At 42.0% G+C, this 72089-nt stretch overlaps 2 protein-coding genes across 4 annotated transcripts; both read left to right on the forward strand.

Moving 5' to 3' along the window:
- Positions 1-12162: 12162 nt before the first annotated feature.
- pih1d1 (PIH1 domain containing 1) lies at positions 12163-32079 on the forward strand. 2 transcript variants are annotated; one of them, XM_079252934.1, is made up of 11 exons: positions 12163-12215; positions 17275-17378; positions 19480-19537; positions 19683-19871; positions 28040-28101; positions 28239-28320; positions 28396-28492; positions 28716-28742; positions 28832-28910; positions 30145-30288; positions 31942-32079. In XM_079252934.1, the coding sequence occupies exons 2-11, from the start codon at positions 17301-17303 to the stop codon at positions 31975-31977; spliced, it is 852 nt and encodes a 283-aa protein (XP_079109060.1). In that variant the 5' UTR covers positions 12163-12215; positions 17275-17300; the 3' UTR covers positions 31978-32079. The 2 variants fall into 2 exon arrangements, with proteins under 2 accessions (XP_079109060.1, XP_079109059.1); XM_079252933.1 differs by having other exon boundaries at positions 12211-12335.
- Positions 32080-45702: 13623 nt separating this feature from the next.
- On the forward strand, positions 45703-59585 carry tnnt1 (troponin T type 1 (skeletal, slow)). 2 transcript variants are annotated; one of them, XM_079252288.1, is made up of 12 exons: positions 45703-45787; positions 45977-45994; positions 49369-49389; positions 51225-51246; positions 51325-51385; positions 53286-53402; positions 53472-53549; positions 55032-55145; positions 55235-55344; positions 56820-56910; positions 59268-59308; positions 59408-59585. In XM_079252288.1, the coding sequence occupies exons 5-12, from the start codon at positions 51329-51331 to the stop codon at positions 59451-59453; spliced, it is 654 nt and encodes a 217-aa protein (XP_079108414.1). In that variant the 5' UTR covers positions 45703-45787; positions 45977-45994; positions 49369-49389; positions 51225-51246; positions 51325-51328; the 3' UTR covers positions 59454-59585. The 2 variants fall into 2 exon arrangements, with proteins under 2 accessions (XP_079108414.1, XP_079108413.1); XM_079252287.1 differs by lacking the exon at positions 49369-49389.
- Positions 59586-72089: the final 12504 nt, after the last annotated feature.

Consider the following 72089-nt stretch of genomic DNA (forward strand, 5'->3'; position numbering starts at 1 on the left):
GCTTTTGGATTCGTTTAATGGAAACCAGCTGTGTTGGAGAACGGATACATGGAAACTTGCAGAACAGCGACCCTGGAGAACCAACTTTGGACTCTCCTGCTCTATCTGATTACAGTGATGACGAATCCACAGCATCTTGGCTTTATTGTAGAATTTGTTGCATGTTTATCTTAATTTGTTCCTGCATCACGTACCACGTGCATCCCGCTGGAGGTTTTCCACTAAACTTTCTTCATAATGACTTCCTGAAAGACCTTTTCATCTCGGGGATGTCAGGACTTGAGCACGTGAGCGGCGCTGTGAATTCAGATAAAGACGATTTAATATGTTGAAAGACTACAGCTTTTAATCCTTCTTCCAGGTTGTAAAAAGGAAACAGTTGTCATGGTTTGGACTTTTTGTGTCCGAGTTTTGATCTTAGTTTGTAGTTTTTCCTGTTTTAGTTCCCTTGCTTCTTGTTTAGCCTTTGTTTTTCATTTGATTCACCAGTACTTGTTACCTCATTCACCTCCCCTGTGTTTTGTTATGTTCCTGTGTGTTTATATCCCTTGGTTTCTGTTTCCTGTGCCGGTTCATTGAGTTAGTGTCCGTTAGCCCCTCTGGTTCTTCACGTCTGCTGTGTTCCTGCCCTCTCAAAGAATAAACCATCTTCTGCATCCCTGCCTCTTTAGTCTGCATGTGGGTCCAGCAACCCATGACAACAGCTTTATTTTTAATTCATTAAAAATATAAACTATAGTAAATAATAAAAAGTATGGAGCCAAGCTGCCCCTGGAGCTAAAGAGATTAGATTAAACCAACACAGATCTTCACTTTCTCTCAACCTTTACACAGAAATCTGTGTTGAAACCCTGGTGCATAAGATTGAAATGATGAAAACTCTGTGTTCCTGTTCTAGATGGTCAGAATGTTTTTCTTGTACTGGATGGTAGTATCCGGAACTTTGCCAGGATCCAGATCTATCTTTGATGTCTGGTAAAACCTTTTGGGATGTATCCTGGATTTCTTTGGGCTATTTACTGAGGAGTTGTAGCATAAATATTGATAATGACCTTATCTCACATCGAGGAAGAATCCTTTAAAAATTCCTAGGTTCACATGCTGATATAGATAATTTAATTGTGATATATAGAGACTCAGAGATGCTCACATTCTTGTGTTCAGGTTTATTTGTCGAGAAGCCAAACCGGTGTTACTTTGTGAGCTTCCTGTTTCCGGTCGTGCATCAGAACAGTAAAACACAACAGTAACTGCAAGCTAAACGATGGTCAATATACCACAGTAATGGAACCTAAGTTGTTCCCAGAAAAACATGATGAAAATCCAGCCAGTAGTTTATGCGTAAAGTTGCTTACAGACAGACAGACAGATAGATAAATGTTGGCAGAGGAAATAATAAAAAAGATTCTAATAAAACAAATGGAAGAAGGTTTTTATATAAGGCTTTAAAAATAAGAATAGCTGAGCAACAACATCTCAGCTACTGAAAAGGCTTTTTAAAAGTATGGACGATAGCTTAATGACTTCAGTGCTCCAATTACAAACCAGGGTGTAACATCTTAGATGATGGAGTTTACTATTTAAAGCTGTAAAAACAAATAAAATCTCAAACAGGATCTTGAAAGTAAAAGGACGCCAGTGAAGCAGCGGTGATGTTATCACGCCGTCTCCTTCCAGTCAGCATGCAAGGCAGCCGCTTTCTAAACAAGCATGATGCAATTAGGAGCCAGCCGATCTCATCTGTTGTTCAGGGAATGGGAGAAGTCTAAATCTCAGATTACAGATGGAAGACTTTCTCCAAAATCTTAAGGTTGTCTCTCGTGGGTGGCAGGGCCGTACTCAGGGTTTAGAAATACAGGGGCCCAACACCCATTTTCTCCCAAGATCTCAAGAAGAGACCAAAACAAACCAGGCCCTCTCACTAAAGTCCACATCTCTGTCCTCACCAGTGTATTAGAAACATTGAGAGAAGTTATCAACACATGTTCACTTTACATTTGACCCAACGGAATGTGTTTTAAAGACGCATTATGAACCTTTTCTACCTTTAAAACTCTGCGTCCCGGACTTGATGACAAGGTGACATCTATCATATGTAGTTCTAGAGCTGCTGGTACCCAGCAGCGTCCCGAGGCTGAGAAACCACACAACAGGCAGTCCTTGGTTTACAAACAAGTTCTGTTCTTATGCCCGGACGTAACACAAAATTCTGCATAGGTTAGATTTTTACCCTTAAATACCCCTTTAATCACTTAATAACTATCTAAATACACTTATTATACATCATATTAATGGAAAAACAGTAAAAACAATAAAATAGACATTTCAACTAAATTAAAAACTCACTCACTGAGTCATCATTTGAGCCTCCACGTCATACGAACCCTATTTGGAACCTCGTAAGTTGTTTGATTATTTTATTGACATTTATGTAATGAGCATTGTAAAGTCAAAACTGAGGTTGACGGAGGTCATCATTTATTTCACAACTGTATTTATTACATCTCATTACAACAAAGATTGCAGATGTGAAAATACCGCTACAAATCACTAAGGCTACGTTCTCACTGCGGGTCTGAATGGTCAGTTACGATTTTCAGGTAAATCCGCTCAGCTGTGCATGTTACATTTAATGTGGCCTGTCTGATGAATACGGCCTGGACTGCGGCCTGGACTGCGGCCTGGACTGCGGCGTGGACTGCGGCCTGGACTGCGGCATGGACTGCGGCATGGACTGCGGCATGGACTGCGGCGTGGACTACGGCCTGGACTGCGGCGTGGACTACGGTTTGGACTACGGTGTGGACTGCAATGTGGACTGCAATGTGGACTACGGTGTGGACTGCAATGTGGACTACGGTTTGGACTACGGTGTGGACTACGGTTTGGACTACGGTGTGGACTACGGTTTGGACTACGGTGTGGACTGCAATGTGGACTGCAATGTGGACTACGGTGTGGACTGCAATGTGGACTACGGTGTGGACTGCGGTGTGGACTACGGTATGGACTGCAATGTGGACTACGGTGTGGACTACGGTGTGGACTGCGGTGTGGACTACGGTGTGGACTACGGTTTGGACTACGGTGTGGACTACGGTGTGGACTGCGGTGTGGACTGCGGTTTGGACTACGGTTTGGACTACGGTGTGGACTACGGTGTGGACTACGGTTTGGACTACGGTGTGGACTACGGTTTGGACTACGGTTTGGACTGCGGTGTGGACTACGGTTTGGACTACGGTGTGGACTACGGTTTGGACTACGGTGTGGACTACGGTTTGGACTACGGTTTGGACTACGGTGTGGACTACGGTGTTGACTACGGTGTGGACTGCAATGTGGACTGCGGTGTGGACTACGGTCTGGACTGCAATGTGGACTACGGTGTGGACTACGGTGTGGACTGCGGTGTGGACTGCGGTGTGGACTACGGTGTGGACTGCAATGTGGACTACGGTGTGGACTACGGTGTGGACTGCGGTGTGGACTACGGTGTGGACTGCAATGTGGACTGCGGTGTGGACTACGGTGTGGACTACGGTGTGGACTGCGGTGTGGACTGCGGTGTGGACTACGGTGTGGACTACGGTGTGGACTGCGGTTTGGACTACGGTTTGGACTACAGTGTGGACTACGGTGTGGACTGCGGTGTGGACTACGGTGTGGACTGCGGTGTGGACTGCGGTGTGGACTACGGTTTGGACTACGGTGTGGACTACGGTGTGGACTACAGTTTGGACTACGGTTTGGACTACGGTGTGGACTACGGTGTGGACTGCGGTGTGGACTACGGTGTGGACTGCGGTGTGGACTACGGTGTGGACTGCAATGTGGACAATGGTGTGGACTACGATGTGGATGCGGTGTGGACTGCGGTGTGGACTACGGTGTGGACTGCGGTGTGGACTGCGGTGTGGACTGCGGTGTGGACTACGATGTGGATGCGGTGTGGACTGCGGTGTGGACTGCAATGTGGACAACGGTGTGGACTACGATGTGGATGCGGTGTGGACTGCGGTGTGGACTACGGTGTGGACTGCGGTGTGGACTGCAATGTGGACTGCGGTGTGGACTACGGTCTGGACTGCAATGTGGACTACGGTGTGGACTACGGTGTGGACTGCAATGTGGACTACGGTGTGGACTGCGGTGTGGACTGCGGTGTGGACTACGGTGTGGACTGCAATGTGGACTACGGTGTGGACTACGGTGTGGACTGCGGTGTGGACTACGGTGTGGACTACGGTGTGGACTGCAATGTGGACTGCGGTGTGGACTACGGTGTGGACTACGGTGTGGACTGCGGTGTGGACTACGGTGTGGACTACGGTGTGGACTGCGGTGTGGACTACGGTGTGGACTGCGGTGTGGACTACGGTGTGGACTACGGTGTGGACTGCAATGTGGACTACGGTTTGGACTACGGTGTGGACTACGGTGTGGACTACGGTTTGGACTACGGTGTGGACTGCGGTTTGGACTATGGTTTGGACTACGGTGTGGACTACGGTGTGGACTACGGTGTGGACTACGGTTTGGACTACGGTGTGGACTGCGGTGTGGACTACGGTGTGGACTGCGGTGTGGACTGCGGTGTGGACTGCGGTGTGGACTACGGTTTGGACTACGGTTTAGACTACGGTGTGGACTGCGGTGTGGACTACGGTGTGGACTGCGGTGTGGACTACGGTGTGGACTACGGTGTGGACTGCGGTGTGGACTACGGTGTGGACTACGGTGTGGACTGCGGTGTGGACTACGGTGTGGACTGCGGTGTGGACTGCGGTGTGGACTACGGTGTGGACTGCGGTGTGGACTGCAATGTGGACAACGGTGTGGACTACGATGTGGATGCGATGTGGACTGCGGTGAGGACTGCGGTGTGGACAACAGTGTGGACTACGGTGTGGACTGGGGTTTGGACTGCAGTGTGGACTGCGGTGTGGACTACGATGTGGATGCGGTGTGGACTACGGTGTGGACTGCGGTGAGGACTGCGGTGTGGACTACGGTTTGGATGCGGTGTGGACTGCAGTGTGGACTGCAGTTTGGACTACGGTGTGGACTACGATTTGGATGCGGTGTGGACTGCGGTTTGGACTACGGTGTGGACTACGATTTGGATGCGGTGTGGACTGCGGTGTGGACTACGGTTTGGACTACGGTTTGGACTACGGTTTGGACAGCACATGATCCTGAAGTGACCCACAGGCTCAGCTGAACATTAATGACTCCACACACAGAACAGTGTTTACGGAGACAAACACAGAGGTAACCAGCATGGTCATTTCTAGGCTCCTGTTAAAAGCGATGTGCAGCAGCAGTCGGCGAATTTATGAGTGAGTTCTGATAAAAACGCTGAAGAAATTTAATTTTGCTATGACGTTCCCACTCCGAGCAACTGCTGCAATCCCCCCACCCCACAATCCCACCTCCCCCGGTTGTTCTGGATGTAAGTGAAGCAAATTGATTCATGAAAAAGGCATAAATCAGTCACTTGTGGGACATTTTCATGTTTTGCTGTGAAACTGTGCTGATGCTCAGAACAAACAGAAACCACTCTTGTACAGCGTTTGAAGCTTTTCTGTGTTGACGGCATCAGAAACTTCTCAATATAAAGAGTCGCAACTGATCCGAGAGAACCGAAGGTCAAGTGTGCAAATTTCCATAATGAAGTGATCTCTTACCCCGTGAGCCCGGTCAATGCTCCATTATCCGCTATGTTGTGGTGGGTTGCAATAAAAATGAATACGCTGCTTGAAGTGAACGCCGTATTCCTTTATTCACAGGCTAGAACCATTGACTGTAGGCTAGAACAAAAGCATTTCTTACTCGGCCCTCAAAGTGTCCCTCACGCAGTCTTCTGCCACATCTGAGTATAGCCTGCCACCTAAGGGTAATACACAGGTACTATTTTACTTAACATCACATCCCCATCACTGAAGTTAGGTTGACCTTTCCAGGTGCAAACACCTTATCTTTAGAGTACCATTTTCTCAATGGTCAGCTAACGTTTTTCAGAACACATGCATTACATTTACGTCAACTCAGTCTATCAGAAATATCACTGAAGACTTTTACAGGTCGAACTTTTTTGGTTTTACCACTTCTTGGTCAGGTCGGGTTTGGACTACACCTGGCTGTTCAGCATTTTGCTTAGCTTCTGACTCAGAAACAGTCTCTGAAAAAGTATCCTTCCCGTCCAGCACAGTCAGTTGTTGTTCAGTCTGCTTCTCTGAGTTGGGCACAGGTATGAGATGACTGTGGTTCCTTCTGATGGTACCTTGGGGTCGGCTGATGACATAGGACCGTGGAGTTGGGTGGACCGATGTCACTGTGCCCTGTGTCCTTGCATCAGTAATCCAAACTGAGTGACCCAGTAACAGTTTATCCAAGTCTTTTGTCCTGTGTTTCTCATTGAAACGCTCTGCTTGTCTCTTCCTCCTCTACCTCTCAACGCGACCCACCTGCCGCAGATCCGGCATACACGGCTGCAAAGCTTCCGGGAGCATTGGCAAGGTAGTATGGAGGCTCCGTCCCATAAGAAGCTGCGCTGGGCTGTAGCCACTTCCCAGTGCTGTGGTCCTGTAGGCCAATAGCACCTTGTATGGATCACCGGCTTTCTTGAATAGGTTTTTCTTTGTTCATTCTCATTCTCATTCTGCCTCGCCGTTGCTTTGAGGGTACCTGGGACTACTGGTCAAGTGCTCAACACAGTAGTCATTTGCGAAGTCTTTCATTTCCTGGCAGGAAAACTGTGGGCCGTTGTCAGTGAGCAGTATCTCTGGTATCCCATGACGTGCAAAGGTTGACTTTAGATGCACAATGACGTTGGTTGATCGAGTTGGGCTGAGCTATCTCTACATACCTAGAGAAGTAGTCCACTACTAAGAGGTAGTTTTTATCTCCCAGAGTAAACAGATCGGCTCACAACTTTTGCCATGGCCGTTCCGTTAGAACTGTGGGCATCAAAGGCTCTCTCTCATTGACTCTTTCCTAGATGCACTGACGGCATTTAAGGACAAGTTCACCAATCTGATTACTTAAACCACACTGTTTGGCACGCTCTCTGCATTTAACCACGCCCTGTTGACCCTTATGTATCTTGTCTAAAACTGAGTTTCTCATGTTAGCAGGGATGACTAACCTTGTGCCTCTTAGTAATAGTCCATTTTGTACGCTCAAGACAGTTCTCTCAGGCCAATAATGCTTTAACGCCCCCTGCAGCTGGTTGGGATCTAGCCACCCATCTGGACAGAACCTCATAACTTGTGAGCACACACTGTCTGAAGATCTGCTAGCTGTTTGCTGCTTGCAGGGAGGCACTCTAGCACAGAATCAACATAAATGTCAGTCTCCTCTATGAGACTCGTGTCAGACTGAGTAACACTGTTTGTGAGTGGTAGGCATCCGTTGGGAGACTTTTGTCAGGGATGTGCTTTATAGTGTAAGAATACTTCATCAGGCGGATGTGGAACCTCTGGATCCGTGGTGAAAGCCTATCCAAGGCTTGCCCCCCCCCCCCCCCCAGCAGGTTTAGTAGTGGCTTGTGGTCAGTTTTGAGTTCAAAATGTAGACCCAGAATGAAGTCGTTGAACCTCTCGCACGCCCAGGTGAGAGTGAGCGCCTCTTTTTCAGCTGTGCATAGTGCTGCTCTGTTGGCGTTAATAAATGAGAAGCACAAGCAACAGGCGCCCACCGATCTCCCTCCTTCTTAACCATGACTGCCCTCAGCACATATGAGGAGGCGTCCACGGAGATCTATAGTGGTTTGTTCGGGTTGTAGAGCCATAGCACTGATGCAGAGGATAATTCCTGTCTGAGGCTGAGAAACGCCTTGCGTTGGTCATGCCCCCAGTTCAACATATTCTCGGTTGAAAGCAAGTCTTTCAACAGTTTGTCATTTTCTGACAGGTTTGGGATAAACTTCCCAAGTTGATTCATTATTCCAAGTAAGCTCCTGTGCTCGCTCACGTTGCTTGGCTCCTTCATGTCTTGCACAGCCCGGGTTTTGTCAGGATCGGGACTTATTCCATCTGATGAGACAATAAATCCAAGAAACTTGACTCTTCTCTCACCAAAGTTACACTTTGACATATTTAATGTGACGCCTGCTTTGACAGACAACTCCCTCGAGACCTGTAGTTGTAACCTCTATTGCTATCATGTTCTGGAAACTCTCTGGTGCATTGGAAATACCAAAAGGCAACCGGTTAAAGTGGTATCTGCCAAATGGTGTAATAAATTGGTAAGGAGGGCTGGCTCCTTAGACAGGGGTATCTGCCAAAAACCTTTATTGGCATCAACCTTTGAGAAGTACTGAGCTTTTGTGAGCATGCCCAGTGTTTGCTGCACAGATGGAAGAATGTATCTCTCACGACACACAGAGTTATTTAGAGGCATCATGTCCACACAGATGTGCACCTCATCTGTGTTTTTTTTTTTTTGGGAGCTACAACCATGCCACAGCACCAATCTGTTGGCTCTTCTATGCAGCTGACAGCTCAGATCTTCTTCATTTTCCTAAGCTCAGTCTTTACCTTGCCCATGAGCGGCAGTGGCACTCGTCTGGCGCCTTGAGCGAAAAGGGCTTAGCATCAGGTCTCAGTTTTATTGTGTATGGCTTCTGAACAAGTCCAAGGCCATCACATAACTTGGGGCAGTTTCTCTTCACAGTCTCACGATCTATAGCACAAATTCTGGCAATCAGATTTAACTTTACTGATGCTGTTCTACCCAGCAGGGCCACACACAGGTTTCTGACTACGTAGATTTCCTCAGTAGTACATCTGTTGCAATGTGAAATAGTTTCTGTGATAGACGCTAGCACTTGTAGTGATGTTTCACCTGGCCCACAGAGGGGCTTTTGTGCTTTCTCCAGCTGCTCATCTTTTCTTTTAAAATGTTCAAATGTCTTTGTGGAAACAGCCGACATCTGCTCCAGAGTCCAGCTTTAAAGTCACTTTATTCCCTCTCACATTTATGACAGTCAGCCATGGTTCTTCTTCGAAATCCACTTCTCCGAGAAAAAGTCCATCTGCAAAAGCAGCAACTTCATTAACAGTTGGGTTGGACCTGCAGACTCACCCATAGTGTCCACATTTTCCACAGATATGGCACTCTGTAATCTTCGCTGGGCACTGTGTTGCTACATGTGCTGGAGTTTTGCCACATTTGGTGCATTTCTACTGTCCTGCTTCGTCTGCTGAAGCTTTGTTGGCTTGTGTTGCTTTTGTTCTCTGCTTTTGAACTTGTTTGGCTTTCCATGTTTGACCAGGACTGTATCTATGGCTGCTCTGTCTGTGCTTGCTTCACATCTCAGATCACTTTGTTGACATTTTATGTCTTCAGATTGTCTTTATTATGATAGCTTTATCCAGGGTATGGTCTTTATCAAGCTGCATTCTTTCTGATGGATGAATCTTTCAGACCCACAACAAGTCTGTCTCTCGAAAGGTCATCAATGTAGTGCACTGTACTCACAGGTTTCTGCCAGTGCATAAAGTGCCGTTGTAAATGTGTCCACCGGTTCTGTTGGCCGTTGAATTCTCTTATTGAACTTGGCCTGTTCATAGATTACGTTCTTTCTTGAGACAAAATGTCTATCAAAGGCAGTTTTAACGATGTCATAGCATTGGTGTTGCCTGCCCATCAGCTCAAGCCCTCTTAAGATGTTGTCCGCCTTGTCTCCCATACAGTAAACCAGTGTGTTCACCTGGTTTGCCTCCGAGGAGTTATTCAGGTTACTTACCTGCTGAAAACGCTGAAAATGTCTGATCTACTTTTTCCATTCTTGGTGCTCAGTAAAGTTGAAAGGCTCCGGTGGTTTAATGGTGAAAGTTGCTGCTTGGGTCATTACAGGCCACCATTATAGGACTTATTGGTGCGACTGCTCTGGCTGACGCTCACGCTCCCTGCTTCACAGTTACTCGAGCTTGGTCGTCCATAGTCGCTAGCCGATTGCAAAGCAAACTTTACCTTCAAAGCACGCTGGCTTCTGACACCATGTTGTGGTGAGTTGCAATATAAATGAATACACTGCTTGAAGTAAACGCTGGAGTCTGTTGTTGGGACTGTGAGCTAGTCTGTTGTCGGTTCCACGTCGGTCTTTTTATATCCAAACTGCATCCATGCAACAGAAATTCCCGTCTTTTAGGAACAAGCTCATCAGTTTGGGTTGGCTGGTCATCTTTTAGTGAATTATCCTGTTCTGAAACACGTCTGCTACAGTCTTCCTCCATGTTTATTTGTTTTGCAGCATGCATGCCTTAAAGCGCATCTTTACGTAAAATACTGCAGTAAAGCAGCTTATTGTGACATAAAAGATAGAGCGTCATATGAAACGATACATTTTCTATCATCCAGAGGATATACAGTATATGGTCATATTGCCCAGCCCTAGTTTCTGGTGTCTATTAAAAGGCAGAAAACAATAATCCGATTGTGTTCCACAGGATTCTGAGCAAAGTTTGTAACATAAAGCGATGCCAAAAAGCTCTGAAACTGGATGTGTCATATGTCATGCTGGGCTCTAACAGGTTAAACATTGACAGCAGCCTGCAGCAGCAAACCAAACCAGCTGAGTTTATCAGGTTTTTATGGGTAATTTATTTCGTGTCATATAAACTAATACCTGCACCGGATCGTTGGACTGAAGCAGAATGTACAACCTTGCTGACTTGCTTGCAGTCTGATCGTTGTGCCCGAAACTTCTCTGCGTGACACCAGTTTGTTTTAGTTCCTGCAACATTTAAAACCTAAATAAACACAGTTTTGTCAAATTATCGGACGAACTTATACAGTTTTCAAATTGAATACCCTTTTGGCCAAACCTTTAACTGTTAGGTCTGTTTAGGTACTAAAACACTTTTCACACTGTGATGCGCTGTGTTTCACAACTATAACCACAGGCAGCAAAGTGAGAACACAACGTCAACACATCTTTGTCATCTTCTAAACACAAACCCATTACTGAACATACTGGAGCAGTTTCAGCTGGATCAGGATCAGGGGGATTTCATGTGAAACATGGTGGACGAGGATGAAGACATCAAACAGATGTTATTTTCATCAGTTTGATGGCACTAATTAATATACTATTTTTGGACAAATATTTATAATGCCACATTCATAATCGCGATGTCACTATTTGGTCTGTGTATGATCCTTGTGTCACTTTTATGATGTCATATTAATGTGGTATTTGATGTAAGCATTATTGTTTTTTCGATGTTATTGATCAATAATGTAACATATTTAGCTTTTGTCAGTAAAACTCAGGATACTCAGAACCTTGTGAATTTCTTCTGATTGAGATTAAATTTAATAACACAATTGAATATTTTTTAATCACGTTGGACTCAAATTTAGGGACCTAAGATGTGCAAATTTTTATTCTGTCTCTTATTCTTTTAGTTTCTTAGTTTCTTCTTTGTAACAAAAATAAATACATGCTTAAAGTGCAGATACATTACATGACTCATTCTTAAGAATAGAACAGTTCTTACCCAAAATAACTGTGCTGTGATGCAGTTGAACTAGGACATGAGAGTTAAAAGGAAATACTTACTAAGTCCAGTCCTAAAGCTGCTTCCATCAACCTGAAGGTCAGAACTCTAAGGTAGGGATAATTTTGTCCAGTTGGAAAAGACCTGTAAACCTTCTCATTGTTGTTTTCACAAAACAAGTAGAATAGTTTGCAACTCAAACTAATAACACATGATACTGTATTTTACAAATGCCAGTGTGTTCACCTATGTAGACTGGAAATAACAGCATGCAACTAATAGTATGAGAGCCAAATTACCAGCAACTATGACAGTCTATTACCACAGCAACCAATTTTTTTTTCCTTAGCAGCAAACCATTTATTATATTTGTGTATTAATATTATTCAGCATGGATCAACAAAAAGAAAAGTAATTTTCCATCATGCAGTTGTACTTAGCAATATGATAGCTAGCAAAGATTTCCATAGCAAAAAGCATTGTTACCTATAATGTTTGTAAAATATTGCAGCATTATTATTATTATTATTATTATTATTATTATTATTATTATTATTAAGCAAGTTCACAGTCCTTGTTAAAATTAAACTAAAAAAAAACAAACAAATAAAAAACTTTTACTCTGAAATGTCGAGAAACGGAAGTGGCCGTTGCTAGGAGGAAGTCAACAGATCCGGATTCGTAACAAAACAACTGGATACACGAGTAAGCTGACTATTATTTACTTCTGTTCAAGACGATGGAGGAGAAGTGTTAAAACAATATTCATGATGATAAAAAGAGAAGACTTTGTTCCAGAAAACAGGAAGCGACGTATGTTAGCTGGTAGGCTAAAGCTAAGCTAACGTCATGTAAACTAATAAATGGCGCCGCTGCGTTTCCAGGTTTACATTAACTTCCAGTAAATTGATCTTAATCTAGAAGACAGTTGTGCAAAGTCCCCTGCATTTACATCAAAACATGAAGGTCTGACCAGCCTAAGGTGGTGAATCGCTAAAGATGTTGTCAGGTGTTTATATTGCTCTCCAGAACGCGACCAAGCTCACGTGGAGGTCACGTGTTTGAAAATGAAAGGTTAAAGATTCAGAGCCTTAATTCTGAGAGATTATTAATTTTAAGGTTATTAGATGACATGAGTCAGCTGTTGCAAAGTGCAGTCATGAAGATAATCGTTAAAAAGGAACAACAACAAAGAAATTAAACTGTATTTTACAAGAAGAATCAACCAGTGGTGAAGTTTACACAGATATAAGGTTTACAATGTTATAGGTTAGTACAGTTCAGTTTGGATCACATGGAAATAAGTACATAGATCAGAATTTTTTAAGAGAGAAAAATAGGGCTTTTTCTTTTTTAAAGTATTTCATTTTATATATGTGAAACTTCGCTAAAACAATCAGCAAATTGATGATATACAGTTGTGCTCATATTTATTCATACCCTTTCATTAAAGAAGGATAAAACAAAAAACAGCTGGTTGTAAAATAAGCTGAAATTGATTAAGAAGTAATAAATAAAAAATTTATGAAAATCATTACATTATTTTCTAATTCTGGTTCAATAGAATTAAAAAAAAAAAAAAGCAAACAAATAAGATAATTTATTACATATTACATTACTCATACACTAACAGTTGAACAATCCTTTAATGTTTCCGCTCCAGTCAGGTGTTTTCTGTTCCTCTCAGTCAGACTTCTGCACCCGTTGACAGGTATTTTGTCCCACTGTTCAACAGAAAAGTCTCTAATTTGTCCAGGACCAATTGTTTGTTTGTTTGTTTGTTTATTTGTTTTTCTTTCTTCAAGTCAATTAAATGAAGAAACTGTCTCATATTACTAAATTATATTCTTGCAAATTTTTAGTTATTGTTCCTTTTTTAAGTCTCCAGTTATTTGAGTGACTGTTGTAAATTCAGCCTTTTCTTTAATGAAAGGGGATGAAGACATATGAGCACAACTGTTTGATTTATTCTTGGTGAAGTTACAATTTTCAATTTTAATTTATTTTCAATTTATTTTTTTTCAGTTTGTTTTTATTTAAAAGGGACAGTGCTAGTCAATGAACGTCATGTACAGTTTGCAAATGTAAACAAGCCAGATTATAGCCATAGGCTAATTTACATCTGTTGTCCCCTAACAGATGTTCCCTAAAATTACAAAATAAAACATTGTAAAAACATATTATTCCATTATTAAACAATCATTATTACAAAAGTCATTACATTCATTACATTAGTTAATACACTCAACAGACATGCCTGAGTACAACCATAACAAAGTGCAGTCAATATAAATAACATTCAAAGACAAATAACATTCATTTCTAAGAATAAGAAGCAGGTCAGACTCATTTAAAATGAAATCCTTACCCAAAGGTTTCTTAAGATCTAATTAAAAGTGAGACCAGAAATTAGACACATGCACACATCGTAAGAATAAGTGTTCTGTGGTTTCAGAGTCATTTTGGCAAACGTTGCATTTATCATTTAAACCAGGTATGTATTTATAGATGAGACCATTAACAGGATATTTATGCACAGTTTTGAAGACATGTTCTTTAGCCTTATTGGGCAGAATAAATTTGTAAGGAAGAGTAAATATAGCGTTCCACGTTTTATCATCTAGTGTCTGTTCCAGCCGTCTGTATCTAGCAGGTGCAATGTTTTTTTATGTAAAGAGTTTCCTTATGAAAACATTCTTAAATTGTTTTTGCAACGTTGTCACGAGTGGTGGTGGTAGAGATGTGGACCTGATACAGGATAAGAGAGCCAGAGATGCAGAACTCTGAGGTTTTAATCAAGGAATAAAACTGAAGGCAGAACTTACCAGGGAAACATGGTCTAACACAATGATCCAGCAACTTGAAACAGAAACCAAGCCATATATACACACACACACATGGAACAAGACACAGGTGGAATGGTTTAACTGAGTCCAGGTGAGCTACTGAACTGGAAAGCAAAACAGGAAACTAGACATCAGGGAACTAAACCAGGTAAACTACCAACTAAAACAGGAAACCAGGAGCTAAAGAGAACACGAAACGTCACATCCTGACACTGCCAAACGGAAACGGAGGATGAAAATCCGCTGGCTAATTTCCTTCTATTTGCGCTGATCATGAAACTGATGCTGTAGCCGAGGACACAGTGAGGAGAAAGAAAGAAAAGATGAAATACTTGTCATAAATTCTGAATAATACAGAGATTAAAGATAGGAAAACCACCGCTGCGCCTATGTAAACAACCACAGGGGCACCCAAAAGGGAGAATACTCCCCCATTTCTGTGTGTTGGTGGCGTCTCTGACTTGCTTCAGTATGTAACATTTCATAAAATACTTAACAGAAACAGAATGATTTGTTAGTTTACTTCAGATCTAGACTGAATTATTCTAGACAGGATTTATATTTATTTATATATATTTATGAACGCAGCTTCACAGCTTTGAAACATTCTTTTCTATTTGTGAAATTGCAAATAGAAACTATTCAATCTTTTTTTCATCTTGACCCCATTTGTTCGGGTCGTTCTAAAAAAGAAAAACTGCAACACAGGTGATGGTTAAATTTCTGCAGATTCAGACACAAGTAACTCTTGTTTAATTCCCAGCTGGACGCTGAAGATAAACAGGAACAGGGTGTTAAAAATCATTCTTGCTTTGGACACAAACAACTGCAGACTTCCATGTGTGTTGAGATCGTCTTTTATTCCCAGATGTGAGTCATTTTATCACTGTGATGGCAACTATTAAGATAATTCTTCTTCTTTATTATTTATTCCTGACTCGTGGTTTATTTAAAAGGTACCCTGGCAAGACGCACAAACAATAAAATAAATAAACATTTTAAAACAAACAACCATGCCAACGTCTCCACTAGTGAGAATGTGAGAATTATATTTTTGACTGAGTGGCACAAAATTGGCCGGATAAATCTCTCTCCACCACCACTTTTGTGGCATTCCCTCAAATAGTTTCACTTCATTTTGCGTTATCTTGAATTTCTCCTCTGGAAGTAATAATAAAAGATTTATTGGTTTGGTTGTAAAACACAGGATCTGTGCTTGAGCTGAATCATAAAGCAGACAAAGCTAAATAGGGGCCACTACAGGGTTTATTTGAAAAGATAGATTTCCTTTTTTAAGTAATTGCCTTACACAGCTTCGTGCTGTAAAAAGGTGAACTAGCTAAAATAACATCTTTTCTGCGGTTTTGTTTGTAGAAAATGTAAAACATTGTCTCCTCCTAATAGGAAACCACATTACTTCCAGTAAAAACCAGAGTACAGCAGCCCAGTTCATGCTGGTATAGTAATCTGTAAACTATTTTCTGATGAGTTAAAATAAGTGGGCCTGAGCAGTTTTGGGAGTGGTGTTACGCAGGTAAATATCCCAGAAACCCAGTTTCTGTTAATGGTATAGAACACCTTGATGTTCCATTGGGATTGCTGGGTGTTGGAGTTGTGTTTCATCCAGATTTCCAACCTTGTGAGGGGATTTCATCTGCATTTCTGGGGGTTGATTGAACCAACTCAAAGCAGCTCATCTGAAACCAAAACTCGGTTATAATTCATTCATGCTCCATGCAGAAGATAAATGGGCCTTAAAGTTAAAGGAGTTTCTTTTTAGACTCCAAAGTTAGTTGAACCTGCATTCTGATGACCAAATCTTTACAACACACTTCAGTCTTTTTTATGGTATATAAAAGATACACCAGTTTCTGGTGCAGTGTTTCTCAATCCAGGTCCTCAGGACCCTCTGTCCTGGAGGTTTTAGACATGTTCCTGCTCCAAAACACCTGATTTAGATCACTGAACTTCTTTATTGAGTTCCTTGCAGCCTGTTAATGAACCCTTCATCTCATTCAGATGTGTTAAAGTCAGGTTACCAATAAAACATGAATGGCAGGGGGTCCTGAGAAACAATGATTTAGTGTTTGAAGTTAGATTAAATATGAACATGCTTGAACTACGCCTGACACCTTCCTTTAACAGCATCAGTTATGTCAGCTTGACTGTTCCTGAACCCGCAAAAGCCACATGCTTGAACATGAGCAGCAGGGCAGAACCCAAACACGCTGACTCAAGTAAAACACTGAACAATACGACAACATGGGAATAGATTACAACATGCATTGTGGCGAGGCATGGAGCTGTCTTTTCTTCCATTTCTTGTGATGTTGAAAGGAAATATTTGACCCTGTTAATGTCTTTCAGATTATGCAAATACTGTCATGTTGTGTGTTTTGTATTTTTATTTTTGGTTTCTTGTTTTGTATCTTTAGTTCTGGCCTTCCCGGTTTAGTTCCCTTGTTTCTTGTTTAGCTTTTGTTCCTGTTCGTTAGAGTCACCTGGTCTGTTTCACCACACGTGTGTCTTGTTTGGTTTTCCTGCATTTATACCGCTTGGTTTCTGTTCTCATTGCTGGTCCATTGGGTTTAGTTCAGTTTAGCCTCCTGTGTCCTCTGTCTTTCAGTTCAGTATTAAAGCTTCTTCACATTGAATTTGTGGCTCCCGGCTCTGCATTTGTGTCCCTATCACCTACCTCACCACAATCGTGACAAATACCAATATGTCATAAAAGACCTGAATGTACACAGATAGAACACAGAAAACATTTCCAGCTTCACAGCACAGACACCGAGGAGGGAAAAGAGACCTTTGATGCCAAACCCAGAGGGCTCGACATCATGCATCTGAGCCTTGAGGTTGATTTATAGATAATATGAGAGGTAATTTATTCAATGTTAATCTCTACTTCATTGCAGGACGTGGATTTCAGCTCAGACCGAAGATGACAGACTCTTCGCTTCTCAGCTCTGAGCTGGAGTTGCAACAGCAAGAGGAACTTTACCAGCAGCTGCTGTTGCAGGTGATTTTACCTCCATGTTTAGTGCAGGAACATGAAAGCCATGCTGGTTGGAAACACGATGCCAAAGTAACAGGAGAGTAGAGTTTAAACGCAGTTAGGTGTCTGACTCGTTACACAGCCTTATCTCTGAAGGCATTCATGACACATCTGTTTTGGCCTTCCACAGCACGTTATCGCACATCGTCGTAGTTCAGTGAAGCACAGGAACAGTGGGGTTGTTTGTGTTTGCTTGAAACCACCAATGTTCCTGGCTAAGTATAGACAAAGAACTATTTACATATTAGTTTTGCTCCAGATTTATCTCATGGCAGTGTTTGGTTTTGATGTAAACCAGCTGGAAGTCTGCCTGGGCACTTGAGTTGAAGTCTGAAGTCTCTGCTTCTCATTGATTTTACGCCAAACCTCTATGTAGGAGCGTGTTTCCAGCTCAGTTTGCTGCTGCTGCTGTTGATGGTGACTTTATGTCAGCCTACGGTGCTTGAATCATGAGTTTGTGGTCAACCTTTTCAATTCCAAGTGGTTATCTGTCTGACTGCTGCTTGATTGTCCCAATAAAGCAGAATGACATGGCTCCTGGACCTGGTGTTAGCTGGTGGCTCCTGGGCCTGATGGTCTCAAAGAGCCGAGCAGGAGGCAGAGCCTTTGGTTATCAGGCCCCTCTCTTATGGAATAAGCTCCCAGTTAGTGTTAGGGAAGCAGACACCCTCCCCACCTTTAAGACTAGGCTGAAGACTTATCTTTTTGATAAGTCCTATAGCTAGGGATGGTTAGCATCCCTTAGTTATGCTGCTATAGGTTTAGACTGCTGAGGGACATTTCCTGATACACTGAGCTTCTTTCTTTTTCTCTTTATCTCTCTCTTTTATGGGGGGGGTAAAAGACAGTGTTGCATCATTAACATGTATGTCTCCTGTCTCAGCAGGTCTCCCTGGCCGGGAGTAGCAGTTCCTGTTGTCTGTTGTCTCTCTGTCCTCTTCCCCCCACACAGCAGAGGCAGATGGCTGCCTGTCCTGAGCCGGGTTCTGCCGGAGGTTTCCTTCCTGTTAAAAGGGAGTTTTTTTCCTTCCCACTGTTGCCAGTGTGCTTGCTCAGGATGGGAGATTGAGTTGGACTCAACTCGATCTGTTGGTTTCCTTATATAGGCTGTTATGAATTGGCCTTCATTATGTTTTCCCCTCTGTCTGTAAAGCGTCTAGAGATGGCATTGCTGTGATTTGACACTATATAAATAAAGTTGAATTGAGTTGAATTGAATGGTGACTGGTGGCTCCTTGACCTGGTGTTAGCTGGTGGCTCCTGGGCCTGGTCGCAGCTGGTGGCTCCTGGGCCTGGTGGGAGCTGGTGGCTCCTGGGCTTGGTGGGAGCTGGTGGCTCCTGGGCTTGGTGTGAGCTGGTGGCTCCTGGACCTGGTGTTAGCTGGTTGCTCTTGGGCCAGATGGTAACTGGTGACTCCTCGCCCCTTAATGTAACTGGTGGGTCCTGGACCTGGTGTTAACTGGTGGCTCCTGGGCCTGGTAGCAGCTGGTGGCTCCTGGGCCTGATGGTAACTGGTGACTCCTCGCCCCAATTGTAACTGGTGGGTCCTGGACCTGGTGTTAACTGGTGGCTCCTGGGCCTGGGAGCAGCTGGTGGCTCCTGGACCTGGTGGGAGCTGGTGGCTCCTGGGCCTGATGGTAGCTAGTGGTTCCTGGGCCTGTTTTCTTCTCACATACTCTTAAAGTGTCTCAAAGTAGCACCCAGGGGTTCATCCCTGTGAGATACACTGTCCTAACAGACCTGCAGCTGTGACCGGCTGTGTGTGGCGATACGTATAAACATGTAAGGTTTTATTGTTTTTGTGTTATTTCTTGTTTATTTCTCAGTAACAATCATTATATATTTAGGGTTATTATCATTTGGAGGTAAATTGAGAGAAAGATGAGGAAAACGTAGGCGGTGAATACGTTTAGTCTCTGTAATAATAACTGAAGGATTGAAATGCAATGAGAGAACCAGCTGTGCTCAGCTGGAAAAATCTCTGTGGCTGGTTAAATGACTTTTGTTTGGCTACAAATCCTTGCTCACCTGTTGACTGAACCAAATAATCTGCTGCTTTTTCTAGACTATGGGAAATCTGCAGACTGAAGCTCCAAACTCCAAAGTAATCCGACCTCAGCCTGGTAAGCTTCGCAACATTTACAGTTTGTTCCTGAACGTCGGTATCTGGAAGATGTTGTCCCAGTTGTTTTGTTCTTGCCTACTCAGGACTTGTAGGCTTTTTCTCCTTTCTCTTATTTAGCTTTTACTTTTCGTCCCTCCTCCCAGGCATGTGTGTGAAAACGTCCTCCGAGCCAAGCAAGGAGAAAGTCTTCATCAACATCTGCCAGTCAGACAGTGTCCCGTCCCCGCCAGACCTCTCCAGGGAAGATCTCGTGACTCTGCTTCAGTCAGATGACCCAAGTGGCTACAGAGTTCCCATGAGCCTCGGCGAGCCTCACACAGAAGTAGACAACAGTATGTACCAAAGACACACCAACCAGTCAGAGATGGTTCTGCTGAAGGTTTCAAAACTTAGATGCTCTCAGCAGTTGTGGTCATGACAACAAGTACACTCATCGCCCACTTTATGTGGTGCTAAGTGTTCAATGCGGTGTAGACGCGGTGAAGACAACTTGCAGAAGTCCAAACTGAGCAGTTGGCCCGTCGCAATAAGTCAATTGATCGCATGATAAGAAAAAATGGACGCAATAATTTTTGCTTTCTTCTTTTCTTTCTCAAGAACCAAATTTGTTTTAAGACAATATTAACTAAACACAACAATACATCAAGCTTCTATCTGCACTTAAAACACAATCATCAACTGCAGTTTTCCCAGCTGGGAAACAAAAGATTTTAACAAACAGGCTATCTCCATCTTCCCGAGAGTCCACAATCACTGCGGTGTTTAACCCACAGATTAAATACAACCAGGGCAGTGCAACATGGTGTGCACTTAGACAGTGTGGTTGGTGAAGCGATACTGGCTTTTAATATTGTTAATTTACATTTTGAAAAATGTTGCAAACATTTCACAGCCAGTATGAACTGCCTGGATGAACATACATGTTTCAAACGGCATTTCCACAACTTTACAATGACGTGAAAAATGACATACTGAAGGTGTTTAAAGACATTCAGTTTTACCATTCCACCTCTGGTAAAGTACAAATGTGTATGTCCCCTTTTATGAGCTTTACCATAGACTATGTACCTGTGATACATAGTGTTTAGAGACAATATGTTCCAGATAACCACGTTACCAAAACCCTAGGAGAAATCCTGAGAAATTAAAGTATGTTCTTGAAAAGATGTACTTGCCTTATTGTGTCATTATTGTTATTTTAGTTGAAGATGGTCTCAAAATGACAACAATAATCACTTGGCGCAATATTATCGTCTATCGCAATAATTTCTGAGACAATTTATTGCGTGGCAAAATTTGTTACCGTGACTTAAGAGGCTTTGAATGTGGCATGTTGTTGGTCTGAGTAGTTCAGAAACTGCTGAACTGGATGATTGAAGCGGAATAGTCAAATATATTCTCAATTTAGCAATTTATTAGTTTAAGAAACAATCTCAGTTCATGTAGAAAATCTATCCAGAGCAATAACAGTCAGATACCTCGTCTTTATACTGGTCACCATCTTGATCACACCCCGCTGTGGGATGGCATCCCAGTCATCAACCAGTTAGTGTGGATGTGTTGGTCATCCTGACACAGGGTGCCTGATCAGGTTGTTCCATCCTGTGGAGGTAGTGTCTGATAAACCCACTGTGGGGGCCTGGTGTTGTCATGGTGGAGGATGCACTTCAGTGCCAGACTGGAATTATGGGACTACCACTGGTTGCAGAATCTCATCTCCTATGAGATCACCTTCAGTGATAACAAGCTTTGTTTTCCAGTGAGGGACATTCCCTCTGTCGGAAGGAATGTCTGGATTCCTGCAGCAGGTTCCAGTAAAGCTGGGGCAGTAGACCTCTTAAAATTTGACCTTTTTCATCAAACATATGCAAACTGATATTATTCCCATTCTCCAAGGTCTAAACAAACTAACTATATAAGTTATTTTGGTCCTGGACCTTGTCTATGCCTGCCTCATGAGCCATGTAGTTTTATTGTAGACGGTTTTTCAAAAACAATGCAAAATTCGGGACATTATGTCCTTGTTTTCATTGTAGCTTCCCAGAGGCTGATGCTGTAGCACTGAAAGTTGTACCAAATGAAAGCTATTCTCCACCGGCCACTGTGTAACCATCACAACTGACGCAGCTATCTGCTGACACAACTATCCATGACCTCCAGCTTATGAACCTCCTGTTGAGGACCTCCTGTCCTCAACACAGCTACAGACCTGGTAGCCCCAGAGTCTCACTTTGTTGGATGCTCTTGAAGTGAAATGTGACTGGCTCACTACTCTTGCTGACACCAAAATAATATGAGTTCAAATTTACACTGTTGTTAATGTGTTTACAACCATATGCAAGAACATTTTATTAGCTTTCATTTGGTACAACTTTCAGTGCTACAGCATCAATGAAGCTACAATGAAGCTACAATGAAAACAAGGACATAATGTCCCAAATTTTGCATTGTTTTTGAAAAATGTCTACAATAAAACTACATGGCTCATGAGGCAGGCATAGCCAAGGCCCAAGACCAAAATAACTGATATATCTAGTTTGTTTAGACCTTGGAGAACGGGAATAATATCAGTTTGTATATGTTTGATGAAAAAGGTCAGATTTGAAGAGGTCTACTGGGGCAGTGATATGTTTACCAGTGTGTTGCATCACATTTCCTTTCAACAACAGTAAGCGTTTAGGAACTGAGCGTTTCATAATGTGTCAGTCATTTCCAATGGGAGACAAGTCTGGACTTCAGACAGAGCAATCAAAGACCTGCAGCCTTTTACTACGAAACCACGCTGGTGGAACACCACCCCCTGCTGAAGTAAGTAGGAACGTCTCTGAAAATGACGTCGCTTGGATGCAGCATTCGTTGCTCCACAACCTGTATGAAGCTTTCAGCATTACTGGAGCCTTTGTGGGTGTGCAGGTTAGCCATGTCATGGACTGTAACGCCCCCCCCCCCCCCCCCCCCCCCCCCCCTCCTCCCCCTCCCTTCACACATGCTGGCTTTTAACTCTGCACTGATAACATTACTCAACCAGTCTTTTGTCGTCCCTCTCCCAGCTTTTTGTGATGCATTGCAGGAACCAGATTCAGTATGAGTGAATATTTAAAAAAAATAAATAAAAAATTATATTAATCATAATAAGTTGATCAGTTTGAATATTGATTATTAACTTGCAGCTCTGCAGGCTTTCCCTGCGTCACACCTGACTTGGATTAAATTCAACAACAGCCTTTGAAGGTCTGCGCAGTGACTCTTTAACTCGAGCCTGTTCTGAAACAGGATATCCTGTGGGCCTCATTGGACTGAGTTTTTCCTCATATTCTATAGATAATTTTTGACTGTATTTACCTTGTAGGATCATGCGCAGATGAGTGACGTAGGATACTGGAACATTATTAGGTCCTGATTAAATCTAATTAATTTCTTTTCCTTTTTCCATTTTCTCCTTTTTCCCCTGAATTGTGTTTTACTCTTTAGACCTAATTAATGTTATGTCTAATCATCTGGTTTTAAATTTGCAATAAAATAAAGTTGCCATGGATACCGCATTTTTTGGGCCACAAGGCGCACTACATTATAAGACGCAGCCTCAGTTTCGGAGTTTATATTTGTCTTTAGGTGATACAAGGTTATACACCAAGTTTTGGACGCACGCTAAAACGAAAGTAAAACGAAGTAATGAAACAACAATACTTTACAGTATTTCTTATCAGTCTGTTGTAACAAATCTGTCAAAGTCCTCATCTTCTGTGTCAGAATTGAACAGCTGGGCAATTTCGCCATTAAGCATACCGGGTTCTCTCTCTTCGTTGTCGTTGCTGGGTGGGTGTCCAACAATGATACCAGCTTTTTGCCAAAGCTCGATGGAGATTCCTTGTCCCAGGCATCCACAGTCCACTCACATATGTTGGCGTAACTCGCCCAACGCCGCCTCCCAGTCTTTGTGTGTTCGCCATCACTCATCCATCGCTCCCATGACACTCGAAGTTTAGCTTTAAACGCCTTGTTCCCACCAATGTCCAGCGGTTGTTAGACCTCCCAGGATGATGGCAAGTTCAAAATTCATTTGCTTTACTTGATTTTCCACCGTAGCGGTGATATGGGCGCGGATGGAGACGCAGATCAACAGAGACGTGATGCATCATCTCTTTACATTCATCTCTCTCTGCCACTCTTTTCTTTTCTCCTCGTATTACGCCCCGACGACGGTGGGAAATAGTCTTACAGTCAACTAAGCAGAGCGCTTACTAAAATCACACATCTTTACAGATTTTGGAATTCGGCGCACACATAAGGCGCACCACCAATTCTTGAGAAAAGGAGCAGCTTGTAAATGTACCTTATTGTCCGAAAAATACAGTTCTTATTGCAACAGACCTTGAAATGAGCACAGAGTACCAGAAGAAACCCTATTTGCAGCACAATATCATGATCTCATTGGCGTTGCCATATTTTGAAATCGTAAGGGACGATCTGAAGACTTTGGGGAGCTGAAGGGGATTCAAAAAGCAAACTGTGAAGTTGTATTCATCAGCAATGTTGATGTTCAGGCAAGTTTAATTCAGCTTGTTTGGTCTTGCCCTTTGAACAGTTAAGTGAGTGCAGTTAAAGGAGGAAGGTTTAATAACAAGCCCACTTTGACCCTTCTGAACTTCTGCACATGTCAGCTAAACTGTGTGGTCACGCAGTTCACTCTGCCAGTCACATAACCGTCTTAAAACGTTCCAGAAAACCCTCAAGAAGATCGTTCCCAGATAAATACTTGTTTAGCTGTCAACATGCTGATTGGAAAGCAGTTAAAGTATGAAGAGTGAGTGTTCATAACACTTGTCAACCACTTATCCTACCCTGAAATACTGCAGGAGGTTTGGAAATGAAGATTAATAAAACTCATAACTTACATTTGTCATTTATTACTAAACAAAGATTGAATCTTTAATTTTCTTCTGTTATTGTAACGTGGAAGTCTGCCAGGCAGAGATTAAGCATGATTCCCACAACTGTAAATGACTGCAGGCTCAGAAAGCAGGATGTGACTCTGCGTACAGACAGCTCCTTCGTGTTAGCGTGGAGCCTCCTCACCAGTTGAAGGCTTTCTCTACAAAGGAACAAATGTTGCGAAGCTTACCAGGCTGAGGTCGGATTACTTTGGAGTTTGGAGCTTCAGTCTGCAGATTTCACATAGTCTAGAAAAAGCAGCAGATTATTTGGTTCAGTCAACAGGTGAGCAAGGATTTGTAGCCAAACAAAAGTCATTTAACCAGCCACAGAGATTTTTCCAGCTGAGCACAGCTGGTTCTCTCACTGCATTTCAATCCTTCAGTTGTTATTACAGAGACTAAACGTATTCACCGCCTACGTTTTCCTCATTTTTCTCTCAATTTACCTCCAAACGATAATAACCCTAAATATATAATGATTGTTACTGAGAAATAGACAAGAAATAACACAAAAACAATAAAACCTTACATGTTTATACGTATCGCCACACACAGCCGGTCACAGCTGCAGGTCTGTTAGGACAGTGTATCTCATAGGGATGAACCCCTGGGTGCTACTTTGAGACACTTTAAGAGTATGTGAGAAGAAAACAGGCCCAGGAACCACTAGCTAACACCAGGTCCAGGAGCCACCAGTTACAAGTGGGGCGAGGAACCACTAGCTACCATCAGGCCCAGGAGCCACCAGCTAACACCAGGCCCAGGACCCACCAGCTAACACCAGGCCCAGGAGCCACCAGCTAACACCAGGTCCAGGAGCCACCAGTTACAAGTGGGGCGAGGAACCACTAGCTACCATCAGGCCCAGGAGCCACCAGCTAACACCAGGCCCAGGAGCCACCAGCTACCCGCAACTCCGCTTGTCGAGGGCCGGTATCCAGCAGGTTTTTGTTGTCTCCATGCTCCAACACACTTGACCGATATTCATAAATAAGTTGACAAGAAGCTGCTGGATCCATTTGATTTGAATCAGCTGTGTTGGGGGAGGGAAACAACAAACATCTGTTGATACCGGCCCTCCAGGACTGGAGTTTGACACCCCTGCTCTACTGTAACACTTGAATCAAATCGATGGATCCCCAATAGCTTGTTGTCAAATTCTGCTTGTTTAACTTTACACAGCGAGACTGATGTGAATAAACGACGCAAAATTATGCAGAATTTAGGGTTGAAATATCAACGTTTTTGTCTGTGCACAGTAAGTTCAATGCAGAATTGTGAAGAAATGCTGAAAATTTCAATACAGACTTGATTTTTGCCACAAATCCATGTTTGTGGCAAAAACAAACACGGATTCCACGTCAAGCGGCAACCTCTGGAGGTTAAAAGTGAAACCTATGCCAAAGTGCCAAAACCTGCAGTTCCCCCTTAGATCATTTTAATCTGACAGCTGAGGCTGTTCTGGGATCATGTCTGCCTGCTGACTGGGACTACAAGGCCTCGGCTTCTCCGTGCCGTTTTACATCAACAGAAACATATTTAGGGGCGTGTCCTTTTGATTGACAGGTACCCAATATCCCGCTTCAAGAAGGTGGAACGTAGAACAACCACAGTTTTTAGCCAGTTAACAACGTGACGTAGCTTTAACCCGCTTACCTCTGTTAGCTGGTTAGCTCTGGGTTAACTCAGATAGCTCTTAGCTACAAGCAGGTTGGAGTTTGCTAGATGTCAATCATCCATCCCCATGTTCACGGCCCCTCTTAGCTCCACCTCTTTGCCCATTTTTGTATTCGACGACATGCGTTGTGGTGGAAAGATGGCGATGGTAGGAACCGCCCAATGAGCTTCAGAAACCTACGGGTGACGTCATGGAGGCTCCGCCCATCATTTATAAACAGTCTATTAGGGCTGTGATGATATGCTTTTGTCCCGATTCCATTCCGATTTATTGGGTGCTGATTCAATTTAAATTTCGATTCTCAAAATTCTTCAGTATTGCTGATTTTTGTAGATTAAAAACAAACAAAAAAATGTATGAAACTTCTTTTTGCTGGTAATTTTTCTTGATTTCAGTTCGGAGAAAACAACACAGTCGCCAGACCATCATTCTGCGCCTATAACGCCCAAGACGACAAGTAAAAAGATCAATAAAACCAAAAAAAAAAAAAAACCAAAATTTTATAGTGGATTAATTTTATTTAATTTAAAAAAAAATCACTTTTTCAACAAAAAATAATCTATTTCAAAATTTTGAAACAAAAAAGTCAATTAGATTTTCCCACCCCTACAGTCTACACGTCAGGCGACGACGACATCGTGCCGATGCAGAAGAAAAGTAAAACAAGCACTGGGTTCATCTTCTTCTAGAAACATGAGGAGAACTTGGGGAGTGTAATTATTGAGCCCAGGAGCTGAAGCTGGAAGTCTGTGGGACAATATGAGGATCAGCATTAGCACCGAGCTGTTAGCCTGAAGAAGCAGAGAAAAGTAAACCCAATCGGTTGTGATGATACGGGAAGTGATGAACCGGCTGCTGGCGCTGTTAACACGCCTTCTCTGATTGGTTGATTGTGTATCTGTCGGATGCACACATCAAGAAAAACTCACCTCAGTTCTTCAGTTTGATAAAATTAAACTCTTGGCATCTGATGAGGTAGATGATTGGCGTTTAAACTCAACTCCATCTCCAGCGTCTTGTTCGCCATCACTTATATAGACCACAGTTTGTCTGGAACAGCAGCGTGTGAGTCTGTTGTGATGGACAGTTTAGATTATCTAGTTTTCCAGACATTTATTTCCTGTCCAGGAGGTTTACAAACCAGCAACAATGTCGCGTTTATTCAGAGACTCTATGACAGGCGTGTCCAAAGTCGGTCCCAGAGGACCGGAGTGGGACACCTCAGCTCAGTGAGATTATATTATTAGATTATTGATTGCATTTTCATTATGAAACATAATCTCTATCACTACTACGTCGATAAGAAACCTTTATTTAGACTCAAAAGTAGTGACAAGGTCACTTCCTGTCCAATCAGGAGCCGGCAAAGATCAACAAGCGAGCAGAAAGTTCAGTGTGTCTGAAAATAACAAAATGTTAATACATCTCCTCCTGGAAGCCAAGATTTGGGAGAAGGATTTCCAGACGGAAAAATGCTCGCTTGCTTTTGATCTGTGTTATTTCTACAAACCTTTCCATTCCGTCGGAGGCGCTCCAGCTGACTGAGCAGGTTTAAAGTCTTCATTTTTCTCCATTTGGTCTGAAATAGTCAAAAATCTCGCGCTGTTTTCTTACATTAACTCACATGGACAGCATGTGAAGTTGTTTTCCCAGAAGCTGAGCTGGAAACATGGAAGCTGAGGCAGGGAAGCGTCGGTGGGAGACGCCAAACTTTCCATCCAAACATGTTTACATGTCCTGATGGGCTCCAGCTGCCTGTAAACACATCAGGGTTTCATTCTGAAGAGACGTTAAGCTAAACGTTTACATCGACAGGATGTCGGCTCTCACTTTACTGTAAACTTGTATTGCAGTACTTTATGTTTGTTTGTTTGTTTGTTTGTTGCAGACTCTCACGCCTGCACGGCGTACGATGTCGTCATCAACCAGCAATTTTTCCAGAAGTGTCAGGTTGGCTTTGACTCGTCTGAGTTCCTCTCATTCCCTCTTCTTGTCTCCCTTAAAGACAAAACACTGCGAGCTTAAATAAAAGCCACACACACACACTGAGCGTGTGATTAAAAGTGTGTGTTGGGTGTGTGTTGCAGAAAGACCCGCTGTTCCAGCAGTTTGTCATTCTGGTTTCTGTGGAGGGTTTGGAGAATAAATACGGTCTGGAGCTCAGCAAAGGTGAGTGGGGCTTCCGCTTTGTGCAGCTTCGCCGTGGTCCTGCAGGCGGCTGATGGATTTACGGCGTTTGTGCAGACTGGAAGGTGCTGAGGAACCGAAAGATCATGGGTTCGGTCAGCGAGCAGAACATCCGGACGAAGAGCAGGCCGGTGATCCAGGAGCTGCAGAATCAGTACGTCTTCGTCTGTGTCCACAAGGACACAACAAACTCTCACACACACAGTCAGATCCTCACTTTTCTTTGTTTTTTTGGTTTATTTTAGTGAGTTATTTTTGTTTTTATTGACTTTAATCATCCCATTTGTACTGAAAACCACTGAATCCTTACATTATTTCAGCATGAAGATGTGTGTTAAGTGATCTGAGAGACTGAAACAGCTTTCGTTTCCCTGCAGGGAGGAATCCACAGCTGCTGCCAGAAGGTGACTCTTCTCTCACTTCTGCTTCCTGTCATGTTGTGTAGAAAGTAAAACCAGCTCGTCTGATCCGCTGACGTCCTGTTTGTGCTCAGACCAGAGTTCACGCTGCTAGTGGAGCCCCCTGCTGGAGAGCCGGAGTTCCTCGTGGCAGAGATCCAGCTTCCTGGAGTGGTGAGAGATTTTCCCACGGCTTTACTTTCTAACGTTTGTTCAGACGTTTAGGGGAAAAATAATAAACAAACCTCAGATTGAAATAAGAATTATAAAAAATATAAAATAAAGATGCAAAGTTTAACATAAAAATGTGAAATAAAACAACAAAATTTGAGAAAAATAATGAACTAAAACTAAGTAATAAACAAATGTAGAAAACTTAGTTAAAAATAAAGTTCTTTGTCAAAACTTCTGAAATGACTAAAAAGTTCAACACAAACACATCATGATGGACTGAAAGTCAGTCTGGGTCTGAACAGCAGCCTTATTGTGCAGCGTGTGTGTGTGTGTGTGTGTGTGTGTGTGTGGTTTGCCAGGTAGTATGCTTCCTCCCGCAGCACTAGATGTGCATGTTGGGTAAACTGGTGGCTGTGTGAGCATGAACAGTCGTTTGTCTCTCTGTGATGAACTGGCGACCAGTCCAGGGTGTTCTCCGCCTCTCATGCTTTGCAGGGACGGACTCCAGCTTCCCAGCAGCCCTGAACTGGACTGAGCAGTACAGAAAATGAAAGAATGTGTGTCTGAAAAGGAGAAAAAAGGTCCTCTGTGGCAGGAGTAAAGCCAAACAGGCGTTTCCATGCACAGCTGCAGTCGGGTTGGTTTTGTGAGGAGAGCTGGTAAAAAGCAGCATAAATAAGTCTAAATGAGAAACAAGTGTAAATATGTAAATAGTTTCCTTTGTTTCAATTGTTTTCCCTGATAGGATGAAAATGTTTGATCAGTGCTGATCTATGTGTTATTTCTACAAAGATCTGTTAGAAATAAATCCAGTTTTCTTCTTCTGGTTGCTCTTCCAGCTGCTTTATTAGTTTTAGATCATTTTAATCTGACAGCTGAGGCTGTTCTGGGATCATGTCTGCCTGCTGACTGGGACTACAAGGCCTCGGCTTCTCCGTGCCGTTTTACATCAACAGAACCGCTCTGGAGTTGGAAGGGTTAAAGGATCAGGAATTATGTGATTAATCTTTAAGAAACGCCCAGACAGGTCTCCCATTTAGATCCATTTTTATCGCTGGGAGAAACTTTTGAAATGAAACATGAGAGGCAACAAGTTACCATGACGACGCTGATGATCCAGTTCGTGTTCCTGTATGTGTGTGTTCTGCCGAGCTGCAGCCGGTTCTGGTTCCGGTTCTGGTGAACAAATGAGCTGAATGTTCTGAGCAGCGGGATGTTGTTGTCTCCTCGGCAGACCTCGTCCCGTTCTCTGGTTCTGGATGCCGGGGAGGACCGGCTGGTCCTCACGGCTCGACCCTCGCTCTTCCATCTGGACATCTTCCACCCGTTCCTGGTCGACCAGGAGAAGAGCGTGGCCCAGTTCAACGTTAGCACGCAGGTATGGAAAACCACATGGCTCACACAGAGTAAACCAGTAAAACCAGGAAGAGAAACCAATAAGAAAAGATCTGCTTGTCTTTCTGAACCATCCGGTTTATCCGACCCGTCTCAGACAACCAGCAGACCTTTACAGTCCACAGTCTTGCTGGTTTCCTCTCTACAGCACCAGTAGAACCAGTAGACTCTAACTGACTGAACACACGCCACAGCTCCTGGTTCACACATCGTCTGTCCGCTCGCTCGGTTAGACCTGATGATCCAGAACGCCCCGTCTGGTCTTCAACCAGCCCAGAAGAGCTCCCATCAGCTGCTGATCCCACTGCACTGTGGTTACAGTTGGTTGATTATTTTGACTGATATCTCGATTATTTAACACAATTATCCAGTATTTATAAACAACGCTGCGCGTCGTGGTGTTCTAGACTCCGTGTCGTGCATTATAACCGTCTAATGCACGGTTCCGAGTTGTTTAATCCGCTTTTACCGCTTATATAGGAACTATTTTATGTTGGCCTGGATGTACGTTTTATACCAAACAACCGCAGTCAGGCTGCAGCGCGTTTCTCTCATTCACCTGTTAAAAGACGGCTGATCTGAACCAGCTGGTTAACGCGTTGCTATGGTAACGCCCCGTAACGGTGGGATATTACAGTGTTTAACTACGTATAGGAAAATAATGCAGCCAGTTGTCACTGACAATGGTATAAACTATGTTTATGTGAACTTCCACAACCTACTGCAGTTATTCTACATGGACCTGCAGCCGGAGCCGACTGAGACTGGCCGCCTGGGAGTGCTTTAGGACGGGAGAGGCTCCCGCTGCTCCTTCCTTACAGTAACTGCAGAACAATATGTGTCTTCAAGTCAGTCGCCAAAACACCAGAAAAGTCTCTAATAACTCCAGTAAAAGCTGCTAGATTTGTCACTTTTAACAAAAAAAAGTCTCCAGATTTAGCGAGAAAGTCTCCAAGTTGGCAACAGTGTCTGAATGAAAGCAAAGCGGCTGTGGGAGGAGTTTACAGCACAGCGCTGCAACGCCAGAGACGCTCGATTAGCAGCTGAAGACAGCAGGAGAGGAAACTGCAGAGAGGAAAATAATCACACCCTTTTATTTTTATTACAGATGAAAACCCAGATCGTTATTGAGACTAAAATCTGATTTATTGCCCCGCCGTAGTGCACCGGCTTCTAGTCGCAGCGCATCACGTTCAGTTCTTCTGCTTCCAAACCAACAATCAGAACCGCTCATGTCTCTGCCAGCGAAAGGCGCCCAGTGCTCCCACCACAACATGGTGGGAAATCCGTAGCTAGGCTTCTGGTGGGGAAAGATCTACAGAACTCTGTAACATTTCCTCACCGAGCTTCCCTCTTTCTCCTGTCAGAACAAGTTAGAAACATTTGACAACTGAAGTCGATGTGTGATGAAACAGTCTCTCTGCCTCTAACGCTACATGGCAGCGCTCCCAGCTCTCTGACTGCTGCTTCATTCTTCATCATGACTTTTTCTTGCTTGTGTTGTTCTCGCTGTTTGGAGAAGAGCGTCTGCTAAATGCTGCCATGTGATTGGCTGATTAGATCCTCGTGTTAACAGGAAGTTGAACCTGAAGAAGTGACCTCAGATTGATCCCATTTCTCCCTCTCTCTCTTCCAGATCCTCACCGTCACCATGCCCGTGCTGCGTTCATGACCATCGTGCCACTGGAAGTTTTTTTTTTTTCCGTCACACTTCTCTGTTTCCATCGATGATAAATTCATTTGTTGCCGGAGAAACGTTGAAAGAAGGAGCAGGTTAAACTCTTCCTGTGTTTATTTTTGGAATAAAACGATAAAACTCCAGCTCTCATCTCCCAGGTGAATTAATATCACGTTCAGCCTCTAAAAGCAGAAGCAGCGGGACATCTTGACCCTGTCTTTGTCTTTTTGTCTCTCTGCATAGTTTACATCTGTAGCGTGACGGTGGCGTGTTTACTTCATCTGCGGTTTGTAGAGTTGACACATGACGGCTGAGAGACGGAGAGCTGCACCCAGAAAGCTGCATCCTTCACAGCAGGACAGGCGCTTCTGTGTTCAGGCTGGTTTCTCCACCTTCATGTGTTTTTTATGGGTCAGCCGACTGAAGTAAACGTACGTCTGAGAGGATGGATCGCTGCTGGTTGGCTTTGTCTCGTCCTGCCAAACGTTTCCGGAGGAATTTTTGTCCCTTTTTCAGTCAAAACTTGTGTTCAGTGCCGCGTTAAGTCTTCCATTGTAAACATCAGTAGTAATGATGGTGCCACTGAGGCTATTTTAGGTCAGAGCTCGTGTTGTGAACTGGAAACATTCCCTTAAAGGGAAAAGGAAAGTGATCTATTTCTGGATCTGCTGCCGTCATCTCGCCGTCTGGATCTGTCGGTCATTCCTCACATCCACATCAGTCTCACCAACAGAAGAACGACAAAGAAGAGTGGGAGAAAATGTCTGGAAAGATGTTTTTTTTTCTTTTATAACTTGTCCTGTCCAGCATCAGATCAGCAGGATGGTGGTCTGGGTCTGGGTCTGGGTCGAACAGTTTGCTTTGCAAAGAGGAGCTTAATAAAGATAAAGCTCCTCCTGATCATTTAAGTGTTGGACTATTCCTGGATTTACATATGTATGGTGGACCTGACAGGAGTGTTGTGGTGAAAATAAAAAGAAAGTAAACCGAAGAGAAAAAGAAAGTAAAGAGAACGAGACGCTGATACACAGAAACCACCAGTCTGAGATGTTTCAGTCTGGGAGAAAACCAGTTGCTGCTCCTGAAAGGAAACAGAAAAGTACCTGAAACTTTGTCAAAGTCAGACAAGCTGGGGAAAGTCTTTAATCACAACAAAAACAAGCAGACAGAGAAGTAAACATGACCTGTAGTTGGTGATTAAACCCACTGCATGAGACGCAGAAAAAGGTTTGGACATGTGGGAGGAAAATAGTGATCAGTGACTGAAAGTGCAACCAGGCCCCCACAAAGATCAGAGGCAGACCATACCGTGTCATCAAAGGGTACTTATCCCAGCCAGCCAGCGGCCGCCATACCCCCCCCCCCCCCACCATACTGGTTATATTTTTATACAACGGTAAAATTAATGAAAATCAACAGATTCTCTACCTTCATGTCAACCTCCACAAAGCTAGATTTACAGAGACTCAACATGTATCTGAACTGATGTTTTTATTCCATTGGATAATCATTTTAAATGTAATAAAGCCAATAACATTACACCAATGGCTTTATGACTTTTAAAGTCTCTAAATGATTACAATATTAGCTCTTACTACATTATTATCTGCTTTGTATTTTATCCAATAGATGTGCAAGTAACCAACATTTGCACAGAAAATTAGGAAATTTGTGTTTGGTCATTTATTTCTTTTTAATAAGATCAATGAGAACTGAATTATAGATTGTTGGAAAGCCTGATTAGACACATTTACAACGAGGTATAACTTATAAGGACCCTGCTTCTGTAGAATGAATAACAGAGTTATACATGTAGGGAATGTGTTTGCAGGGGTGTATCCAGGATTTTTTTTAATGGGGTGGCCAGGACACCAGTTATTGTGGGGTGGCCAATCACATTAGTGGTTAACTTTGGTTACAGTCACTGTGTCAAATACAGGGATTCTTTTAGGTGTGCGGAAACCTGTAAATAACCATTTAAATTCATTTCCAATGTAAAAAACAAAACATTTTAACACTAGAATCGCCAACCTTTTCAGATTGTCCTGCAATCGCCCGTCTCTACCATATCACCCCACTCATTGACCAATTGTTTTTCCAGTCAGGCAGTCTGCATGTTCCAACTTTCCCTCCAGTTCAGCAGTCTCATTTTAATTGATTATATATTTATAAAACAGGCCCTTGAACTGGTACAAACAACACTTTTTACACAAAGTTTGTGATTTATGAAAAAACAAACTTGAGGGAGCCTGTGTGGTCCCTCAGGCAAACTCTGACCCTTGGGTACACTGCTTTTGGTGCCTTTTGGAAGTGAACTCTGAACTCAGCATTGCCCACTCGTGGATGAACTGACTTAACAACTATTACAACATAAAAGGCACATGGAAGTATGATGACGGTGACATACAGTATAACAACATTAGAAATGGATGACACCATTTAAGGGGACATCTGTAAAGGAACGTTAATGGGCCTAACAAGGTGTTACCCTCTACGCCCTTAAACCTGATTACTCCTGCACAATATCCTCCCATATTTCACACACATTAGCTCAGTTGTACCCAAACTGGGAGGGCGGGCCTCCAAGGGGGGGGCGTAGTGTTGTTTTAAAAAACTAATTTCCAAACATTGGTGCTTGCTAGTGTCTCTCACATATGTTATGGTTTCTTCTTCTGAGCCTTATTGTGTTAATGCACCGAAACAAGAACAGATCCATCTGAAGCATTTACTTCAGAATTTAATTCAGAATACACAGATTTATAGGAATAAAACCTTCCAGAAGATGAAAAAATATATTATTATGACAAAAAATTGCAATTAACAATAGATTCATAGATATAGAGATATTTATGTTCTTCCCCCCTAAAATCATCATTGGATGCGTCAGAAACAGATGTATGACTGGAACCTGGCAGGCGGAAATGTTGGAATGAGATTCTGGAGCTTGAGATGATACCTTATCACCAGAATCTGGGACCAAACACCATCCTCCAACATGACAACACAGCCAGGATCATCCTGGAGCTCCTACAGAATCCAGACCTCAACCTCAACCTGAACGTGTGTGGAATCAGCTTTGTCGTAGAGGACTGGGATCAGACTGGTGACCAGCACGAGGAGGTGTCAGGATGCCTATGCTTATCCAGCATGGCTGATCTGGGAACACCTTTGATTTCCTTCGAAGTGGCAGGTGAGATGGATGCAACTTGTTACAAATATCATGTCTTTACTGCTTTAGAAGTTTAAAAAAAATACTTTTTTTTATTGTTTTTTATTGTTCTTTTTATTGTCTTTATGAAAACATCCGTTGTTCTGTGACGTAGAAAGACCTGTAAAAGACCTCAAAACCTCTGAAAACAAAACATTTTCCATATGATGCTAAGCCATTAGTCCTCTTATACTAAATCTATTTTTTCATGTGGTAAAAGGCTGATTTGTTTATGGATTTATGGAAATAAACATATTAGCTTGATTTCTTAAAAGAACGCTGGGAAACAAAGTTTTTGGCACTTACGCTCAGGCTTCAGTTTTAACCACCCGAGGTTGCTGCTTAATTTTGACATGCTGTAGCATCATTTTAAGTTAGAATTCCTAGCTTGAATGCAGCACAAAACCAGCACAGAACAGAGATGGGCTGCTGAAATGGGTAAAAGAAAATACAGATTGTGTCATCATATAAAGCATCTTCCTCCTTTCATGTCATTGCTGCCAGATTCCCTCACCCCACCCATCACACCCACCCTCTTTATTTTTACTCCCCCCCGCCCCCCTCCCACCTGCCTAGTGGCACCCCTCCATTTGTCCAGTGAGGTCATCCCTCTGTTCTCCCTAATCCTGTGAGGTGCTCGTCTTTCTGCCTCAACTTAATCCGCCTGTGGCCCCCAGCCCTGAACACACACCAACACACACACACATCTGCACATATGTGCAAAGACTTGCAGTTATTCTTGTATTGTATGCTCAGACTCACAGTAATTCCACAGCATGCATGCACACATAGTCATTCAGTAAGTTATACTTATACACACAATGCCCCTCCACCTCTGGGTATAAAACTGCCCTTGTCTTTGTACAATAGCCACTCTGTATGTCTCTTTGTCTGTCTCCTTTGTCTTCTGATACCACTCATTTAAAAACAGGTATGTCTGTCTTTTAAGTTTTGTTCTTGTGGGATAACAATGGAAATTAAATATAGTTTAAAAGGAAATTATTAAAATGGGATTTTGCAACAAAGATGACAACAGTTTAACTTCTTCTGAACAGCAACCTGATTTGTAATAACATTACGAAATCCTCAATATATATGAAAAGAAAGTTATTACCCAGATTTGAGTGTTGGCAAATTTATCAGTGGCTAATATTGACCAATTGCCATTTTCTTGACTATCTGAGATTGTTTTTTGGTGATGACTTTGACTTTAACTGTATGTAGCCACAGCTGAAATCATTGCAGGTCCAATCATAAGTGCTTAAACAAAGTAAAAATTGCCTTAATGCTAAGTTAAACTAAACCAATAATTCATTTCTTAGATGTATTTTTAAGACGTTTAAGTGGTTGATTTGCATCACTTTTTGCTTGGAAACAAGCAATGTAAAACCTCATCCATGCTCTAGTTTTGTTTCAGTCCTGCCTTTACTTTATTAAACACCAAGATGGCAAGACTAACAACTTAACTGACTTAATTTTATTATTTGAGAAAGTTAATACTTTTTTTTAGCATATTATTTAAGTTCTTTCAGTGATTGAATGAGATGTTACTACTCTTTTCTTAGAATGAACACCTACATTCACAGTTTGCTTTTAATCTTGCCTTGCCTAATGAAACTCCAAGCTAGTTAGCCTAATGCTTGACTTTATGTGTTAACTTGAGTAAAATATCTTCCTTTAGCATGTTTTTTAGTTGGTTTAGTGGTTGACGGGAATGAAATGAAGGAGTGTTCACTAAGCTAAACATGTTACCATTTACTTTCATACTCTAGCTTTGTTTCAGTCTTGCCTTGAACTGATGAAATGGCAAGCTAACATGGCTAACACATCAATTGGCTTAATGTGATGGTTTGATTTAACAAGTAATACATTTCTTAAACATATCATTTAGTTGGTTTATTGGTTGACTCACATCTAACTTTTTACTTGTAAAAGAACTGTGTAAACCTACATCCATACTAGTTTCAGCACTTCCTTTACAGAGTGGTGTAAAATAAAGCTAGCACAGTTAACATTACAAACTGGTAGAACCTACTATTTTATTAAATAAAAGCAAAGATATACAGTATTAAGGTATTAGGGTGAACTTTACAGGGTTCAGAGGTTCCCCTTAATAGTAAGATAAATGTCTCCTTAAAGGTTTCCAGTCAGAAACACATGCTAAGCTACGTCCTGAAGTCTGATATACTGAGATTTTAATAGGAGGCAGCATTAAAAATACCACATAGCTCGTAGTTCGTACTTTACTGCTGTCAAAGGTGTGAAAACAAATTAGACCCTCATTACTAATGAGTTTATACCCTTGTGAAAGCTAACAGTCAAACTAGCTAACTTTAGCAGTGGGAGAAATATGGAGTTACTTTTTAAGCTCTTGAATACTTTTTGAATAAGCAGATTTGGATGAGTGTAGTTCATCCACATTGCCTTTGAAAGGTTTTTGATCTTACTCAAAAGACCTCACACAACCTAAATCCAGGTCTGGTCAAGACTTGAGCTAGCTTAAAATCACTTGTTGGCTTTTGTTTAGCAGCCGGCCTGTCGTGTTCTATTACAGGTGGATTATTTTTTAAATTGATTCTGCTAAGCCCTTTTTCTTTTCTCTTGAACCCAATAATAGCACACAGTAGCCTCCATTCAACACTAATGGCCCGTTTTGGCACACCCATTTTCCTGATCTCCTGACACACACAAACACACACTTGTCCTTGACGGCTAATGCCGTCGCCTGTTGCCCACTGGAATATGACTCTTCTCCCAAATCCCCAGTTTTTTCTCACCCCTCCTCCCTCCCTTCATTTAGCTACAAGTGGGATGCTTCCAACTGTCCTAGAGAGGTGTTGAAATGTGCACTTCTCATTCATCCATCTGCCATTTCTCTGCACTGCCCCATCACACTATCCTTGATGCCTTTATTCATAGAGTCAAAAGACACAACAAACTTTTATTATTTCTCTCCGGTTGACATTTAAACCATTTCCATGTCCATACAGTGAACTTGAAGAGCCAGTAAAGCAGAAATGTGACAATTACTAATTGTCTAATTGGCAAATTACTGAAGAACTATTATTTACCACAGTACTGATCACGTCTTAGCTGCTGTGGTAAAAAGTGGACATTAGAAAATATTGGGAGTCATGTTTCCGACACTTTAACAAACTGAAATTCAGAATGAATTCTTCCCTGTTTTTTGCAAGTCATGGTGATAATTCTGTGTAATTTCTTAAATAAAATGTCCATTATTGTAGCGTGATATTGTGAAAGCATGCAGCTTAAGTCAATACAAAAGCAAACAAGGAAAAGCATTTTTAAAAAGTTCATAGATTGTCATCAGACTGCTTGAGTTTGTTGACCTTTTTCAGCACTTTTAGAATCTCAAGTGTAAACAGTTCAACATCTTAACATTGGTTTTGTCGACCCAGTCTAAGGATGGATTGTTAAATATACATATGAATTCAGTCCGTAAAAAAGTAATTATATCATGGATGCTTTGGAAATTGCTTACATTTTTATTTTTGTCCCACCCACTAATTGCTACTTATGGAAGGTAAAGGTATATATGTAGATTTGAATCAAAGTGTATGGTTGAAGTCAGCCTTTCCAAGTTTTAGGCTTTTCTTGTTATTTAACTTGGTGTTCCCATCAGGGGAAGCCTGGATAGTGTATTGTCTCTGAGAGCAAACATTTATATCTAGAACAATCTGGTGAGATTGAGCTAGCGTTGTATGTTTAGTGAGAAAAGACAGTCATGCACAGTTGGTTTACAACCAATGAAGGCTGCATCATTTCTTCACAGACATCTGTCGCCCTGTATACACAAAGAGAAACTGAGCAGCCTTAAATGGAAGATTTTAGACTTAATGATGTACTGTTGAAAGCTATGAGATGCTATGCTGATAGATCTGGCATTACATTTGGCACAAGAGCAGGCAGGGGCAAAACAAACACAATTTCACAGTCATGAACCTACTAAAGACCCTGCCTGAAGGCTAAAAGGAACGACAGAACTAACAAACATACAAGTACTGCTGTATAAGAGTAGGAATGTGTAATGAGAAGTTGACCGAGCCAAGCTGAAACAAGCTTGTCAGTTTTGAACCAGTTGATCTGCTAACATGTAAAGCTGTAAATCAGATGTTAAGATGGAGGTATTAAGTTTAAACTCTAAATCTTAAGGTGTTCATCTGCACACTTTCTATAAGAATCAGCCCAAGACCACCCAGACCTCCCAGAATGCAGCAAGTCAGTGTCAGGACGAAGGTGGCGAGGATGACAAGGGACACTAGAAAGTGAGAGAAACTTAATCTACTCCGCGGTCTCTATGTGTTTGACCCCTGTGTCACATTCTCACCTGTTGACACTCAGTCAGTCTGACCCCCCGCCCACCCTCATCCACAGCCAGGAAGGTGTCAGCAGCACACAGCCACGGGGGCATGTCTGTCTGGACGAGGTTTAATGTCAGAACAATGGCAGCTCAGTTGGACAATTTATAGCCAGAAGCATCTCTGTGTTTCTCCATCACCGAAGCGATTAATCACAGGAGGGTAGGAAATATGGCCACCTGTGGTTTGGTGATTACGACCCACTCGTGCCTTCAAGCCTGATATATTCAGTGTACTGTTACTGGACTTTACTTTTATTTCTATGACAGCTTTGTTCAGTTCCAGTAGAAATTCGGACATTAAAGATAAAGGCAACTCAGAAGGATATAATGAGATTGTTTGGACCTGCAGCCCTCAGTCATGTCTTCAGACCTAGTATAAGTGCTGGTTGGTGTATTTTTCCGTCTATATACAAACCCTGTGTTTCATTTCCTACTTTAATGTTATTGTGTTGGAAAGTTTGAGGCTGCACTCAGCCATTTCAGGTCAATAAAATAAAAAAGCAAAGCTGATTTTCTTGCTAAGTTTTAGGCTTGCTGGGTTGTAAAAAAATGAAAGGCTGGCATATTGCCTGAATCATAGACGTAGAATATCGTTATAATTTTACAAGAAAATGTTTATTCCTCTGCAAGTAAATTTATCCATGTGGGATATATAGTATTTAAAAATACTGTATTTAGCCTTCAGTTTAATAAAGTTTCAAGAATAAGTTGAAAATAGAAGAATTTGTTGATCATTTAAACAATCGAGGCACCTTGTTCCTCATAAACGTTCGAGCAGCAGTGTACCAAGATGGTCGCCCAGTCAGCACATTGCCCTAGTGACCAACAGTATTGAATGCAACATCTCCTTACATATGTTTATGGGTCAAGTATCTTCTGATCACTTTATCAGGTGATGCTTGTGATAATTGATCCTCTTTTACTGCTGTTATTTTGAGCCTCTTCTCACCAATGGGTTTGGATTGGTACGAGACGGTTCGGTTTGGTAAACCATATTCCATCCGCAGCCAACCATGCCATTGCCTGGTAGACAGGAAATAAACCAAATAGTGATAGATGAGTCCGCTACATCATAGCGTGATGTAAAAAGAAGGTGACACAGAACAAAAGGAGGTAAATGGTGGATATCCAGATGTTTTCTTTTGTCATGTGGCTTAAAAAATCCATGGTATATTAAACACGGAGATGTTATTGCTTTGTTCTTATCATAGCGTTTCACAATAAGTGATCTTTAACCAATCAATGGATTGAAGTGTCAAGTGTCACCCTTTTGGCTCAAACCAGTAAGATTGTAACCCCACCAGAAGGTTCCCAAAGCCGTAGGACCTTTTGGATCAGATAGTCTCTATTTCTCTCTTTCTCTCTTTCTCTCTCTCTCTCTCTCTCTCTCTATATATATATATATATATATATATATATATACATATATATATGTATATATATATATATATATATATATATATATATATATATATATATAGATATAAACATATATATCTCGTCTCGTCTTCATGCCGCTTTTATCCAGGGTCGGGTCGCGGGGGCAGCAGCCTAAGCAGGAAAGCCCTGACTTCCCTCTCCCCAGCCACATTTGCCAACTCTGCGGGGGGGATCCCGAGGTGTTCCCAGGCCAGCCGAGAGATATAATTCCTCCAGCATGTCCTGGGTTTTCCCCGGGGTCTCCTCCCAGAGGGACGTGCCTGGAACACCTCACCAGGGAGGCGTCCAGGAGGCATCCTGACCAGATGCGCGAGCCACCTTAACTGGTTCCTCTCGATGCGGAGGAGCAGCGGCTCTACTCTGAGCCCCTCCCGGATGAGCGAGCTCCTCACCCTATCTCTGAGGGAGAGCCCGGCCACCCTGCGGAGGAAACTCATTTCAGCCGCCTGTATACGAGATCTCATTCTTTCGGTCATGACCCACAGCTCATGACCATAGGTGAGGGTAGGAACGTAGATTGACTGGTTAATCGAGAGCTTCGCCTTCTGGCTCAGCTCCTTCTTCACCACGACAGACCGGCGCAGAGTCCGCATTACTGCAGAGGCCGCACCGATCCATCTGTCCATCTCACGCTCCATCCTTCCCTCACTCGTGAACAAGACCCTGAGATATTTAAACTCCTCCACTTGAGGCAGGACCTCACTCCCGACCCGGAGAAGGCAATCCACCCTATTCCGGCTGAGGACCATGGTCTCAGATTTGGAGGTGCTGATTCTCATCCCGGCCACTTCACACTCGGCAGCGAATCGCTCAAGTGAGAGCTGGAGATCACGACCAGATGAAGCCAACAGGACCACGTCATCTGCAAAAAGCAGGGACCCAATCCTGTGGCCACCAAGCCAGATCCCATCAACACCTCGGCTGCGCCTAGAAATTCTGTCCATATAAGTTATGAACAGAATCGGTGATAAAGGGCAGCCTTGGCGGAGTCCAACCCTCACCGGAAACGAATCCGACTTACCACCGGCAATGCGGACCAAGCTCTGACACCTGTCGTACAGGGACCGGACAGCTCGCACAAAGGGGTCCGGTACCCTATACTCCCGGAGTACCCCCACAGGAGCCCCTGGGGGACACGGTCGATTGCCTTCTCCAGGTCCACAAAGCACATGTAGACTGGTTGGGCAAACTCCCATGCCCCCTCCAGGACCCCAAAGAGGGTATAGAGCTGGTCCACTGTTCCGCAACCAGGACAAAAACCGCACTGCTCCTCCTCAATCCGGGATTCGACTATCCGGCAGACCCTCCTCTCCAGGACCCCTGAATAGACCTTACCAGGGAGGCTGAGGAGTGTGATTCCCCTGTAATTGGAACACACCCTCCGGTCCCCCTTCTTAAAAAGGGGGACCACCACCCCGGTCTGTCAATCCAGCGGCACTGCCCCCGATGTCCACGCGATGCTGCAGAGGCGTGTAAGCCAGGACAGCCCCATAGCATCCAGAGTCTTAAGGAACTCCGGGCGGATCTCGTCCACCCCCGGGGCCTTGCCGCCAAGGAGCTTTTTGACCACCTCAGCGACTTCAGCCCCAGAGATAGGAGAGTCCACCCCTGAGTCCCCCAGCTTTGCTTCCTCATCAGAAGACGTGTTGGTAGGATTGAGGAGGTCTTCGAAGTATTCCCTCCACCGACCCACAACGTCCCAAGTTGAGGTCAGCAGCTCTCCACCTCCACTGTATACAGTGTTGATGGAGCACTGCTTCCCCCTCCTGAGCCGCGGATGGTGGACCAGAATCTCCTCGAAGCCATCCGGAAGTTTTTCTCCATGGCCTCGCTGAACTCCTCCCATGCCCGAGTTTTTGCCTTGGCGACAGCCGAAGCCCCATGCCACTTAGCCTGTCTGTACCCATCAGCTGCCTCCGGAGTCCCACAGGCCAAAAAGGCCCGATAGGACCCCTTCTTCAGCTTGACGGCATCCCTCACTGCTGGTGTCCACCAACGAGTCTTGGGATTACCGCCACGACAGGCACCAACGACCTTACAGCCACAGTTCCGACTGGCCGCCTCAGCAATAGAGGCACGGAACACAGCCCATTCGGACTCAATATCCCCCGCCTCACCCGGGACATGTTCGAAGCTCTGCTGAAGGTGGGAGTTGAAGCTCACTCTGACAGGGGACTCAGCCAGACGTTCGCAGCAGACCCTCACAACATGTTTGGGCCTGCCAGATCTGACCGGCTTCCTCACCCACCATCTGAGCCAACTCACCACCACGTGGTGATCAGTTGACAGCTCTGCCCCTCTCTTCACCCGAGTGTCCAAGGCATGTGACCGCAGGTCCGACAATACGACTACAAAATCGATCATCCAACTGCGGCCCAGGGAATCCTGATGCCAGGTGTACATATGGACACTCTTATGTTGGAACATGGTGTTCGTTATGGACAATCCATGACGGGCACTTAGGTCTCACTGTCATTGCCCACGTGAGCATTGAAGTCCCACAGCAGAACAATGGGGTCCCCAGAAGGAGCACTCTCCAGCACTCCCCCCAAGGACTCCAGAAAGGGTGGGTACTCTGAACTGCTGTTCGGCGCATAAGCACAGACAACAGTCATGACCCGTCCCCCCACCCGGAGGCGGAGGGAAACTACCCATCCACTGCAATAAACCCCAACGTGCAGGCACCAAGCTGGGGGCAGATGAGAATGCCCACACCTGCTCGGCGACTGTCCCCATGAGCAACTCCAGAGTGGAAGAAAGTCCAGCCCCTCTCGAGGGTACTGGTTCCAGAGCCCAAGCCATGCATCGAGGTGAGTCCAAGCCGGAACCGCTCAACCTCGCGCACAAGCTCAGGCTCCTTCCCCACCAGAGAGGTGAAATTCCACGTCCCCAGAGCCAGCTTCTGCAGCCAGGGATCGGACCGCCAGGGTCCCCACCCCTTGCTGCCGCCCAGCTCACAATGCACCCAACCCCTACGGCTCCTCCCGCAGATGGTGAGCCCACGGGAAGTGGGGCCCATGAAACCCTTTCGGGCTGAGCCCAACCGGGCCCCATGGGCGAAGGCCCGGCCACCAGACGTTCGCTCTTGTACCCCACCTCCAGGCCTGGCTCCAGAGGGGGCTCTGGTAACCCACGTCCGGGCAAGGGAACATTTATGCCCAGGTTTGTTGTCGTCATAGGGGTCGATGATACATATATAGGCGTACCCCCTCTCACCCAGTGATTGCTGGGATAGACTCCAGCTTCCCCATGACCCTTGACTGGAACAAGCGGATAACAAAATGACTTGACTGTTTCAACTGCTCTTTCGTATTTACTTCACTATGTATATACATACATATATATATGTATGTATATATATATATATATATATATATATATATATATATATATATATATATATATATATATATATATATATATATATATATATGGCTCAGTGCTATCTGACAGTGAAACCAAGTGAAACCAATGGGGTATATACATAGTGAAGTAAATACGAAAGAGCAGTTGAAACAGTCAAGTCATTTTGTTATCCGCTTGTTGGCACATTGTGTGCCAACCCTTCCTATGCAGACCCAGACTTGTTAGGGTACACAGTAGCAGTGTGCAGGTTGGGTTTTATCCAACCCACCAGTCCCACATATACAGAATAATCTTGCTCACCCCAAAGCAGTTCTCACAACCTGATCTGCCGCTTCGATTGCAGAGAACAGACTGGAACTGGTAGATGGTGGTTGGTGGCACCAGTCACCAGTTGGCCACAGGACCTTGTTTCTGTCCTTGTTTGGTCATTCAAGACCGACTTTAAACCCCCTTCAGGTTTTCCTAACTTCTCTTTTTAATCACTACTTCTCTTCATACTGGTACAGTTATAAAAAACACATTTAGATTGCTTCCAAGTAGTTATGTGCGATTCCAAATGGCCTTTTTATGGCAAATATTCACAAAAATCAAAACAAAACAAAACAGCAGCAAATCAGTAGCAATCATCTCTGCTGACGACATGATAATGTTATCTCAACTAGAGATGATTATTTATGCTTTTATCTCTTCTTGTATGAATTATTGTTAATGGTTTTCTGTGCAGAACACCGGAGCAATACCGACAATCGCACATCAAGCCAGTGTCAGCTTTTTATTCACTAGTTGCCAGTAGATTTTTAAATGAATTTTAAAACTTTAGTTTTAGCTTTTAGGACCCAACATCGTCACGTTTCTTGTGTTGGTGCGTTCTGAGACCGGCTGAAACATTTATAAGCTGTCAATGCAGCACCAGAACAAGTCAGGAACACATATTTTTACACTTGAACAAAAAAAGCATTTTATATGACTGTTTGTATCTATTGCTTACATGTGTTATCCTGCTGAGAAATCAGGAAGAACAAGACAATAATCAGGTAGTAATTTGACTTTTGTCTTCTTGTGACTGATATTTTTGTCTTTTATTGCAGCTATGTCAGATGTAGAAGAAGAATACGAGTAAGTGGAATAAATGAATCACATCATATCTGTCATACCACTAATCATTCCAGTATAAGTCCATGAACTGTGATGGTTTCTGACAGTAGACATGTCTGTTCCTTTGCATCATCAGGGAGCAGGTAGAAGGTACGTTCATCCATTCATTCTGTCATGTTGGATGAGCGGCAGCAACACGTGTATGTGACTGGTTTTCCTGCATGAAGTTGAGGAGGAGCAGGAGGCCGAGCCTGAGCCTGAGCAGCAGGAGGAGGAAGAGCAGGAGGCTGAGCAGGCAGAGGAAGATGGAGGAGGTAGAGCTAAAAACATTTTCATTGTTTATGTTGAAAGTATGTTAAAATGTTCTTTGTTGTTTGAGATGCTCTCAAAAAAACCTGGAAGTTGTTCATCGTCTCTCTCTTTCATAACTGAGTTCTGTCTCATGTACTCATGTATCAACTATCTTTTATCCTGCTTCCCGACGTGCTGAAACGGCCCATCAGAGCAGCAGGAATATCAAGGTAAGTTAAAGATCTTTAACAGTCGTATCCTCAAGGGAAGAAAATAAAGACATCAAACCACATCTGAATCCTTTTTTAATTCATCACAAGTCAAACTTTAACACCTGTGGGGATGAAATCATGTCATACAGCTGCATCATCATGCACTTTGCTTCTTTTCCATTACCTCATCGTGAAACCTCTGTATTAAAGGTGCAATGACTCAAAACAGAAACGCATGAAGACTGTTTTTAAAATGCAACGTGCAGGATAATAAATCCAGTGACTTAAAATGTAGGGAGAGGATTACGATTGAAAACATACGTCTATGAAGGCGACGTCCAGGCTTTTAGGGCACGTTCACATCAGCCTTTCTTTTTTCCAATCCAAGTGTGTTTCCACGGAAAGTCCGCTTTGTTTGGGGAAATGTGAATGTGCCAAACGAACTGATCAAAGTAGCAGACTCTGTCAGTATAAATGTTGTCACAGTGTAAATATTTTTTATATCCAAAGTGGAACCAGATATACAGCTGTGCTCATATGTCTTCCTCCCATTTCATTAAAGAAAAGACTGAATTTACAACAATCACTCAAATAACTGGAGACTTAAAAAAGAAACAATAGCTAGAAATTTGCAAAAATATAATTTAGTAATATAAGACTCTGTTTTTTTCATTTAACTGAGTTGAAGAAAGAAAAAAAACAAACAAACAAATTGGTCCTGGACAAATTAGAGCACTTTTCTGTTGAACAGTGGGACAAAATACCTGTCAACAGGTGCAGAAGTCTGACTGAGAGGAACAGAAAACACCTGACTGGAGCGGAAACATTAAAGGATTGTTTAACTAAATATTAGTTTATGACTGATGTCATATCTAATAAATTATCTTATTTCTTTGCTTTTTAAAAAAATATTTCTCTTGAACCAGAATTAGAAAATAATGTAATGATTTTCATAACATTTTTATTTATTATTACTTTAGTCAATTTCAGCTCATTTTACAGTTTTTTTTTCCTTCTTTAATGAAAGCGTGTGAATAAATATGAGCACAACTGTAACAACACCCTGCTCTCTAAAGATTACACAAATGATGACAGAACAGGCTGTAAAAATATCACATTGTTATCAGCTTCTGGTTTAAAACTAATTGTGCCTTTAACTGTTCTGCATTGTTGTATTTCTTTCTACAACTGCAATCACTGTTTATTCCAACATTCATGGTGCATCACACAGAAATGTTATAATTCTCCCACCGTAGTCCTGAGTGAGACGCCAATCGACAGGATCAATATTCTGCCATTTTTTGGTTGCAAGTTACTTAAAAATGTGTTTAAAAAGACTGCTCAGATGCCTTATTCACTTTGCGTTGGTACATCAAAACTCAGTCTTAGTAATGCTTGTTAAAAGCTTCGGCTATGGATGTTTGGCCCAACTTCTTAAGGTTTAACTGCATCTTATGTGAATATTTATACCCCAAACAATGTTTAAAATATAGGTTTAATGTAGCTGCACAAAAATATTCTTTTGTGCAGTTTGTAATAATGAATGTTTACTGAATGTTTCATAAAATGACATTTCCCTTTATAGCTCATGAATAGTGTACAATTCAAATCAAATCAAGCTTTATTTGTATAGCACTTTTCATACTTAAAAACAATACAAAGAGCTTTATATCATAAAACAATTTACATCAAAATCAATAAAACACACATACACCCATAGTCCCCTTTCACCCACACACAACCACCCTCACCCATGCCCTATTAGTCCCTATAACAGTTAAAAGAAGATGAATGGTCAGGTGCATTTGTACCAGATGTGCACCAGATAAGGAAACGATATTCTCACGGTGTCTCTACACAAAGGGAATGAAGGGCATGAAGCAAAACTCCAACATTTTGGGACATTTGTCTTTTACATTAATAGTTTAGGATGTAGGACCCTGGAAGCATCCTGGTGATAAGAGCGTATAGTATGATAAAATCTCAGTGAGACTTCATAAACAGCCCCATCGTGGTTGTAATTGTTCACTTGCTTGTGTACGACGGGATTATTCCACCAGGGGCATTAGAGAAGTCAGATTGGATAGTGTTGTGTAAACAAAACGATAAACATGGCGATAGCAGAGGATTTTAGCAGGGTTCTGGTGTCACAAGGCTCCAGAACCAAGCATGTCGTGTCCTGCCTCAGAAACTGATTTTTACAGTTGTCAACCATGCTACCTACAGTTGTGCTCATATTTATTCACACCCTTTCATTAAAGAAGGAAAAAAACAGCTGCCTGTAAAATAAGCTGAAATTGACTAAAGTAATAATAAATTAAAATTTTATGAAAATCATTGCATTATTTTCTAATTCTGGTTCAATAGAAATATTTTTTTAAAAAGCAAAGAAATAAGATAATTTATTACATATTACATCACTACATAAACTAATATTTAGTTGAACGATCCTTTAATGTTTCCGCTCCAGTCAGGTGTTTTCTGTTCCTCTCAGTCAGACTTCTGCACCTGTTGACAGGTATTTTGTCCCACTGTTCAACAGAAAAGTCTCTCATTTGTCCAGGACCAATTTGTTTGTTTGTTTGTTTTCTTTCTTCAACTCAATTAAATGAAAAAACAGCGTCTTATATTACTAAATTTATATTTTTGCAGATTTCTAGCTATTGTTTCTTTTTTAAGTCTCCAGTTATTTGAGTGTTTGTTGTAAATTCAGCCTTTTCTTTAATGAAAGGGGATGAAGACATATGAGCACAACTGTAGCCAAAATGTTCGAGCTGCATCTACTTTTCACTCACATGTCGCATTAATTCCTGAAAATGTACAAAAATGACATCTCAAACAAACCCAAAAAACACAAAGCAGCCATGTTATACACGTTTACTCATAATTAAAAGCAAGTATATTCTCAGCTTTATGTTCCTGCAGTGAAAATTTTAGTTAGCATCCTGTTAGCTTAGCTTATCAAATGGTGGAAATAGCTAGCTAGCTTCCAGCGCTTCTAAAGCTGTTAGCGTGAGAGTTTACCATATAAGCACTGCAGGTATTTATTTTGCTAAATAAAGCTGATAAATGTATGTTCTAAAATGTTGAGCTATTTCTTTCAACGTTATGCTTCTGTTGAATGAGATCTTAACTTGGTGCTTCTTCTTGTCATGCTAAGCCATCGTTTCCCGCTTTTTCTGTTTTTATTTAATTTCCTGCTTATCTTCACATCTTTATCTGTCTGACCTGCTTTCTACACTCTCATTTCACATTTATAATTATTTTACCTGCTCTATGCCTTTCCCATGTTCACATTTTACCCATAATTAATGATATCTGTGTCATTTCATGCGCTATTTTGTTACCATCCTTGCATCATTCACTATGTTTTTACGTGGCTGGTCCGTCAGATCAAGATGCCCAGGAGGAAGGTGAGAAATGGTGGAGGTGTGGTTCCCCTAATACAGAAATATCTGTTACTTTTTTACTCAAGCCCAATACCACATTCCCCAAATTAATTATCTAACACATTAAATCTGGTCCTATAAATCTCACCAGATTAAACTCTTAACACCAAAACAATGTAAAATAATTTCATATTACAACCCAAATTCCAAACAAGTTGTGTACATGATGTAAAATAAGAAATAGTGCAGGTATTTACAAATCTTATTAACCCATATTTTATTCCCAGTTGAACGTAAAAAAAATATAAATTAAATTCTGAAACTGAGAAATTTAACCTTTATGGAGAATATGAGCTCATTGTGAATCTGGTGGCAACAACACATCTGTTGAAGTTTAGCGTTGTGTAGCATCGCCTCTTCTTCTGCGAAGTGAGGAGACGATTTGTTCTGAAGGACCTCAAGGAGATTAGCAGGTCTTTATTTTAAGATAATAAAGATGGTTATAATCCCATAAAACACAAGTTAATGCTGGAAATCCGGAGGGAAAGCCAGGAGTCAGAGCCAGATGAAGGAGGACAGTAAGTCCGTCTATCCATGAACGAGCGAGGAGGAGTTGGAGTGGAGTTGGTGCTCAACAGGTTGCAGGTGGAGATGATTAGTATTCTGGTGATTGACTCCAAGGTGTCAGAGAACGAATGGATGTGTTCGTGGTAGAGATGAGTGATATCAAAATGCTTCCTGTCAAAATGAAACTATTACTTTATTATTACTTTCATCACTATAAGCCTCCTCCTGATTTTATATTTTTTAAATGTGCTTATTGCTGAATTTAAATAATAATGCTGGACACGACAGTGAGGACAAAAGAAGGAGAGCAAGGAGAAGGAATAGGATACAAAAATACAAACAAACCACAACAACTGTACAGAAACCCAGATAAAATAGCTACTCTACAAAAAAACAGAAAATGTGACTTCATAAGAGAAGACAACAATCATGAGGAGCACCTGCAGGAAGGAAAAAAAAAATACACGGAGTGATTTCAGCAAATAACCTTCTCTGCTTACATTTAGTGCTACTTGAGGTCTCCAAGATCACAGGCATCCAGTTTCCACATTCAGCCCTGCCCCTGACATACAGTGATTCCTCCCGATTCTCTGAATCTCCTATGACATCATACACTGCAGATAGTGAGCTCGTCAAAGTCTTCCAAATTTACATAGATGAATATTCTTTCTAACATTTCTGCAATTTGAGATGCAGTTTGTCTCAGATTGGTGAACTTCTGTCCATCTTTACATCTGAGATGCTTCTTTTATAGTCAAGTCACTGAGCTGTCGCCAGTTCACCTAATTAGCTGGCAAATTTCTGAGTAGTTGTTGTTTATCTTTGCCATGTTTTACAGATGTGTTGCTGCCATCAGACTAAAATTTGCTCATATTTTTTCATGAAATAGTACAAAGTCTCAAGTTTCAGCATCTGAAATGCTGTTTTTGTGTTTCTTTATATATCAAATATGACTTAATTACATTTGGAAATAATTGAATTCTTTTTTCTTTACATTTCAAAGTACACAAACTTATTTTCACACATTTTACACTTTTAGAAAACTACTTTAGGAGAAGCAGCACAAGTTGAAGGAAGGTTTGCTGTCCTGGACATGGATGTCTTCACACTTTGGCTCCGTCACAACTAATAGCCTAAAAATAGTTCTTGTTAGGTTTTATTTGAGTACTTTGCATGTTATGCTTTTAGTAATATGATTTTTATTGAATAGTTTACTAAAACACACCCAGTCTTTCTACATAGTTTAGAACTTCTGATTGTTTTCTGCTAATCTTTGCCTCCTTTCTCCACAGAGGAGGAGCGTCCGAAGCCAAAGTAGGTGTTGTATGTTTTAGTCCAGATTATCTAATATTACTCCCTTATACATAATCTTTTTTCTTTTCTTTTTCCCAGACCCATGGTGCCCCAACTTGCTCCTCCAAAAATCCCAGAGGGAGAGAGAGTGGATTTTGATGTAAGTTAAGAGCAAAGACAGCTGTGTTGTCCGCATCCATCAGTGGTCTTTCAGTTGTATCACAAATTACTCAGAACCACAGCTGTGGAATAAAAACACAACACATACCAGATCCACCACAGTCTGAATAGGTTTGTTCTTGGAGGATTATTGTCCTGAACAGATGTGATCTGAGTTTTATATAAAACAGGCTGAAACGTACACTGAGTTCTGCTTTTCAGGCTTTAGACAAGGCGTGTTTATTTGTGCAGCACATGTCAACACCAGGGTGATTCAAAGTCATTTATGGAGACATTAAAACTTTCGAATAAGGAATTAAAATCAAGAAGAAAGGGTGTTAGATTAAAAACTATTCAAAGGATCAAGTTAAAAACTTTCAAGTCTAAAAAAAAAAAAGATTCAAACTTTTAAATTAAAAACTGTTTAAGTTGTGTCTTTAACCTGGATGTAAATAAACTGAGTGTTTCAGCTGATCTGAGGCTTTAGATACTTTAGAAACATGTTAATATCCTGGGGACACTTTGTGCCATTTAAAGTTTCCTTTTCATGCTATTTCAACTGTATTGATTAAGTACAGCTAAAATTTTAAAGACAAATTTTTTAATTAATTTTATATTTTTCATGTTAGTGCATTTAATTTGCCGAAACTGGTTAAGCTACATTAAAACATGCTTATTTGATCTGAAGGACAAAAAATATCACATTGAAAACTATTAGAAAAACATTTTTTATACCAGATTTATTATGTCATAAATAAATGCACTTTTTATGTTAAGATTGAATTGTGGACAAGCAAACCTCTCTTTTTCATTTTTTTCTATTAGTGCAACAGATTTTATGACTTTTTTTTATATTTCAAACACACATTGCATTTTAATGGATTTTATTGATCTTTTTTCCTTTTAAAACAAAAAAACAACCTGTCATTTTAATTATCATTAGCTCAGTAGTAAAAATTTGAAAATTCTCATTGAAATATGTTTTATGAAAATTGTCTTAGTCTTTTTCTGTTTTTTTTTTTTTTTAATTTATTTGGGAGGCAGTGGTGGTAGCGGTTAGCTACTGGCGGTTAGCTACTGGCGGTTAGCTACTGGATGTTAACTACTAGCGGTTAGCCTGACAAGCCAGACTCTCTCGCTGTACCAGCGTCGAGTCTGAGGACTCACTCGCATCAACTGATTTCTAGGGCGGGACAAACAAGTGCAAAGTAAATAAATCAGAAAAATGACGTCCGTAAAGCAGCAGCCTACAATGTCCGGAAGTATTCAGTAGAACGAACGCAACAGCAGAAAATAAACATGGCGTGTAGTACAGAAGACATGACCTGAGTCGTAAGGATTTGAGATATTATTGGTCATTTAAAACAGCATTTATGGCAAAAAGAAACAAACTCCCGCTACATCCGTGCGCTATCTTGAATGTTATGAAGAATAAGTAGTGACGCAAGGCAAGAGTCTCCTCAGATCGACCAATCAGAGTGCGAATCTCCGTGAAGGGGCAGGACTCCCGACTGAGTCGCTCTGTGTTGAATATACAGAGGAACTCCAGTCTGGCGAGCCAGGCCAGGTAGCGGTAGGGGTGTGGGATTCGTAAAAAAACAATAGCATTTTGTAAACAAATTGTGTTAAAAACTAATGATAATTATTGCTGTTCTACATACAATCCAGGCTGTAGTTGTTCTAAAAGACTGAATCATTTTAAGTATAAAAATACTAATTCACAGTAACAGAAAATGCTCAGCAATCTGATGAAAAGGTTTAGATACAAACGCTGTAGATGGAAAAACTGGATCTTTATTGCCATTTATGATCATGTGAAATGGTTTTTAGCAGAAACCTTTTGTCTCAAAGTGTTGACTTTTGTCTGATATGTAACGAATAAAAACACTTTTCTCCACCAGGACATCCACAGAAAGCGAATGGAGAAGGACCTGCTGGAGCTGCACACGCTGATCGACGTACACTTCGAGCAACGGAAGAAGGATGAAGAAGAGCTTATTTACCTGAAGGAACGAATTGTGAGCTGGCTTTTATATCTCGTTAAAAGCCAAACGTGAAGAAGATTAATGGAAAATGCTGTTTTCCAGGAGCGCCGTCGTTCAGAGCGAGCCGAGATCCAGAGGGTTAGAGCAGAGAAGGAGAAGGACAGACAGAACAGGATCGCGGTAACAAACACACAACTGTACTACATATACATGATCATATATGGTAATGCAATTCATTTTAATTAAATATTAATTCGTTAATAACGACAATAACATTTACACTTTACACCTTCTAATATCAGAATAACATCAGCCTGCTCATTCAGGTAGTCAGCTGACCTCGTTCTTCAGACACTTAGGGTGCATTTACATCATCTCTGACTTCCAGTAACTGTGATCTAACTAATAACTTGTTTTAATATACTTTTAATGTTCATTCTTGTACCACAAACTTAGCTGCACTGTGAAAACATAGTTTGCAATTGTTAGCCAATGTCGCTAACTCATCAGTTTTCCACTTGCTCTCCTTACAGCAGTTTATTTCTCTCCTTAATTATCTGTAGCTCTCTTTCCTTCTTTCTCGTTTCTTGTTAAAGCAGATCTGTGTTTATTTTTATTAAACAAAACGCTGATACAACATGACTATTAACGATGCATCCACATCAGCATAGTCCGCTAGACTCGGTCCAGTTGGGGACTCATCTCAGTTGTAGTGAACTGAGATCGTGTTCACGCCACACTTTGGTCAAACCAGCCAGCTGTTTTGGGTTTTTATTGTGTTTTATGTGAGTATTCTGCAGAAATACACTGCAACAATGGACGCAGTATGAACACCGGACGAGGCAGAGGATCCTTAACGCCATTACTATGTACGTCTGCTTCCTGCATCTGGTCCACTTGAAACGGACCAAGACCTGTGTTTGTAGGCGGGCCGAGTCTGCTTCTTTGGTCCGAATCAGAATTCGTTTGGTGCGTTCACATTTCCCCAAACGAAACAACTTTCCAAGCAAACGGACTCGGATTTGAACCAAAAAAGCTGATGTGAATGTGTCCTTAAAGTTGTTGAATGTGTCCTTAACTTGGACCTGAATCTAGACCTGAACCTGGACCTGACCAGCTGCAGCAACACCAGATCACAGACTGCCCCCACAGGCTTGTACAGTAGGCAATGGCATGAACTGGAACTGGATCCATCTGGACTCAGCAGACCATGTGACCTTCCAGCTCCAGAGTCCAGTCTTTATTCTCCCTAGCGAACTGAAGTCTTTTTTCCAGTTAGCTTCCGATTTTCTAATGGCTACATAGCTGAGGCGACGCCCATCTGTTATATACAGTCTATGGTCCTGAGGTCAAACTGGAAGCTGGTGCTACGGGGGGGGGGGGCAGCTACTACAGTACAGTAGTTACTATGGTACAGTAGTTACTGCAGTACAGCAGTAACTACAGGACAGTTCAACAGAGGGAATGGAACTCATGACATACTGGTTTGTATTTTGGCCAATTTAAAAACAATCACACCTGAAAACTAACTGAACTTTAAAACTTTGAATGTCTCGATGTGGTTTATTTGCAGAATCATGTTAAAGGTCTTTCAAGTGTGTAGATGAATCTGCCTCCCACATGTATACAACGGCATGACCCTATCTGAATCCTTTCTGACAGGAGGAACGCCACAGGAAAGAGGAAGAAGAAGCCAAGAAGAAGGCCGATGATGATGCCAAGAAAAAGAAAGTGCTGTCTAACATGGGAGCAAACTTTGGAGGATTCTTGGCCAAGGTCAAAAAGTAGCTGCTGACTGCGGAGGTGATGACGAGTTAGACAGAGGGGGGGTTCAGACGGTGACTGGACTGTGTGATGTGTTCCAGGCCGAGTCGAGGAAGGGGAAACGGATGACTGGCAAGGAGATCAAGAAGAAGACTCTAGCTGATAGACGGCAGCCTCTCGGCACTGAAAACATGAGAGAGGATGGTCTCAGGTGGGTCAGGGTGTGCTGCAGACAGGTGTGATGACACAACTCCAGGTTTATTTCATTTATGGATCTTTTTTTGACCTGTTAGCTCTCTCCAGCCAGCATGAGATGATCTTACGATTCTTGTTTTGTCTTTTTTAATCTTCTTGTGTTTCTTTGCTGAATCAGCGACACTGTGTGTTCAAAACAGTGTAAAGTCAATTTCTCAGCCTCGAGACGCTGCTGAGCAGCAGCGGCTAAAGAAACGCACATAGTACATGCCACTGTGTCATCTAAGAAGTCCGGGACGTGTAGTTTTAAGGTCAAAATGTTACATATTGTGTCTTTAAACTCCATATTGATGGTCCAGCTGGGGTGGGGTTGGGGGGAGGGAGGGATGCGTTAAAATGGGCAAATCTCAGTGGCTACGGTTACATGATGTTTTTTAATTTGGAATCAAAAATTTGAAATTAAAATCTTCTCCTTGAGGTTTAAATGGAAACATTCATTCTGAGTGAAGTTTTACATGGTAAACACATTTATTCTCCTGCACTTAATTCAGCTTTAGTTCAGTGGATTGGGAAGGGCTCTGATTGGACAGTGGTTGGACATGACGAACTTACGTTGACCAGAAATAAACAAACTCCGCTTCCTGCATCATGTATTTTTTGCTTTTTTTTTTTTTGGATCAAAGTCTGATTGATCCAAAACTATTTTGAAGCATTTAGTTGATATAACCCTTAAAAACGTCTGCATATGTTGACATGTCCTCTTCCCCCCACACAGCAGAGGCAGATGGCTGCCTGTCCTGAGCCGGGTTCTGCCGGAGGTTTCCTTCCTGTTAAAAGGGAGTTTTTTCCTTCCCACTGTCGCCAGTGTGCTTGCTCAGGATGGGAGATTGAGTTGGACTCAACTCAATCTCTTGGTCTCCTTATAGAGGCTGTTATGAATTGGCTTTCATTATGATCTTTTTTTCTGTCTGTTAAACGTCTTAAGATGGCATTACCGTGATTTGAAGCTATATAAATAAAGTTGAACTGAATTGAAGTTGACGTTGTCCACCTCTTTATACAGTCATTGCTTTCAGTCCTAATGCTATTTAATGAGGATTGTAGCGACATCGGCTGCAGAGAACAAGCTTGTTTTTTGTTCCTCATGTATTAAGTCTTGTTAACGTTACAGAAAAGGTGATGAATGAATTAAAAGTTCCTCCTGTAATAAACACATCAAAGCACAGTGAAATAATGGTGGGATCTCTGGGCTTCACATCGACGATTAACAGGGAAAAGAAACTTAAGCTTCATGGGCAACTAAACCAAACAGGCTGCAGCTCAGAGCAGCTTTAATCGACCCAACTCAGCCTGTTAAAGCCTGATACTTTCTCATGTTTAGCAAAGTTAATATTTTACCAGCATGTTAACCAAATGCCTCTTAAAGCTGTTATATCTAAACGCAATCTTGTTTTAAATTCAGTTTTGTTCTGAACTCTCTGTGTTTCTTAGAAAACGGGCCCAGGAGATGTGGAACTGGATCTACCAGCTGGAATCGGATAAATTCGACTTCATGGAGCAAATGAAACACCAGAAATACGAGGTAAATAATGACAAAGTTTCCCTAAGTACCGGTCACTTTACCAGACCCAGGGATCGGGCTGGACCCCCTTTGCCCGTCATTCTCAGCGTCAGAGATGAAACGCGCTGTTGGAAACTGTCTGGTGTGGCAAAAACAGGCTGGACTGCCTTCCTAAAACTATCCAAGATTTATCGAAGATTCACAGTCAAGCTGGTACGTTGGTTGGTACAAAGTTCTCGCAGAAGTGAGGGAAGAGTGTAGAAACATTTTATAGGTGAGACAGTCACTTTGAACGATTGGCTAAACTGTTGGGGAGGAGCAGTGGTCGGTCTTTAACCGCATCAGCTTGCAGAGATTCTCATCCAAATGTCGCAACCAGCTCTTCAGACTGTAGATCAGTGTTTCCCAACCCAGGTCCTCAGGACCCCCCCGCCCTGCATGTTTTATACATGTTCCTCCTGTAAAACACCTGAGTCTTACGACTGAACCTTCTCATCAGGTTCTTTGCAGCCTGTTATAGATTCCTTTACTTTATTCAGGTGTGTTAAAGTAGGGTTACCGATAAAACATGCACGGCAGGGCGTCCTGACACTGATGTAGTATGTAGTATGACTATGTAGTAGTCTGCAAAACAGCATGTATGTGTGTATGTGTGTGTTAGTGTGTGTTATAAATCTAAAGCAGCTTTTTAATGAACCTGCTATTCTTCTGACATGATATCCGTCCATCGTATCATGGATCAGAGAGCTCTCCTTGGTTCACTCTTGTAAAACAACGCAAATATTCGGCCCCTTTAACTGGTTATAATGGTGGCTACAGCATAAAGTTTTCATGCATTAACAAAACACAGTTGCTACACATCATGATGAGAATCTCCCGTTCCACCACTGGACTGAGATCTGGTGACTGTGGAGGCCGTTGGAGGACAGTGAACTCATCGTCGTGGCGGAGATGATGTGAGCTTTGTGACATGGTGCATCATCCTGCTGGAAGTTTCCATCAGAAGATGCTACACTGCGCTCTTAGCCTCAGATTCCTGTTCTTAGCTGACAGGAGTGGCACCAGGTCTGGTCTTTCTGCTGCTGCAGACCATCTGCTTCAAGCGAAGACAATACTGGCTGAAATAAAGTGACATTGAATAGACAGAAAATCCATTCATTGAACCGTTTAGTCCATTTATGGGTCATGGGGAAACTGGAGTCTATCCCAGTAATCACTGGGCGAGAGGTAGGAACACCCTGGACAGGTCGCCACACAGAGACACAAACAACCATCCATGCTCACGCTTACAATTTAGTGTTCGATCAGCATAGTGGAAGCCAGAACACCTGGAGAGAACCCACACATACACAAGGAAAACATGCAAACTCCATACAGAAAGCCACTGTTCAAAGCTCCCCGACCCGAGGCTCGAACCAGCGACCTTCTTGCTGTGAGGCCACGGTACTAATTATCATGCAGTCCTTTAGAAAAAACATCCATTCATTCATTCAGTCTCCTAACTGATTAGTCCAATGAAGGGTAGCAGGGAAACTGGAGCCTATCCCAGCAGTCTCTGGGCGAGAGGTGCCCAAGGTCGGATTATCCAATGGGCATTATGGGCATGGGTCCAGAGGCCCACACCCATTGGGGCTCATGTGGGCCCCCACATAGGGGATACACCAGCAGTTAGGACATGAAACAAAATGTACACAAAAAGCCAGATAGTTACACCACAGTGTTTAGTGTAATGCTACTGGTACGACTGACTGAGAGATGTTAGAAATGTCGTTTCACAGTGTATCATTCACAATGTTTACAATGTTATCGTGTGGAATGGGGCCCCTGTAACACACTGGGCCTGGGGGCCTGTGCACTTTAATCCAGCCCTGGGCGGAGTACACCCTGAACAGCTCGCCAGTCCATCACTGGGCCACACAGACAAACAACCACTCACGCTCACTCCTGTAGAGTAACCAGTTAACCTAACATGCATGTCTTTGGACGGTGGGAAGGAGCCGGAGAACTCAGAGAGAACCCACGCATACACAGGGAGAACATGCAAACTCCACACAGAAAGACCTCTGTCCGAGTCTCGCCCCAGCTGAGGATCGAACCAGCGACCTTCTTGCTGTGAGGCCACAATGCTAACTAGCGCGCAGCCCTTTAGAAAAAATAAATAAATAACATGTATGTGAAAAAATAAATAAGCTCAATGAGTATGTACAAGTCCGGTTGAAAGTAGCACATGTCAATGAAAAGTAAAGCCTTTTCCATCCGAAAAGCGAGAATTTTTATGTTCTTAAGGCCAAAAGAACCAACATTTTCTTGGACACATGTAAAACTTTGTATAAAGTATTACCAACATGATGCTTACTGATGTCTCTTCCTTCCTGCAGATCATTGTGCTACTGAACAGAATCCAACATGCTCAGAAATTGTAAGTACCTCTCTTTAAATAAAGCCAACATGTATTTTATGTATTTGTCACAATGCTAACTACTTGCGTACTTACCTGCTTCCTCCGTTGTGTCTTCAGTAAAAAAGGCCATGGCAAAGGGAAGGTGGGCGGTCGCTGGAAGTAAAGACAGAAACAAATAAAGGTGAAAATGTTGGATAGATAATGAGAACCATGAACGAGAAGGAAGTGAACTTATCTCCTCCGTGGTCTCCGTAGTCTCACAGCCCTCATGTGGGAGGCTTCTGAGGGGAAACATGCGGATATTATACATCAGTAATAAAGGTCAATGCACTAAGCTCTGAGTTGTGTCCATTTGTTTGATTTTGCTGAAGCTCAAACAGAACAAGGTGAACTGGGTTACAGTATTTCTTTATTACATGATAAAAGGACCACCATGCTGGTTGGAGGGGCCCTTGTGAAATTCTGCTTGGGACTCCCAAAGACCTGACACGTAGTGATGTGTGATACCACTGATTATCTTTCCGATGATACCAACTAGATTTAAAGCCAGTATATATAGTAAGTTATAGTGCCTGGAAGTACCTGATAGTATCAGATAGTAACTGATACTACCTGATTGTACCCTATAGTTCCTGATAATACCTCACAGTACCAGATAGTACCTTATAGTTCCTGATAATACCTGATAGTACCCTATAGTACCTTATATTTCCTGATAATACCAGATTGTACCCTATAGTTCCTGATAATACCTCACAGTACCAGATAGTACCTTATAGTTCCTGATAATACCTGATAGTACCCTATAGTACCTTATATTTCCTGATAATACCAGATAGTACCTTATAGTTCCTGATAATACCTGATAGTACCCTATAGTACCTTATATTTCCTGATAATACCAGATTGTACCCTATAGTTCCTGATAATACCTGATAGTACCAGATAGTACCTTATATTTCCTGATAATACCAGATTGTACCCTATAGTTCCTGATAATACCTCACAGTACCAGATAGTACCTTATAGTTCCTGATAATACCTGATAGTACCCTATAGTACCTTATATTTCCTGATAATACCAGATTGTACCCTATAGTTCCTGATAATACCTCACAGTACCAGATAGTACCTTATATTTCCTGATAATACCAGATTGTACCCTATAGTTCCTGATGATACCTGATAGTACCTGATAGTACCTTTTAGTTCCTGATAATACCTGATAGTACCCTATAGTACCTTATATTTCCTGATAATACCAGATTGTACCCTATAGTTCCTGATGATACCTGATAGTACCAGATAGTACCTTTTAGTTCCTGATAATACCTGATAGTACCCTATAGTACCTTATATTTCCTGATAATACCAGATTGTACCCTATAGTTCCTGATAATACCTCACAGTACCAGATAGTATCTTATAGTTCCTGATAATACCTGATAGTACCCTATAGTACCTTATATTTCCTGATAATACCAGATTGTACCCTATAGTTCCTGATGATACCTGATAGTACCAGATAGTACCTTATAGTTCCTGATAATACCTGATAGTACCCTATAGTACCTTATATTTCCTGATAATACCAGATTGTACCCTATAGTTCCTGATAATACCTCACAGTACCAGATAGTATCTTATAGTTCCTGATAATACCTGATAGTACCCTATAGTACCTTATATTTCCTGATAATACCAGATTGTACCCTATAGTTCCTGATAATACCTCACAGTACCAGATAGTATCTTATAGTTCCTGATAATACCTGATAGTACCCTATAGTACCTTATATTTCCTGATAATACCAGATTGTACCCTATAGTTCCTGATAATACCTCACAGTACCAGATAGTACCTTATAGTTCCTGATAATACCTGATAGTACCCTATAGTACCTTATATTTCCTGATAATACCAGATTGTACCCTATAGTTCCTGATGATACCTGATAGTACCCTATAGTACCTTATATTTCCTGATAATACCAGATTGTACCCTATAGTTCCTGATAATACCTCACAGTACCAGATAGTACCTTATAGTTCCTGATAATACCTGATAGTACCCTATAGTACCTTATATTTCCTGATAATACCAGATTGTACCCTATAGTTCCTGATAATACCTCACAGTACCAGATAGTACCTTATAGTTCCTGATAATACCTGATAGTACCAGATAGTACCTTATATTTCCTGATAATACCAGATTGTACCCTATAGTTCCTGATGATACCTGATAGTACCAGATAGTACCTTTTAGTTCCTGATAATACCTGATTGTACCCTATAGTACCTTATATTTCCTGATAATACCAGATTGTACCCTATAGTTCCTGATGATACCTGATAGTACCAGATAGTACCTTTTAGTTCCTGATAATACCTGATCAAATCAAATCAAAGTTTATTTGTATAGCATATTTCATACAAGAAGCAGCTCAAAGTGCTTTACATATATTAAAACAACAAGTAAAACAAATAGACACATCATTCACACATACATACTGACACACCCCCAATCCGATGTTGCATGATGCAGCTTCTAAAATAATCTTCTGTCTTTGTAACTAATAATAATAATAATAATAAAACAAAATTAAACATAAAAGAGATAACATCTGGCTTGGCAGACTGTGAGGAAACAATATCCTGGGGATCCAGGGGCCAGCCACCCCAAAACCGTAGGGCGCGTCACCACTGGCATAGCCACAACTCAGGGTTGGCCCTGATCCACACTACAGCCATATGGCTGCAATGCAAGGGCCAACCTGTCAGAGGCCATCCCCATGGCAATGACCCAACAAATTGATTAGGCAAGGCCCCCAGCATGGTGGATAATACCAGATAGTAACTGATAATTCCTGACAGTAACTGATATTACTTGATAACACCAGATGGTACTAGATAGTACCAGGTAGTACCTGAAAGTTCCTGACAGTACCTGAGAGTAACTATTAATTCATGATATTTCTTGATAGTTTCTAATGGTACTAGATTGTACCTGATAATACCAGATGGTAGCTGAAAATACATGTTAATACTTTATAGTACCAGATGGTACTTTATCAGGCAACATGAGGTTGGGGGTGTGTCAGTATGTGTATGTGAGTGATGATGTGTCTACGTGTTTTACTTGTTGATTTGATACTAGGTAGTACCTGAAAGTTCCAGATAGTACCTCACAGTAACTGATCATTCCTGAGTGTACTTGATAGTTCCTAATGGTACTAGATAGAACCTAATAACACCTGATAATACCAGATAGTAAATGACAATACATGATAACACCTGATGGTACCAGGTGGTACTAGGTAGTACCTGATAGTTCCTGATAGTACCAGATCGTACCTAATAGTTCCTGATAATACCTGATAGTACCAGATAGTAACTGATAATTCCTGATAGTAATTGATAATACATGATAATACCAGATAGTTCCTGACAGTACCTGATAGTAACTATTAATTCCTGACAGTACTTGATAGTTTCTAATGGTAGTAAATTGTACCTGATAATACCAGATAGCAACTGATAATACATGACAATACCTGATTGTACCAGATGGTACCAGGTAGTACCTGGTAGTTCCAGATTGTACCTGATAGTAATTGATCATTCCTGAGAGTACTTGATAGTTCCTAATGGTACTAGATAGAACCTGATAGTAACTGATGATACATGATAATACCTGATAGTACCAGATGGTACTAGGTACTCCCTGATAGTTCCTGATAATACCTGATAGTACATGATAATATCAGATAGTACCAGATGGTACAAGGTAGTACCTGATAGTTCTTGATTGTACCAGATAGTACCTGATAGTAACTGATCATTTCTGAGAATACTTGATAGTTCCTAATGGTACTAGATAGAACCTGATAGAACCTGTATGATGCTACAATGTGTCCGTTTCTCATGTGACAATGGACCGTGGAAGAAAATGTAGTTCCTACCAGCTGGGTAGAAATTTAGACCAGATCCTGACATCATACTTTCCACCATGTTCCAGTCAGTCTGATAAACTACATATTTACACCAAATAACTAAAATAACATTAATAATATTCTAATAATAATATTATTATTAATTATATTAATAATATTCTAATGTTATGAAAACTGATTGTAGAATGTAAACAGCTGGTATTGGAGGTATCAATATTTTAGTATCAATCCGCACATTATTACCAAGAATGGCCTCTGATCAATCAGTCAATGTACTGGGATGATGATAATTAAAAAGATTATTCAACAAGAATTTCAATTAGAGCAAACTATTGTAAACTTCAAGCATGAATGACTTGAATAAAATGGTAGAAACTTAATTAACTTAAACCAACAAGTTGTTTAAAAACAGCAGCTTTCTGTGTTCATCAATTCTTTTATGATAATCATCTCTTTATTTTCCTCTCGGTTTTTACCTGACAATGGCAGTAAAAGCTGAAAACCACCACAAAAAGCAGCAGCTCTGAACTCAGTCCATCACACCGAAGCAGAAAAGATCACCCGTTTCTAAGGTCACATTCATGCCGGCAATGTTTCATTTGCTTCTCATTAACTTCAGGTTTTCCTTCCTGTTGGAGAACGTTTTTTCATGTCCACTGTTGCCCACAGCAGCTCAGGATGGAGGATTACTTAGATCTAAGTCAAGATTTGATGCACTCTGTTGGTTTTCTTTAAATACACCATTTACTATGAATTGGCTGAAACTGATGAGTCTGCAAAGTGCTCTGACATGACACTGTTGTATAGCGACGTTACATAAATAAAGTTTAGTTGAATTCCATACATGTTCATTTGGAGAAGTGTGAGCATTTATCCAAACTGTAAAATGTTGGAACAGGAACAACAAGAGACTAGAAAAGTAGCTGGTATAAGAAAGAAACAACTGGAAGAGCAGTGACATGAAAAGAGCACTTCAAAGAAGAAGAGTCTCTCAGATTCACTCTGACCATCTGGTAACTTTTCTGAGTGAATAAATTTGGCAATTTGTGTCCAACTTTACTGCGTCTGTAGATGAAGATAAATGGTCTTTGTGTAGCTGCCGCTGAGATGAAAACCACACTTTAGGTGGAATTTGCTTTAACGTTGGTTCCAGAGGACCAGATGCAGCCTCCTTCAAGGCTCTAAGTTGAGGCTGTAAATTAGTTGCACCATAAGGACTTGATATAACAGACTGTTTCTTGTAGCTTTTTCCTCTTCCCTCCAGGATGTTAAAAAGTGAGTCAGAACCCTGTTAGTCACATGGTGGTTTCAGTCTTGTCATTGTGAAAATCTTCTCACAGCTGCAGCTGTTTTAATAAAACCCTCGCAAAGATCTCTTACTCTAGTGATTATTTAAAGTCAGATTTCCGCGTGAGGTACCGATCCCCAAAAGGATGGAGCTTGACGCTCTGCAATCCTTTAAATGGTTGAAAAATAAAACATCCCATCCCATGTGACAAGGAATGGCTCCTTGTTCAGAGCAACAGCTTTTCAAGGCTCGTCTTCCTCCTGTAACAAACAACTGAATTAGGTGTGGGCAGTTTCCCACATTGACATTTTACAGATAATACTGAAACAGTATGCATATGAGAAATATGCTCACTAAGACCCGTTTATGTTTGATGCAGAAGACAGATACAAAGATGGACAAACAGTCGTGTGTCGTATTATGCACATAATTTAGTCCATTTTCAAGGGGCTCAGCTATCTGTCACAACCAAGTGATACCACTGGAAACTGTTGGGTGTTGTTGACTTGTGTTGCTGATGCACAACTAGCAAAAGGACAGGAGGAAGACACAGAAACCCTTAAATAATAAATATCTGAAAAAAGACATAAGTTGAGAGCTTAAAAAAAATTAATGGTTTTATTCTTCTACTTCTTTTGGTGTTTTTGGACAGTTGTAAATGACTTTATAGCAGCTTATGTGTCTCAATTCGTTAGTGCACTGGAATGCAGTGCATAGTGCGCACTATGATGGGTTGGTGCTGTCCCAAATGGAACATGGACGTAGTGCACTAACCGGTAGTGACCAACTCCATCGCATTAAAGGTGACGAAGGATCTTCCTCCGATTGGCTGAACATGAGTTGGTACATATATTTATTTAGTTGTAACGTGTATGACCCGCCTGCATGCGTGCCCAGAGTACCTCTTGCCAGCCTCGCTTCATTATTGACTTATCGTTTCAGAGACGGTTCGTCCCACTAAATTCTTTTTAGGAATTTGTAACAAATAAATTAACAAATCCAGCAAACATAACTTTATGTATCATATCACATATTATGGCCTACCCTATAGTGATCTATCTCAGTTGTTAACAATACAAAGCAACATCAGACTGTCATGTGTCTCTGCATGTCTCCCACAGGCTTATTAGTATAATAAAGTGCAAATCAAAACACTAATAAAACAGCTTTTAAATATGCAAAGATATTTTCAGTGGAAAAAATGTCCTTTACATTAAACACATCTGTTTTAACTGGTGTTTACTCTGATGCTGTGCACATTTGACAACAGGAAACAGAATATAAATGATAATGTGGGGAATGTAATGCTTTAAAGAAGATGTTCAGACACAGAGATGCAGCAAAGTTGTTATAGAAACATTTTATTGAATCCTTTATTGAATCTCTCCCTGCTTGTAGCAGTCCATCTTCCTCATGACAGCCTGTCTGAATCCACCTGCAAGCTCGCTTCATATGCTGCCTGTCAGAAGCCAGGTGACCAGAGACCAGGTGGAGGTCCGTCTTCCTAAAGGCTCTGGAAGGAGGTGAAGAACATCCACCGTCCTCCACAACATCTGCATGAGCAGCGGTGACCTTCTGGAGCCAGATGATGATGAAGATGTCAGGAGGGCAGCTGGGGAACAACCAGCAGGAGAACCAGCAGCATCTCCAGGAACCGTCTGTGAGGCTGATGAGAAGCAGAGGATGGTAATGATGTGTTACTCCCAGATCATGATTGCATTTATATCTAAACAATAAATAATTTGGCGAATGGGAAACAAATTGTGTGTCTCTATATGATGAAGATCTACAACAAACTTTTTTCTTTACATTTTTCTAATATAATTAAATATCTGTAATGAATAATTTATTACCATACACAAAACACATGGAACATTCAGTAAATATTACATGATACCAACTAAAACGTAAACTAAACTATCACACACACATATACATGCATTTTATATATATATATATTCAATGATCGATTTTCAATCAGGGACAGACGAGGTGGAGCCATGCAGAAGAAAGTTACACACCTCACACTTTCCATTCTAATAATCAAACCAACTAAATTCACTACTATGTTTATTTATATCTATATTTTCTCGTTCAGTCTCAGCAGTTCAGATCTGACGATACGATGCAGATTTATGGCATCAGTGGTAACCATAGTAACGGACCGCTCTCTAAAAACTGGCGCTGTGTCGGTGTTAGTAGTTTACATCATGGACACAACAATGCTTCATCTGGAAGTTCAATAATGACCAATGAACATACAGAACCTATAACATTCATCATTTTTAACACATATAACCGATCTACGTCCACTACGCTGGATAAAAACAGCTAACAGTGTGCTAAACTACTAACAGTGTGCTAACCTACGGTGCTAACTACTGAGTCGGCAATAACTCATAACTGTCGTCAGGGATAGATTAGCAGGCTGCAGTATACATCACAATCATAACGGAATAATTTAATACTTACATTTATACAAATCAATCCCCGTCTGGACCGGCGTTAAACTCCGCCATTATTTACCTGGTAAACTGATGGAAAGTCCATCCTCTTCCGCTACGTCAGCAAAATGGCGTCGATTTAGTGCGCGAAGTGTCCTTCGTTCCACACTGCATTTATGGGCGGGTTTAGGGCAGCATCCGGGTACTTTCAGTGCACTGAGTTTTTTGCACAAAAGTCAGTGTAAACGCACTACACACTGAAACATAGTGCGCGAAGTCGTGTTAGTGCGCTGATTGAGACAGAGCCTATAACTGGTGTGAAAACATGGAAGTGAACTCCGAACTCAACACCGCCCTCTAGTGGATGAACTGACTTCACAGCTATGTCAATGTAAAAGATGCATGGTGGTTTGCAGTGACGTATTTGAAACAGACGTTCTCATTTACCCCATCTGTGTATTTGAGCGGCTGTAGCTTAGGAGGAAGAGCAGTCGCCCTTCAACTGGAAAGTTGAGAGGTCAATTCCAGGCTTCCCCTGACTAAAATGCCAAAGTGTCCTGGGGCAAGACACTGAACCCCAAGCTGCCCTCCAATCCCCCTTTCAGGGTTATGAGTGTGCGTGTGAATGGGTGAATGTGACAAGTAGTGGTCTGCATGATTGGAAAAGCACTATATCCTGCTGACTACTAGTAGTTCAATTTGTCCTCTGTGGAGGACCTTTGTAAACCTAAATATTTTCATCTCCCTGAATGCTGACGGAACTAACACCTTTTGGTCTTTAAAGAGGACATTTAGTGCTTTTAAATGGTACCTCATTTGTGTGTGTGTGTGTTTTCTGGGAAGAGCAAAAGTGCATAATACTTTTTTTTCTGCTTATTTTTACTTGAAATTTTGTTGTTATATTTTCATTAAACATCTTATAAACACATTAAATCGTTTGTTAGATAACTATAACTATATTTTACCACAATATTTAAAAGTTTAAGTAATGTCCTCTATAGAAGACATGTATTCTGTGGAGCACTATGCGCGAGTGTGTGGGCGTATACAGGTGTTAGTGCGTGCGTGTGTGGGCGCAGTTAGGTGTAAGTGCATGTGGGTGGCGCAAAGTTTTAAAAGGTACACTCTCACTTGGGGAAAGGGTTTTGGGAGAGGCAGCTGGGTAGCCGTAATTTTTGTTGACCGTTTTTCGTTTTTCTCCTTTGTAATTTGCTTTAGTCTTTTGTGTGTTTTCTTCAATATTATTCCGGTTTATTTTCTGTCAAGTCATCACAGCACGTTCTCTGTATATATAAAGCAACGCTGATCCCAATGAAAATAAACCATCTTAAAACGCAACTGGATCCAGCATCTTTGGAAGGACGAAGCGCGTCACCAATATTACAGGACCCAACACCTCTCAGCGGCTATAGGAAAAGGAAGCCGCAACATTTGTCAACAAAAAAGGCATCTATGAAAAGCTTCACGCTGCGCACCTGCCAAAGGAACGGGCCAGTGGTAGGAGAAAAGGAGCAGCTAAGTGCGCAAAACGCAATTCATTCATCTGAATACAGGTAAGCCAAGCCTGTTTCATGATTTTGTGGATTACGCTGAAAGCAATCCTGCTGTTGATGCCGCCGAGCGTCTTATAAGGAATGAATGAATGAAGCGGACATTTTGCGCCAGAGGAAGCGCTACTTCCTTATGCCTGGCCGTGATTGAAACGGAATGGTGCGCAGCGCCGATGTTGTCTGGATATCAAGTTGTTGAATTGTGAAATCTGAATGTAAACGGCATGAACCTCAAATATATCTCGGAACTTTGAATGTTGAGTAATGTGAAATGAAGTTTAATTAAAATGAGTCAAGCAAGCATGGGTTCAAACATGATGGAAAATGAAAGAGGGACAAGGGAAGTTAAACTCACCATAAAAGCTCTGGAAAACAAAATCGAACGACTACAAAATGAGTGTAAAACTGCTACCAATAAAATCAAAGCATTAATACCACAAATTAAATCTCAGATGAAATTAAAGGAAAATGGTACAGAAATTTCTCTGGGACTTGAAAACTTAAATGTACTGTGTGAAAAGGCCCACTCAGCACACAAGGAGCTGTTGCCATTACTTCCAGAGGAGGAAAAGGAAAAACAAAATGAATGGTTTTCCACCATTATGGAATATTCGGAGGCATTTACTGATGCAGTGAAAGACTGGCAAAAGGAGAATTTGCATAGAAATGCAGAACCACCACCACCACCAACTGCAAGCCCAGGCAGCGCTGACAAGCTGAAACCCTCTCATGAACCTGAAGCAGACATTCAAGTGGAACCTGAGGACAGTGTTTCAAATGTAGGGAGTAAAAGATCACATTACTCCTCCACAACCTCAAGATCCTCTGCACAATGGAAAGCGGAAGCAGAGCTGGCTGCATTAGAAGCAAAACAAAAACTGCTTGACGAAAAGCATGCACTTCAAGAGGAAGAAGAAAGACTACGAAAAAGAAAGGAGAAGTTTCAGTTGGACACTGAAATTGCTGAAAAAATGGCAACTCTAAATTTGCTAAAAGCCAGAAGCAGTATCGTCAGTGGAAGTCACAAATCAAGAGCTTCTGACGGGATGAACTCCTACCTGGAAAAGAAACAACATCCACAAAAGCCAAAACTTCTTAATGTGAAAGCATTAGAATTTATCCCATCGCTGTCCACAAAACCAAAGAGGAAAACCTGTGACGACGCACCTCCAACAGTAGAGCCATCTGTTCCTGCACTGACGCAGAATGGAAATGCATTTTGTGATGACAGCAATGGCATGTTTGATATAATGAGAAAGCAGAATGAAATAACATCACTTCTCATACAACAGCAATGCCTGTCTGCTCTTCCAAAAAGAGAAATCCCAGTATTTGATGGCGACCCTCTTAAGTTTTACTCTTTTATGAGAGCATTTGAATATGGAGTGGAATGTCATACAAATAACAACTATGATCGACTGTATTTTTTGGAACAATACACAAAAGGAAATGCAAAAGAGCTTGTGAGAAGTTGCCAATATATCGATGCACAAAGAGGATATTTCAAAGCAAAGGCGCTATTAAAGGAGCGTTACGGAAATGAGCAGAAGGTGGCATCGGCTTATATGGAAAGAGCATTGTCTTGGCCACAAATTAAACCAGAGGATGTGAAGGCTCTGTCGGAATACAGTCTCTTTCTCCGCAGCTGCTGTAATGCTATGGAGGACGTGCAATACCTACGTGATCTGGACACACCATCTAATATGCTGGACATTATAAAGAAATTGCCATACAGGATGAGAGAAAAATGGAGAAGTCATGCCTGCGACCTTCAGGAGAAATCAGACAGAAGAGCAAGGTTTATTGACATCACAGCCTTTGTTGAAAGGCAAGTGAAAATACTCACCAATCCAGTTTTTGGCAACATACACGATGCACCAACAATGCATAAAGGAGGAAGCAAACTCAAAGTCCAGCTCCGCCCTGGAATTAAAGGGACAAGTTTTGCCACAACTGTAGACCCTGTGGAAAGGAAATGTCTGTCTGAGAATAAGAGCAAAGATACTCACCAAACAAGGAGGCACATATGCCCCTGCTGTGAAGAAGGACATTCACTTGAGAAGTGTGTGAAGTTGGAAAGAATGGCTCACAAAGACAAGATGAGATTCTTAAAGGACAACGGATTCTGTTATAGCTGTCTGTGTAAAGGACACGTCAGTAAGGAATGCCGTAGAAGGATCTCTTGTTTCAAATGTGGCCTGAAACACCCAGCTGTTTTACACAGGGACAATGTGAGTAATGCTGATCAGACTGGGAGAAATGTCATGCAGTCTGTGGACAACACCCTGGTCTCGAGTGGTCTTACAGGGGCTGGAGAGCAGAACTGCAAACTTCCTATCGTGCCAGTCCAGGTCAAAGCAAAGAAGGGCAATAAAATTATCTGCACATATGCTTTCCTGGACCAAGGCAGCACAGCGGTATTCTGCACAGAGGACTTGTTGCATAAACTCCATCTCACTGGAAAAAGGACCAACATTCTCCTGAGAACCATGGGTCAGGAAAGAGTGGTGAACAGCAATGTGGTCCCTGAGTTAGAGGTAGCAGCACTTAATTGTGACAACTTTATTGACTTGCCGAGAGCCTACACACAGAAGTCAATGCCAGTATATCAGAGCAACATACCTACAGAAAAGGATGTGAGAATGTGGCCACACTTAAAACACGTCACCTTACCTCAGATTGATGCAGGAATTGATCTGCTCATAGGAACCAATATTCCTAAAGCCATGGAGCCATTGGAGGTGATCCACAGTGTGAATGATGGACCTTATGCCATAAGGACTGTACTGGGCTGGACAGTGAATGGACCACTGGCAGGAGGAGGCAGTGGGCAGGCTATTGACTGTGAGTCAGTGACAGTAAACAGAGTCTCCGTCATACATCTGGATGAGCTGTGGAAACAACAGTTCAAGAATGATTTTCCTGAAACTGCCATGGATGAGCAGCCAGGTCTGTCCAAAGAGGATCAACGGTTCCTGGAATTAGTGAATACGTCTGTAAAGCATCTGGATGGTCACTATCAGATCGGTCTGCCTTTCAGAGAGCCAGAGGTCATTATGCCTAACAATAGGAAAGTGGTGGAACAGAGGTTGCACTACCTGAAAAGGAGGTTTCAGAAAGACTCACTGTTTCACTCAGAGTATACCACCTTCATGAACGACCTACTTGCGAAGGGCTATGCTGAGAGGGTGCCTGAGAAAGAGTTGAATTGTTGCGACGGCAAAGTCTGGTACATACCACACCATGGCGTCCATCATCCAACTAAAGGGAAGCTGAGAGTGGTGTTTGATTGTGGTGCCAGCTTTAAAGGGAAATCACTCAATGATCAGCTACTTCAAGGCCCTGATCTAACTAGCTCACTGATAGGAGTTGTTACTCGATTCAGAAAGGAGCCTGTCATTATCATGGCAGACATCGAGTCCATGTTCCATCAGGTGCGAGTCCCTGCAGAGGATGCTGACCTCCTGAGGTTCCTGTGGTGGCCGCAGGGGGAGCTAGACCAAAAGCCAGTCGAGTTCAGGATGAAGGTACACCTATTTGGTGCAACCTCATCCCCTGCCT

Source organism: Telmatherina bonti, assembly GCF_933228915.1.
Source record: "Telmatherina bonti genome assembly, chromosome: 14".
In the NCBI taxonomy this organism is placed as follows: domain Eukaryota; kingdom Metazoa; phylum Chordata; class Actinopteri; order Atheriniformes; family Telmatherinidae; genus Telmatherina; species Telmatherina bonti.

Bases quoted from the DNA above. Each gene is read 5' to 3' on its own strand.
- tnnt1 (XM_079252288.1), top strand. From the start codon at position 51,329: ATGGTGCCCCAACTTGCTCCTCCAAAAATCCCAGAGGGAGAGAGAGTG. The intron at 53,550-55,031 runs GTAACAAACACA...CCTTTCTGACAG, and splicing joins ACAGACAGAACAGGATCGCG to GAGGAACGCCACAGGAAAGA. The intron at 55,146-55,234 runs GTCAAAAAGTAG...GATGTGTTCCAG, and splicing joins TTGGAGGATTCTTGGCCAAG to GCCGAGTCGAGGAAGGGGAA.
- pih1d1 (XM_079252933.1), top strand. From the start codon at position 12,278: ATGATGATAAAAAGAGAAGACTTTGTTCCAGAAAACAGGAAGCGACGT. The intron at 12,336-17,274 runs GTAGGCTAAAGC...ACTTCATTGCAG, and splicing joins GAAGCGACGTATGTTAGCTG to GACGTGGATTTCAGCTCAGA. The intron at 19,872-28,039 runs GTATGTACCAAA...TGTTTGTTGCAG, and splicing joins TCACACAGAAGTAGACAACA to ACTCTCACGCCTGCACGGCG.